General features: G+C 38.2%; 3 protein-coding genes across 8 annotated transcripts in view; 1 reads left to right on the plus strand and 2 right to left on the minus strand.

Annotated features, from left to right (window-relative positions):
* Positions 1 to 341: 341 nt before the first annotated feature.
* Positions 342 to 5,877, plus strand: LOC117373705 (RING finger protein 223). Its single transcript, XM_033969793.2, has 2 exons — positions 342 to 451; positions 4,075 to 5,877. Exon 2 carries the CDS (start codon positions 4,104 to 4,106, stop codon positions 4,797 to 4,799), a length of 696 nt encoding a protein of 231 aa, XP_033825684.1. The 5' UTR covers positions 342 to 451; positions 4,075 to 4,103; the 3' UTR covers positions 4,800 to 5,877.
* A 2,022-nt stretch (positions 5,878 to 7,899) lies between these two features.
* On the minus strand, positions 7,900 to 44,153 carry ptpn11b (protein tyrosine phosphatase non-receptor type 11b). 2 transcript variants are annotated; one of them, XM_033969398.2, is made up of 16 exons: positions 44,043 to 44,153; positions 31,232 to 31,354; positions 21,036 to 21,230; positions 17,993 to 18,182; positions 16,152 to 16,268; positions 15,927 to 16,040; positions 14,711 to 14,807; positions 14,465 to 14,544; positions 13,983 to 14,138; positions 13,424 to 13,555; positions 12,710 to 12,864; positions 12,137 to 12,204; positions 11,915 to 12,066; positions 11,239 to 11,339; positions 10,996 to 11,117; positions 7,900 to 9,918 (listed from the first exon to the last, which is right to left on the minus strand). In XM_033969398.2, exons 1-15 carry the CDS (start codon positions 44,054 to 44,056, stop codon positions 11,030 to 11,032), a joined length of 1,782 nt encoding a protein of 593 aa, XP_033825289.1. In that variant the 5' UTR covers positions 44,057 to 44,153; the 3' UTR covers positions 7,900 to 9,918; positions 10,996 to 11,029. The 2 variants fall into 2 exon arrangements, with proteins under 2 accessions (XP_033825289.1, XP_033825290.1); XM_033969399.2 differs by lacking the exon at positions 44,043 to 44,153 and adding an exon at positions 37,765 to 37,967.
* Positions 44,154 to 49,035: 4,882 nt separating this feature from the next.
* agrn (agrin) overlaps positions 49,036 to 72,089 on the minus strand; it is a 362,945-nt gene continuing 339,891 nt past the window's right edge. For 3 of the 5 annotated variants that reach the window (XM_055222859.1, XM_055222857.1, XM_033968809.2), the window contains 7 exons: positions 70,580 to 70,591; positions 68,960 to 69,076; positions 66,868 to 67,051; positions 65,773 to 65,860; positions 58,419 to 58,643; positions 55,987 to 56,090; positions 49,036 to 51,131 (listed from right to left, as the gene is read on the minus strand). In XM_055222859.1, the coding sequence (XP_055078834.1) occupies positions 50,971 to 51,131; positions 55,987 to 56,090; positions 58,419 to 58,643; positions 65,773 to 65,860; positions 66,868 to 67,051; positions 68,960 to 69,076; positions 70,580 to 70,591 (891 nt within the window). In that variant the 3' untranslated portion in view covers positions 49,036 to 50,970. The remainder of the gene's footprint in view (positions 51,132 to 55,986; positions 56,091 to 58,418; positions 58,644 to 65,772; positions 65,861 to 66,867; positions 67,052 to 68,959; positions 69,077 to 70,579; positions 70,592 to 72,089) is intronic. The other 2 variants (XM_055222858.1, XM_033968810.2) reach the window with 1 other exon arrangement.

Genomic DNA, 72,089 nt, shown 5'->3' on the forward strand with positions numbered 1-72,089 from the left:
AGTGGTCAAAAATAGTGCTGTTGTCAAGACTATTAACAATTAAAAACACAGTCTTATATCTTTTGGCATATGGGGAAAAGTAGAAATGGTTCCTACAAACAGGAAGCTAAAAATCATGAATAGGTCCAAAATTGAGTAAGCCGATAAACAATGTAATTTATATAAAAAGATTCTAAAAAATAAATACTTTATAGTTAAAGTGACTTGTCAGTGAATATGGACAAAGAGCTCAAACGGACGTGGCCAACAGACAGGCAACAGGAAGAGGGCGGCTCTTACAGAAGTGGCAAACCTTGAGAGTACACACCCACTAACACAAAACACGCTGAGCACCTGGGAGTCAGCCAGAGGAACACAGTCTGGGCACATGTGAATGGCATAACTTTCAGTTTTCAGTTTTGGAAGTCTGAGGGAGTGAACAAATGTGCCTGCAAGGATCTTTGTCTTTAAGGTAAACACACATTCATCTGTTAGACTTAGTATACTTTGTCTTGAATATTTAAAAACAAGTAACTCTATACACAAATCTTGAAGTTTTGACATTTTAAGCAATATATTTTAAGCAATACTTACACAATGCTACTGACTATACCCTAAGTATAGTAGTTTAGCTTTTTAAAAAATATATATTTCTTTTTTTATATATTCCAAAAAAAAAAGTGTTTTTCAGATCATATAAATTGTAAAAGTATTTTATGCTCACATTACTGAAACTATTTCAAAATTGTAAATACAATATAAGAAACCAGTTAGCTAGCATACATTTCTAGGTTAAATTAAAAATGAACATTCCATGCCACAAACATGTAGCATAGGTTGAGCTTAGGTGCAGACAAAGCTAATGTTCAAACTATTTTTTGTCTATATAGTTTTCATTGAATTCTGCAAAGACCAAGGATCAGTTTAACACCCTACCTGCCTATCTGCACACTGTGCAGTGCTAACTGTCCTTAGGTCTCTTTAAAGGGAGTGTACTATGTTCGATACATTGTGTCCACGTTACAGGTGGATTAGATCTGTGCTCTTACTATTGTTAAGAGTCTTGTCTTCCTATTGCCTATAGGTGTCTTGCAGTTGTTGGCACTGCAGCCTGATCCAATATTTATTTAAACTGTCATGCTTCACTGTTTAAAAAGGCAGTGTATCAAATTCCATGTACTGTTAAGCGTTAGGAACAGGTAGTGCAGCATGTGGGATCATGACAGTTGAACTGAAATGTGTTGATGGTACACAAAGTGGCTCAAGTCAACGAGGGTACATAGGAATGCACTTTGTGAGCTGTAGAGAAACAATTATCTTGTGACCAGGGTCTGTGTAGGTCAGTGGGGCATAGCAGAAAAATATATAACTGATATCGCTGTAACAAATCCCCAGAGGTCAGGTCCGTAGTAATAAAAATCTGTTAGCATTGGGTTAATGTTCAGTTCCATAGCATGTGCAGCTGTTTGTTTTTGATGAAAAACGCCTTCTCTCTCTGGACTCTGGACAACCTTTTTCAGTCCGCACCATATCTATAGGCTCACTGAGCACACTGTTTATGAAACCACTCCTTGTTACAGTTCTAGCTATGCATTTTTCTGTATATATGTGGTTATTGCTGTTTGATTTGAATATGTTCAAAGATCTTTTATGATTTGCCTGACATCCCACCTAAAGAATTTAGGTGGGATGTCATTATGTTTACTCTGAAACAGGTATGTTTCAAGGCACATTTGTACCATGTCTCAATAGATCATCAGTTAGTTAAGAAATACTGTGGATGGAAGGTTCACATGGAAGGTGCCATAATGTGGTAGATTCCAGACAAAGACATCTCCATGGAAACCAGCGGGTAGTGACAGACCCTTCACCAGAAAAAAAAGTTATATAGTGCACCTCAAGCAATGTGTTTTTGTTTTGTTTTTCATCAAACATTTACCTGAACATGCTCAGATTTCATTAATGTCAAATCAAAAACAAAACCAAATCCTTTTTGGTCAGTATGAGTTAATGAGTAGTGAGGGGTAGTTTGGTCAAAGTGGGTCAGCTGTAGGGCAGTGAAACACCCTGGGTCTGGAGTGTCTCTAAAGACCTTGGATGTCATGAGTATCACCTGCATAGGTAGAGGGCTAGAGGGTAGACGATCTAATATATATAGATATAGTAATTATTGTGACAGACCTTGATTAGACTAATAAAATAGAAACAGAAATTGTAATTGCATTTTTGAGGGAATTTTCTGTGTTGATTATGACCAATACTTCCTGTATTTTTGTACTTTTCTTCTGAACTTTTTTTTTCCACAAATTGCTACTTGACTAATCTAAAAATATGATAAATATATTGGTTCGGTTACTATCCCACCAGACCAAGTATTAATTAGAAAAACGTGAATACTTGTCACTTTAAGTCTGATGATCCTATGAGGACGGGTTGTAACCTTACTGAATGCTTTTACATGATAATGGACCTGTGCATACTTGTACACTTTTGAGGCAGTAACACTACACATAGCAGATAACTGAAATTCATTAGTTGTGCACTGCTTACGAGTGACCAGTGGGCAGATAAGACGTCTGTAATTATAGCGAAAGAATGTGTCCTTGTGCTAATAATGCCATGTTGAATTGAGCAGAGAGCCAGAGCAGCCAGAACCGCAGCAGGAATTTCAAGGGTAGATGAAGCGATTATACGCCAAACAAGCAACCACTTTGTGCAACGGCAAGTATCTGGCCAAAGTGACCTAGAGAGCAGAGGGAGGGGAACACCTGTGCACCAGCCATAGGCACAATGTGTCCTCCACAGCCCCAGTCAGCACATGGTAACGCAAGCAGCCACATATGACGACACTTTATGCTTATTATGGTGGTTATGCTGGAGTGAGCCAGGGGCATGTAGGTTCCAGGATATTTGAACCTCATTCCATCACTTGCATACTTCACATAGTATCACTCTACTGACCCCCAGCTTTTGTCCAGGGCAAGGTCAAAGGTCACAGGGCAAAACATCAGGGTGATACAGAATACTGGACAGCTTGATCAATCAATTTGAAAATGAGTATTTAGCTTGGCATGGAACTGCATTTCACTTTTCATTGTTGATACAATCTAGTATAGTTTTCTAACTCAGCCAAGGGCAATCGTGCAGATCTTAAAAAAACATTTTTGTAAGCTAATAATGCAAATCTTTTTGACCCTATAGCAAAGTTTTTGACTAGTGGAAGTAACAGAGGTAACAAGTTTAAACAACAAAGTTATTAACAGTCAATTATTCACCAGGTTGATGGCAGGAAAGAAATTATTGACTTAATTAACAAGAAAATATCTCAATCAACCGAAACAAGTGAAATACTGTACTACAGCTAATACATACTCTTCAGACTTGACATAACAGGATTGTAAATGTGATATCAACTTGAACCTTTAGGCTGAAGTGTTTTGAATGAGTTTTGCCTAAAACTACTGGATGTGAGTATTGACACAGATAGAATAGGTAGTATAGAGTCCACTAGTGGCCAAAATTAAGATTACAACGCAAGTTGTCAGAACTTAAGTGTGTCAAGTGAATCTGTAGCCTATATCAGAAAATAAATAAAGGCCTAATAGTATTGCTTCAGTTGTCTTTGTTACTTTTTTTTTTTGACCAACTGTGATTGATCAAATAAAGTGATACTTGCAATTAGGTCCACTCTACAGCTGCATATTTACATAATAAACGTTACTTTGGTAAAATGTGTTACTTTTATGAGTGCTATGGTTGGGTGACTATAAAAATAATGTGTATTTTTAATCTAAAGTCACAGAATTATTATTTAACATAACCATAATGAGAAAGGTTACACCATTCAATATATTTGACTCAAACAAATATCGTTTGTATGTTTGTTACTGACTCTTATATGCAATGTCCTTCCTTCCTGCTGCCCCAATATGGTCACATCTGACCACAGCATCTGACTCATTATTGACAACCACTTACGCTGGACCCATTTTCATTAGGCCCACATCGCGAACTTACTTTGCATCGTGGGTGTTGTGGGTGTACTGTACAAAGTCCTTTACCAGTTGAACTTCATGCCTACATTTGTGTTCTTAGGTTATTTTGAAGCTCGTTACAAGACCTTCATGATGGACCAGACTGCCCAAGTATGGCACGTGCCTGTCGGCCCTATGGAAGATGCCGGACCCCTGCAGAAGAAGATCTCCATAGCCAACCAGCCAGAGTGCTCCATCTGCTACAACAGTTACGACAATGTATTCAAGACGCCCAAACTCCTGGACTGCACCCATACCTTCTGCTTGGAGTGCCTGTCCCGTCTGATGGCTGTGTCTGTTGACCAAGGTGACGTAAGGGGTGGCACATATCTTTCATGTCCGTTCTGCCGTCACCCCACCAAGCTCACTGAGGCAGGACCCCCAGCTTTAGCCACGAGCCGTGAAGTTCTCAGCACGTTACCTGCTCACCTACAACAAGAGGAGCCAGTGTGGATGGAAGGACAAAAACTGTGCTATGAAAGACGGGACTCTTCCAATGGGGAGCCAGATAGCCCCCCTGCGTTCTGTATTTGTATTGACATTGGGGCAAGTAAATCTGTGGACATCCCACCACAAGCCCAGACCTGGCAAATTGATGTTTTTAGTGGGGTCTCTAACTGGAAACGCATGATGATTTTTATAGTGACGATAGTTTTACTAGTGGTGGTGCTGCTATGGCCACTGCAGTGTGTTTTTAGCACAGGGAATTTGCGCTGTGTGCCCACCAATACCACCCCACTGTCCACCACCGTCATCCCCTTCACGAGACAAGGAGGACTCGGGTAAAAGGGACCCACCCCCTCAGAACAGACCTGTCTCATCAAATAGGTTATTGTTTTTCTTCTGTTCATACTTATAACAGTCAGTAAAGTGTCACAGTGTTAAAATGTCTGGTTGCACTAATATGTTATTGCTTTGTCTGGAATGTTCCACAGTACAGCATTAATTGATGATTTTTCTTCACAGAGAGAAGCAGGTAATGCCATCAGGTCAAGGTTTTGTTTTGTTTTTTTTGTTTTTGTTTTTTGTTAGCAATAATACACCTGCAATTAAAAAATGAAAGATATTTTTAATGCTTTACTGTGGAACATTTCAGGCAAAGCAATACCATCTCCATGGAGACAAACAGATGATGATTTACATTGATTGATATTGATAGTGTACCTTTAATTTCTAATCTCCACCAGAAAAGTTCCATAGTACAGCTTTAACCAAACTAAAATTAAAATATTCAAAATAAGTCCATCCTTCACTGACAGTCAGCATAATTTCAAATGACTTTCAGCATCGTATTTCGTATTAGAAAGCGTTTTTTGCAGCTCAGTTCAAATGGGTTCATTATTGTGTCTCCATGTCTGAATTACAGACAAACAAAAACAACAATTTATCTCTTTTGTTCATGTTGTATCAATGTTTTTTTAAACAGTTACTCAAAATGCCAAAAAGTATACAGTGTTTTTCCTTGAAAGCATCAACCATTCAGGTGATGTGACTGGAATGCCAACACCAATGGACTTCTTGTACTTGATTTAATTCTATTGTAAAGTGATTCACCATCGAGTATCCAGAATTTTCAAGGGCTCCTCTCTTTGTCTCTCCATATTGAGACAAAACCGCAGGCATCTATCGCATACATTTCTTGCACTTTAATCAACATCTGTGATCTGTCATGATCTTGGCAAACAGACACAAGAACGAAGGAGTTTCGAGTGCCCTTTGTCGTGACATTCACACGCTGACATTTATAGATGAATTTGCTTTGTGTGGTTACCAGGAAATTCATCAGAAAAAAAAAAAGCTGATGTGCCAACTGGTCAACTATTTATAGTGTACACAGATTTTTTTTTTATGTCTTTGTTTACAGAATAAAAAATGTAAAAAATTGAAATGCTGTTGTTTATTATTTTATGCACATTTGTAAGATTTTTAATTAATCCAACAATTGACAGTATGTTGACAGTATAGCATTATGGTTAAAGTGATAGATTTTCATGTTTTTGCTAATTATTTGCTGGTTTGGTGGGATAGTACCTGTAGTAAATATTTACCATAGTTATACATCATTCAAGTGGCACTTATGTCATCAACGCCATTCAAAAATCCACGAACAATTTACACACAAGGAAGGCAGTTTTCTGGAAGTTTAGTCATTGATTTGCCTTTTATTTGTCAAACATAACTATTGTCTAATATAGGTAAACATGACGGTTGCTAGTTAACATACCTCTACATATGACGTATCTGCTACCCATGTCCAATCAGGAAGTAAAATTATGTAAAATCTTAAAGGGCCCTTATTACTCTATTCTCTGATCTATTTTATAATGTTGTTTCCTTAACACACTCGAAAACTACCACTTCATGACATCACAAGGCAGAGCAGAGCATTTTGAGCTTTGGAGATGTAGACAGGCTAATAATAAAGCATTACTCAAACATGTGTGAATGAAACAAAACACAACTTCAGGTATGTTTTTGAGGAGGCAACATTGTATTTTAACATATCTTAAAGCTCACAAGAATCAATTTTGCATAATGTGGGAACTCTAAATACAACGATGCTAACCATGTTTTAGTGAAAAAGTACTCTAACCTGTCATATGCACTTTAAAGGAAGTGCCCAGTGATTTCTAAAGAAGGTGTACCAGTGCCACGGAAGAACAGTCAGAGGAGATAAGCGTGTTCCAGTTACCGGCATAAACTTCTGCCTGTAATAAAAACAACTTTATTATCCCACACAGTAAACAAAATCTAAGCCGTTAATTACTTCAATATTTGTGGCAGTAAAGCAGAGGAGTATTCAAATTAAGGCTACAGGGATGTTTACTTTATATGCAACCATGGTAAACATCAGGAGAAGGCAAAAATAAAGTAAAAAGTTGGGAAATGATGGAAAAAATGATCAGTTTGGAAGTTATTATTAAAAGGGTGATGTCTAGAAAAGAAAAGTATTAGCTTTTTCAGAAGATGTATGCTTCATTACTCTTAAGCCAAGCCCTAGAATCTTATCAAATAGGCCTACTTGAACGAAGCACTCTTTATTTTTCAGCCTAATCCATGAATTATGCAATGTTGACCCAAGAAAAAGTTACAGAAGGGTCTTTTCAAGGCTTTTAATATACTTGTATATATACAGTTACATTTACTCATTTACGTTTACTTGAGTAACTTTAAAAAAAAGAATAAAAATTGTACTTTTACTCATACTTGAAAAATATTTTTATTTAAGTACTTTTTTCCCACTGTAAGTAAGTCTACAAGTGACAAAAGCTTTTTGTTGACAATATGAAATGGTTTGAACTTTTGTGTTTCTTGCACTGCTCCTTCGTATATCGTTTGTCTCATTTTTGTGTCTATCCTTTGAAAATACCAGATTTTATGCTTTGTTTAATATTTTTGTCTTTCCAATTACAAATTATAAATCAGATGTTATGTCCAAACAGTTACTCTTGAAGTTACTAGTACTTTTCCCAAATACTCAAAAATAATAAAATGATAATAATAATAAAGTAATTTCTTGGACACCTACTTTGTACTTCTACTTGACTAATAATATTTTGAAGTAACTTTATTCCTACTTCTTTATAATATTGGCGACTCTGCACACCTCTGCTTGTTTTACGTTACAATTCAGCTGTGATTCAGTTGCACCCTCTAGTGGATGATAGATGATACAGCACTCTCAATTTGTTTTTGTTTTTTGTAGCATAAATGCATAATAGAATTAATTGTCCGATAATTCATCAAATTTCAAGGCATATAATATATTGTGATTGTTAAACTATTGTAATAAGTTAACATAAACAAAAGTACAGAGTAAGATGTTCATAATTCTCATTCTGTAATAATTAATGTTCATAAGATAATATAGAACAAATACATGAAAGTTGCAATAGCTTTTTATTGGGGTTTGGCAAGTCAGTATAATTGCTCACCAAATGAAAGTCCTTACAGATAAAACACAGCATTTTCTTTTGCCTGTAGTCCAGCCCTGACTACAAATACACACAGGTCTATAGGGCAGCATGACATTCTCACAGTCAGTCCACATCCACACAACCTGAGGCCAGGCAGAGTGCAGTTTTCAAGTATCGATGTTTTACCACAACACAACACGAAGTATTACAATACACTCTAAAACAATAAACAAGCACTCATTCATCGCACAAATCCCAGTCAGAGAGGAAACAGCAGGATTCAGCACACAGCTACAGCCAGCAGCAAAGTCCTTTTCAGAAAACTCCAAAATAACACGATAACGGTCTTTGATAACAGAGGGAGCAGCGGGAGGTGCAAGCGAAAAAGAAAAGTTTTATGTTATATTCCTCAAAGCTCTGAGGCTCATCCATTTTCATACCAAAAAATGTAATAGTTCATGCACACACTAAATATAGTTCATTTATTTGTAAATTGTGCAGCACAGTGGTGGTGATACTATTATTTGTACAATGTACAGCATTCATCTTATCAGGACAGGCATGTTTAAGAGCTTTTATTTCACAAAACACTTTAGAGCAGACAGTACGGGTGGTTCATTCATGTGGTTTGGCTGTAATAACAGATATTCACATAGATTTAGCAGCTGGGTCTTAATGAAACACCTCTATGTTGGATTACATTACTCTTGAGATCAGATGTACAGAATATCACAAATAGGTGGCAGTTACCGTTTGTGAAAACTTGTAGGATCTCAATAGAAATGGTTCACACATTTACATGTGTGGATGTTTCAGAGCTGACACTATAAATAACCTACAGTCTGTGTGAGCCCGGGGCTCAGCTCCAGGCTCCTTATCACATCAGTGACGTGGCCTACTCTCCACGGCATCATCCAGCCTGGATTATGGCCATCTTCTAAATTACTTTTTGGAGACAAATCTATTCTTCAATCTGGGCACACGGCCATCTGGCTCACAGTAATCGTGCAGTGTCCCTCGTTTCCTTTGACCATCTCGGACAGATGTCCAAGTGCTTCAGACCGGCTGATAATCAGAGAGACAAGCCTCGGATCACTACACACTTGACACAGTCCCATTCAGGAATTACAGCATACTACACTGCACAGCTTTAAATATCAAAGTGTTACGATACAGCTGTTTATGGCACATGGGTGCAGTCAAATTCAGTTAAATGACTTTCCAATGGTTGTGAATTACTGTTGGTAGTGGGTTCCTTCTATTAATGCTGCAATTTATTTATTTATTTTATTTTTTTTGTGGATTCTTATGTGGCTCATGTTGCTACAATTCAGAGCAAATGTGCTGAGAGTTTTTTCTTTTGTGGCTAAGGTTACACAAACTACCAATGTGTCCTTTTATACTGTAAAACAACAAACAATTAACCACACAAATCAAATCACTAATGGAAACTGGCACTGAAACATGCTCCCCGTCGTTGTGTTTACTACATTTTCAAACACATCCCATCAAATTCAACCACAAAAATATAACAATGGACAAAATAATACAAACCAAAATACAAGTTTTTAGGTGACCATCTGAAAGCAATGCTCAAATGCCCTCTGGATACAGCATGATGACTCTTTCACTTCAATCATAAGTTTGGTGAAAGAATGGCTTTAGTCCTGGAGGTTGCTATTACACTCCACAGTTGAACACATACATCCAAATGTCCAGGTTCAAGTCCAGACACAGTGCTGAGAAGAGGGGCAGATAGCTTAGTCCTGACCTCTCCAGTCAGCTCAGGCTCCACAGTGAATGTTCCGGGACAAGGCACTTTTATGAGGCAGAAGAGAGGCCTGAGGAGGGACATGGAGCAGTGTGCGGGAGAGCCCTGTCCAATGTCCACTGCAGTACAGTCAGGAGCACGGCCAATTCCTGCTACTCCTGGACCAGACCTGGAGAGCTGACACAGGGCCCATCCAAGGAACCACCCAGTAAAACCTCTGGAAGACGAGCACAGGTAAACTACTTCAGCAAAACGGATTGTGATATGTTGGCTAATAAACATCACATATTTTAGTTAATATGAACAACAAAAAGGACATTAAAAACAAACATTAAATATAGGATTAAAAAGAATAAATGAACTAAATATATACTGATGGAATAGTGTTTTTGGTGCTGGTCTTTTGGCTGTGTCACTGCAGTCTGACACGGGACTGTGGATTTGACTAGAAACTAATGGAATAAAATGTTGTAATCAGAGAAAGGAAATACCCCAAACCATAGTCTGACATAGTAATTTTGTATCACAAGAACTCTTCTATAAAATAGTAACAACCCCTGTCAAACCCCAAGTCCCTCTCTTTGCTTCTTAAGGAATTCCCATCTTCACTTATTTGCACCACAAATTGATTGGAGTTTGAATGTAAAGGCTGTCTTTTGTTGTGCGGTGTAAGGACAAGTAGTATTTTGAAGGAGCTGTGCCACCCGAGTTCAACCTGTAATTTCAGCCCTCAATAGAGCACTTTATATCTCAACAATGAATCTTGCTCTGCTTCAGACTCTCATTTAGAAAACCACTCAGACAGACACCCACAGTCCAGCAGCCTGGCACTTCAGCTGCTGTTACTTTACAAAGAAAAACAGACTCGGTAAAACATACGTAGAAATATATACACATATATTTTTTATAAATCTGTAAATGTTTTGTTAGAAATTTACTCAGTGGCGCTCCTATCAGCTTAAAATAACATAATTTAGAGCTCACAATTCTGAAATTTCAGACAGTAGATTATTGTTTTGGTGCCTAATTACGTGCTGCTAGTTTTGACTCTAAACCAGTCACACCTAAACGAATCCATACATCCAGCCTTATGTGAATTGCCCCATTAAATAAGATTAATGTTGTGTATGTGCTCAAACGTTACATCTGTATTATTCTCAAATCATAATATCATCAAAAACATGATAAAAAATATCCTATTCTTTAGTATAAATCGTTTAATTTTTGACAGCTGATAGTGTGATTAATAAGAGAGAAAGAGAAGAAAATATAGTATACTGTTTAGGATACTCACAGAGAAGTACAACATGACCTACGCCATCCTAGTTCTACCTCCTGGTGTTACTGCTGAAAGAAGTCTGAGGAGTTTTAAAGTTGATGTTCTCGTACACACTGGATGTGTCATCATTTGTCAATCTAGGAAAAAAACACACAACTTGAATTCAAAAACAAGACGGAGCATTTCACTCAAAACTAGCTGATAAAAGATTCATGTGTGAATTGCAGTATACTTTGGTGTAACTTTGTTGTGACTTACACAGAAGATGATCGTGAGGAGGCCATGTTGCTTTTGGACCTGGAGTTTGTCATGTGGCCATATTTGATGTTGGAATACTCTCTCTCCTTCATCTTACTCCTCTGCAAACGAAAAAACTGAAAAATAAATCTAGAGCTAGAAGCATCAAATGACAGCAGAAATAGGAAGAAAATATTTAAAATCTGCTAGGTTAAATAAGCAACTAAATCAACACCATTATCTCATATCATGAAAATCCTGAAATATCACTGAAAATGTGAAAAAAGAGATGTTTGGTATGGAATGGTTACACTTACTAAAACATGAACAGAGACTTAATTCATAATGAACAAACAGTTTATTAAGAATGGCCCAGGCCTAGGCACTACTTAATGAAAACCTTAATTATAATTAAGGTATTAAAGCCCCAGTATGCAATTTTTCACCAGAAATACACTCAAATAAAAACATGTTTTTTGCATTGCACTGAAAAGCTTATAAAACATGTGTCCTCACTGTGAGCGGCACTGTGAGAATATTCTGTTGTTCATGCTAATTAGCCTAATAAAAAAAATACATACATGTTTAGGTCTACACTTTCCATATTTAACTATTTTGCGTAAACATCAGACAGTTCTATGCTTTTCTTGTCATCTTCACCACATAGTATTCCACAGCAGCAGTTCACCTCTCCTACCTGCTCCTCCTCCAGCCTCTTCTGTGCTGTGTCAATGTACTGCTGCACTGCCATGTAGATAAACTTGTACTGGGCTTCGGTTTGGACCATGCCGGACCTCTGCTGTCGCACCCACTGGATCGTCTTTGGGATGTCAATGTCACAGTCCAGTCCTGAGACACACAGGGCACTTTAATGCACACTGTTCCACATGGAAACGTCGATTCACTTAGGACAGCCTACCTTGGCGGTTAATAATGTCAATGAGGATGTCAATGACAATAATGGTGCCTGTACGACCAATGCCAGCACTGCAAAGACAGAGAGCATCACAAGTGAACATGGAACAACTCATTTAACAGCTCTTACTAGTGCTTACAATTGCAGATTAATTTAGTGTTACAATTATTGTGAGAAAAACAATATTAAGATTATATCCTATATTATTTTCTTCTCTAGCATGTGACCAGCTTTATGAAATCAAACTTTCTGAATGATAAAGTAAAGTTTATATGAGATAAACAGTCACATAAAAAGAGCTACCTTCAGCCTTTCTTTCTGTTGGAGTTCAGAATTAAATGAACTTAGTTTTGCTTTTGAAATTCTCACGATTATAATTCTTTAGTTCTTACAAATAAAGGTCCTTTAATTAATCAGTCAGTACATCTCTACTAGTAGTGAGTATATGTTTAATACACATGTTTGATCAATCGATGTCACATGCCAGAAGCTCGCTACCTTCCTTCAATGATGTTCACAATGCGAAAACTACTTTTTTGTCTCTAAACAAATCTTTCGACTGGTTATATACACTACCTGCAGTGCACCACGATGGGCCCTGCAGTGGGCATGGTGCTCTGAGTGCGATTGACCTCCTCCAAGAACCACAGGACCCCCCCAGGCTCATTTGGAACACCGTGGTCCGGCCACGTCAAGTACTGGTAGTGCCAAATGTACCTCAGTGGCTCCTTCTGCACAAAAATACACCAGACATTTATTTATGTGAATACTTCAGTAAGACACCACCAAAAGCACAATTTATCTATCTAAGGTTAAACTATTGGCAGTGATTGTATACAAATATTAACGACATTATTTATTATTAACAAAATATAGATTTTTTAACTTTTCCTAGAATAGATACTATTTTATTTCCTCTTTTTTATTATTCAATCTGCCTTGTCTGAAGCATCAGTGTAAATGCATTAGCACAAATAATGTTGAAAGTAAACAAATGAGACGTGGAACAACGCAATAAACTGGTGGTAAATACATTTATCACACTAGAGTGCCAGAATACTTTTGAATGAACGCTAAATTTAGTATTTAGCATCTGAAAATCTCCACTGATTTAATATTAGGCTAACTGAAAATGATTTGAGACGTGACAACACACTCCCAAAGTGTATTATTTTAAAAGTTTAATAAAATACAAATATCATACAGTTTTCCATAATTCATTATGCTGTTCGTATTCTTTTTTGCGTTACAATCTTAGTCAGCTCTGACTGGGTACGATGCTGTACTGACCCGGTCCAACCGTGTGACCTCCAGCTTCCTCAGAATGTAGTCCTGGGCTGGTCTCTCATCCACATTCCTCACCACGATCCTGCTGTACTCTTTTGTCCCGTGGAGATCGGGCCAGTACCGCACACACTTGTTCTGTTGGGGATTGGAGGGGCAAAGAGAGAGGAGACAAATGAATAAGATAAAGTAGAGCACATCCCAAGCTGCTTTCCAATCAGCTTAAGTGTCATACTATCCTCGCGTCATCAGCATTCTGTCTGAATGGACTTTTGTTCTCCAATAACCCTGCTGCGTGAGGATGTGTAAACACTATAGTAAACAAAACAATGGTTTAAGCAACAGAAGTTAGTATTTTAGACTTGTTCTCTGTTGAAGCCAAAGTCATTTAGGTGCATTAAATAATGAGTTGTGTGTTACGCAGTGTTAACGCACATTCCCAACATGCAACAAATTCAAACTACTTGAGCACATAGTAAAAGTAATTGCTGATTAATTTTGAGGAACCGTGGATAACTGGCAGTAGAGTTTCAAAAGCACTACTACACAGAGGTGAAAGCCTCACCCGTCCTCTCTCCATCTCTTTGGTTGTCATGACAATGACCCGTGTGTTTTCCTGATAGACCATCTTCCAGAAGTCCAACACAGTGTTCTGGAGACAGCCCTGTGTGGCTATGAAGACTTTACTCTCATCTCCATGACGCCCATCTTCATGGAAACCCTGGATGAAACAGAAGGATGAGTAAATCTACCACAGCTTCTTCTGGGTATTTGTTACATAAAAAAATATATAAATAATAAAAACATGATAGTGGCTGCAGTTACATGCACATCCAAAATCTGATTAATAACAGATTTTTTGAGTTTCAAAACTATTAAAATCACATGTAAAGAGTGAAATCATCATAATTAGAATTATTTCTTTCAGATCATGGGCCCTCTAATTAATTAATAATCACATCAGATTGTGTGATGTCACATCAGATTTGTATTTAGTTAAAATAATGTTAAAGGTCCAGAAATAAGATCAGATCTCAACCCACTTACTTGGATATAATTGGCGTTAATATAGTCGGACCCAAGAATGTCTGGATCATTTTCTCGGATTTCAACACGCGTCGTATCAACTAGAAATCACACATTAAACACATTATTATTATTATGTATCAGAGTAAAATGAGACTAACATAAGATATTGTATTTTTCTAAGAAATGTTATGTCTTTGTGCATTGTGGTGATAGTTTCCACAGGAAGTTGGAGTGACAGGAAGTGGCAGTGCTGTCGTGACTCACAGGGGAGGATATTCTTGTAGCGGTTTTTGCTCTTGTTCTCTGCCTTCTGGCCTTCTTTCCGGGGATATAACAGTTTACACTCCTGTTGCTGTAGTACCTGAAGTTAAAAGACAACAGAGGACCAAAAGGTTGTAAAAGGTTCAATCTTGAGAATTCTTAACATGTGGGTGTGCAGTGTAACAGCAACTAAACAAAAGCAACTTGACTATATATGAGTATATCTATGGACTAGGAAGATGCTAACAATGCATTTAAGAAATCAGGCAAATTTCAGGAAGCTGGTAACAAATTCATAACCTTTTAGTACTCAATAAAAAAAAAAATCCACACAAATACCAAACACATCCTTGTCTTAAAAAAAATACTTTGGAAAGGGCAAACTCATGACAACTTTGTAAAAACTGAGACTTGTCGCTAAGCTCGTAAATACCAGAAGATTTATCATACGCAGTGACACTCATTGACTTTACACAGCGAATATGAATGACATTTATGACTGGGGCGCTGAATAAAAATGACAGAAACAGGAACGTGCCGCAGGCTGGAGATAAGGCCACGCTGACATCATCGCTCACAAAGAGACGTACTCAACACATCTGACTCTGTTTGATGGACGAGAAAACAAATAAAAAACAATACGGAGATCAACACTTAGTTCTGACACTTTTAGACACTGTGCTACTCAAGCTGTCAAAAGTCAGATTAGGCTTGATGCATTCATTTTTCAGCGAAAGGTCCACATAATTAAGCTGTTATATTTTAATATATCATCTCAGTTGTATTAACGATGTATTGCACCACAGCACTATTCGATACCAGCAGTCGATGAACCAAAAGCCACATAAACCTGATGCCCTGGTACTTCTATCAAGCTTTGGTTTGTATTACTCAAAGTAGTAGAGGAGTAAAAGTAGCAATAGTAGCAGCGCTAAATTAATCATCTTTTATTATTGAGTGTGTGACTAATGACTAATTCTCAGTCACTCCCTCTTTCCATCTGGTCTATATACTGCTTTGCCAAGAATGTTCCACAGTATGGCATTACAAATCTCCATTAAGCCACCAGGAAAGTTACAGTTACCCCACACACAGCAAGAATGCGTGTTTTTGGTATGTTTAAGCAAAATTGAAAAGATAAATTTAATGCCAAACTATAGAACATTCCAGAAAAAGCAATCTTTACCTGAAACTTTACATAGTGCTTCTTTCAAATTACCTCAAACTCCTCCCAGAATCCTTGCTTGGGTTTCTCAGAGTTGTCAGCGACTTTGTTGAGCTCTCGTACCCGGTTCTCTATGTTGGCTGCGTTTATTCTGGTAGCATTAAATGGCTGGCAGAAAACAGCAATTACATATACTATTTATACCATCTGTAACATTGATACATTTACATTTCCTATTTTTGTCAATTGCATGCTATGTTTGTCAAATGTTTTTTCTACCTGTTTTAAGTGCACCACAATCCCACTCTTCTCCACCATAGGGTTCTTCTTGTAGTGGTCCACCAGGTCTGCCAGCGTGTCAAACCTCTCTCCTCCGCCTACGTCGTATTTACCGTCCTGAGAAAGACTGCATTAGTTAAATAGGCCTCTGCACTGACAGGCCTAACACATGTGCTGTGGAAAAGCCTATTGACCCAGCTGTTAAATGGCTCGCAGCAAATTCTATCAGGAACACATTAGGCTGTACTGGATCAGAGTCTCACTCAGCACAGAGAGGCTTCAAAAACTGGAAATCTAAATACAAAAAAGGGACCTAACCTGGCTAAATAAAGAATAATAATAAATAAATAACATCCGCTTCTAACCTGTTTTTTCTTTTAATTTAGTTTTGTATTTGTTAACTTGTATTTACCACCTTAAATCATTTGCATTTGTACTTCATCAAAATGGAAAGACGTGGGGTCAAGATAAAATTAGTAATGGAACAAGATGCCTTAACACAATTGCATGTTGAGTAATTGGGTTAAAACAATTAAAGGAAAAAACAGCTGAGAAAAAACTAAAAGTTTGTGGTTGGAAAAAATAGTTTGGTTTTGCTAAGTAAATGGTGAGTGAGGCTTTACCCACATATAAGGTTTCGATTTGAAAGAAAGTTGATACAAATTCAGGGTTCCCACAGTTATTGGGAATTAATCACACACTAAGACAAACACACTATGTTTGTTATGTAGATTTCCAAAAAATATTTTCTGGTGGAACTCAAATTAGATGGAGATGATATGTGAACCAATCGACTGACAATAAACAAGCAAGCAAGTGTTCACGACTCATTCTCTGCGTTTGAATGGAACTTTGTGAGTCACTTACACAGTACACAACACAGTAAAATAAGGGACGTCTATATGTGACACTAAGGTCCCACTAAGGAGGTAAGACAAAAAGATGTACAGGGGTTTGGGGGTCCTCCCCCAAGAAAGTTTGTACAATATAGGTTTCATTTCTGCATTTTGGTGGATTTTAGCTCTAGGTGGCAGTAATAGGTGGTGGCAAAAGTCTCTATTAATCTGATATCCAATAATACACCAAAGCAAAGTGCCCATTTGCTTTGGTGTGTCCATTATCCATGCATTTTCCATGTCTGGATTTTTCATGTCTGGAAAACTAAGGCCAATTATTTTCCAGGTTTTTCAGGTTTTCCAGCACTTGTTGCTTGAAAGTTTCACTCTGTAGATGGCCTTGTATTGTTCTGTATGTTGCATTCAGGTCTGACAGAGTTTTGACTCAAAATATTTTTTATAAATCTGAGATTTAACAAAAGAAGGGACAATTTTTTCTCATTATGCAACTTTTGCCTTGAGAGTTCAGGTCTAAAGCCACAGTTCTTTTGCTTCATTCTCTACCGTGTACATATAGCATCTAGTTGTAGACAAAACCATTGAAATGTTGATGCAGGGACATTTAACAAAACAGAGGACAAATGTTTGAAAATATAAAATTATTTTGCTTACGTTTAAGTGGGGATAGGCGAGTACCGGTAGATGAACAATGTTGCGCCAATTCAAAGTACATGACAAATGGTAATGCATTATACTGACGTCTTATGAACAGAAAGTATGTCATATGTCACTAAAGTGTCATTACTTTATATCAGGTGTGGCCAATTTTAATCAGTTGATTTACCAGAAACAAAAGTGTATTAAATCATTTAAATCTGAAAATGATCCCTACTATTATACCACAAACACATCAGCTAAAATGACTTCAGTAAATTTATGTCCAAATGTCTTTAAACTATAGCTCCAGAGTTGTGTACACTGTGTATTTGAATTTCATTTCCTCACCTGGTAGCGTATCATAACATGCGTAACTTTGGTCTTGCGATCGTTGTCATGCTTTTCTTCATTGGTGAGCACTGACAGCACAAAGTCTCCCGGTTTACTCTGACTCTCCCGGACCAGGAAACTGCCTGCTTTGCCTTTTTCTGTGAGGAGTTTCTCTGCATCGCGGCCCGACAAATGCCCATGGTACCATCTGCATAAATACATTCACACATAGGGGTGGGAAATACTGACAAAAAAGAATGTCTCGATATTTTTCTTGCATTATCTCAATTGCAATATTCAGACAGACAATATTTCAACAGTGCATCAGGATTGTAGTGTGCCTACAAATGTCTTGGTTGAGGTTTCAGTCTAGCATAAAATGTGAATGTACCATAAAATAAACCACTTGTTAATTTTTTTAGAAGCTTGAACTAGACATTTCTCTTTTTGTGGTAGTTTTTTGTTGCCTGGGATACAGAATACACAGTTCTTCGATACTGTAAGAAGATGTGAGTCTGATCACCAGTGAATCCCCCCATTTTCAGATGGGCTGTGATTGACAGGTGGGTTAGCCATGGCTTACCCACATGGTACTTATAAGGAAAAAAATAGCACAGGGGACTGAAAAATATGGTGGATTCTGCAGAATCCATGAGCAAAGTACTAAACTCTGTTAATCTGAGGTGAGAATATTATAATTTTGTTTGGAATAGGTGACCAAAGACCTCTTTCGTTTCACATGCGTCACTAAGAAAAACAAACGTGATTGAACGATTGTGTTTGGTCTGCCTTGAGACACAAAGGAGGGTGCGGAGGCCAGACTGATACCAGTCTGTATAAAAAATACAGGGAGATATCATTGTGGATATGCTAGGCAAAGGATTTTATAGTTTTGGTTATAGATGATATACTTGGTAGTTTTTGCATATCTCCAAAACAACAATTGCAATATTATTATTTTTTTCAATATTTCTCCAACCCCAATTCACACAAATTTGAACATACAGCCTGCATGATCATAACACTCTTAACTCTCTCTGCAAAAGTTAAAATCTGTGGTCTACTTTAAGTCATGTAACTTGTGTGTTTGGCATAAGGTCCGTGGTGGTTGCATATATTTCGGGTGCGGACTCCCACTCAACATACAGAGTGTCTGCTATGTGTCGCTTACGTGCTGCCACTGATATTCTTTTCCTGTGTGCTGAGGGAGAGTGTGTAGGAGGCTGTGACACGAGGCACACATCGAACGGAAAAACCACACCAACTAAAAAGACTAAGTTGTTTTTGTACCTAGAGAGACTGTAAACAGTATGAGAGATGGTATTTTAGCAAACAAGATGTACCTACATTGTGCAATGTATGCCTAGATATAAAATGTAAAAGAATTAAACATATGCGCGGATGTCTCTAATGAGCATAAACAACACAGTATTTCAGACATTCTTTGAAGGTGGTAAATATTTATACATTTTGGCTGCTTATCCAGGCGTGGGCGCGTGTATACAAGATACTGCTAAACACTTCTTGCATTAGTTGAGGACAAACAGGTGACATGTTCATGTGGTAGTCGGGGTGGGCGATAATACAAAACTGTATATATACATATATTTTCTTTCTTACTTAAAAATGGAAAGCTAAAATGAACAACAAAAGTACATAAATATCACTTTATTAAACTAGATATTTATGTTTATTTTATTTTTAATCAGCTATTTTTGCTGTCTTTCAAATTGTTTTAATTATAGATAATACAGAAAATTCTTAATTTGCATATCTATGGAACAACAACTGCAATACTACTGCCAATGTATTTTACTTATTTGCTCGTTCTGCATAGCATATCTTTTCAGAAAACAGGCACATTTAGGGAAGCAGGTAAAAAATTCATAACCTTTCAGTATTAAATTAAAAAAAAAGTCCACGCAAATACCAAAAACTTAAAAAAATATTCTTTGGAAAGGGCAAACTCATGACAACTTAGATGTTTCTGTTCATTTTATTTTAATGAGCTCTTTTTACTGTTGTTTTAATAGCTTTAACTATAGACAGTATATGCATTTTTTATTTTACATAGATATCTACAGGACAATTCTGAAATTATACACTGTTTATCTTTATATAAACAGTTTTTTTTGTTAGGTCTCTTATTTTCCAGTGCATCTATGAGCGGTAACTAGTGAAACCACCAGTGACTTGAATTATTTATACAGCTGATGTCATCAACATTCCCTGGGGGTGTGATGCTAACTGTAGGTATGCTCTGTCTGAAGCTCTGTTAGACCTAATCTAAGCTTTATCATAACACAATTGGAGCAGAAAGCAGGTACTTAGTTGGAACGACAACAGATGAGATGCTTTGTGCTGTTAAACAACTCATTTTTGTTGACGAAATGTGTTGTTTAAATTTATTTATTTATTTATTTTTTTGAGTTTTTAGACGATCTTATACGTTTTTTGGCTGTGCTTGCTAATGTGTGCATTGTGTCACCATGGTAACTGCTCAACATTCCACCATACACATACAAGAAGAACACCCCCCAGCATGATGTCACTGCAATGTATCAATTGAATAAAATGTACACCCTTGTAAGCTGAAGTTCTTTCATCCACAGCTGATGTATTTTATTTGTATAATCAAATATAGTCCTAGTAGTCTTGATATTTTCTTTGTTATTTATGTTGTTGCTTTTGTTGTACATCCCACTTTAAATCTAAATATATGGTTTTATTCATACATAGTTTTGTACACAGAAATGGTATTGGTATAGGTCATAAGCCTGCCTCCTAGGGTACCAATCCTAAACTTGGATAAATAAAGACATACAGAAAGCGATCGACCTTCTCACTATATACATTTTTACACAGTATTTTTTCTCCTACAAATTGTTATATGATACCACTTTATAATAATTACACCTTATTCAGCCTTTGTTCATGCTTTATTGAGGCTATTAAAAGACAATTTTAAATAAGTAGTAATGTGTTTCTGCCAGCATTTCCCTAGTGTTGTGTATTTGTACTGTTGTAATTTGCATGTGTAGATGCTGATATGCCTGTGTACCTCTCTGAAGTGGGGTCTTTGCAGTTGAGCGGGTACTTGAGCTCGATGACATGTCCGTTCCTCTCCCGGAGCAGATCCTGTTGCTCGGTGTAATACTGCACCAGCTCGGCCAGCGTGGCAAACTTCTCACCCCCGTACAGGTCATAGTAGTCCCCCGAGTTCTGGATCTTGATGTGGGTCACCTCATCGTCCCGCCTGGGCACACAAACACAAAGGGAATCTCATCATTTATTTATATACATGAGGAACTAGGCACATCTCCCGTTCAATGAAGCGACACACGAAAGACCACGTTTGTGACTATTATTACAAGTGTAAAGATACGACACTGTTTCAAGGTCATATGCAAATATTGTTTAAGAAAAAAATATCTCTTTGTACTAACACAACACGCATTATACATTAAGCTACAGCTGTCATGAAAAACAAATTTTGATGTGAGATATACTAATGATGAAAATATAGACAATAAACGATAATGCTGAAACTAAATTACGCCAATGACACAATAACCCAAGAGCTGATTTATACCACAAAAACTATTCTTTATCTACAATATTGTTAAATAAATAAATTAATTAATTAATAAAAAAAAAATAAAAAAAACATGAGCTGCAATAAATAAACAGAAGAATGAAAAACTTTAGCACTTAGTTTGTATCTATAACAAGTCATAGAAGTGATTTTGTCAAATGTTATGGCTTAAATCTTATCACATAGCCAACAAGTTACTGAAAATTTCCCAGTAGTGTAAAGAAAATATTTACAAGATAAATACTGACCACAAAAATATAAATATTGAATGCAATGAATTAAGTCAATATAGTAATTATCGTGATGGGCCTACCTATCTGATTAACTGGACAAGCTTGTGTGCAAACTAGGGCAGGGCGATCATTAAAATTAACATTTGCAATAACTGTATAATTTTTGTAGAGTCCAAAATCACAACAGCAGTCACTTTGCAGAGCTTAGCAGAGTAGGTCAATAACAGCCATAATACCCAGACTTAAGTGAAGGATAAGGAAGCTGTAGATGTTATTAATTACCTCATAAAATAAAAAAGTGCTCATAACTGTGTCTTTTACCCTGTTAATGCTAACTCTTTAAAAGCTATAGTTTTAGACGAAGTTCTTTTTCAGCTGAAAAAAACCCCAAAACAAACCCAAAAAAATAAAAATGCTTTCATCTACAGAGCCTCCACAATGTGAAAACTGCTCTAGGTGGTAGTGTTTGCTGCAGTGTCAGTGCAAGGATATTGTGATATTTATAATTAATTTTATACATTATATTTATATATCCTATCATAAATATATTGAAGCATAATGAAAGATATAAAAGCACAGACCTAGAGTAAACCTAAACATAACCAACTCAAAAGAAAATCCATGTGCATGTATATAATTCATTAATATTAATATCTTCCATAGTAACAAAGCCTGTAGTTGTTGATGGTGGTGGACTGAACCTACACAGAATGATGCTTTTTGAACATCAGTTTACAAAGCACAGTGTGCAATGTCAGCAGAATCGCCTCCTCAGCTGGACTAAATAAGTGTGTGCGAATACATCTTCAGAACACAGCAAAATCGTGTTTATTTGTTATATAAACAGCTGGAGGTGTGTGGTACTGTTTTTGTGTAACACTACTCCATCTGTTAAATATGGGTTCCTTTTGATCAAAGTTTTGGAAACACTGCAAAGACTGAGCAATGTATAATTGATCAGTGGTCCGATAGCATCATCTGCACTGTGTGTGTGACGTGATGAAATATTTATAAACTGTATGTCTAAGGTTTGTTCCTGTGCCTCATACAATGACATGACCAACTGTCTCAGTCCACCAAAATTTGTAAGCGCCTACTAATCATTTTATGTAGATTATAAGGGTTTATATGGGACAACAGCAGAAAGGAGAGCGAGTGAGTGAGTTGCTGAAAATGTTTTTTTCTACATAAAAAGTTGTTTTTGTATGAAGTGCAGTTTGAGTGCAGTTTGGGTCAGATACAAAGAAACACAGCACAGTGGCTCATGCTTCACAGCAAGAAGGTTCTGGGTTTGATCGCCCAGGCCTTACTGTGCGGAGTTTGCATGTTTCTCCTTATGTCTGGGTGGGTTTCCTCTGGGGATTGCAGTTTCCCCCATCAACCCAAAACATGGTCAAATGTTAAGTCAATTCCTCCAGCTAAAGTAGTCCTGACCAAGAATAGCAACAAGATCATGAAGATGAGTCCTCCGGCAGTGTGCTGTGGTGCTCACTGTTACTCAAGAGTTTCCCTCGCAGCATCGAAGGGTGGGTGAAATGCAGAAGACACATTTCACTATGGGGACAATAAAGTTTACCGTAGCCTTAACCTTAATAGTTTTTAGAGCTTTTGCCCCATTTAGTTGACTAATTGATCGGCAGAACATGGCTTTAGTTGATCAATAGTTTCTTTAGTCGACTACAGGCCTAACTCTGGTGTCACTCTGGTCTGAGGCAGTTCTATCCTTGATAAGAGCTCACAGCAGCTTTCCCAGTGTAACGACAACTTGCCTGAAAGCTTTTTGAGGCAAAAAAACGTAAATATTACTTTTATAGTGCATCTTATAGTGTCAAGGTTTTAGTAGCTGCAGAGATGATCTTGACACACCAAAATCTTCAGTGTTTTGACGGAAAATTAAGTCTTTAGACACCTACATTATATGCTTTGAAATTTTCAGTTTGTGCAACTTCAAATGTGAACATGATTCTTGCTCTGAAAAACTCATCTCTGTAATGAACTGGCTTTGACCTTTTCAGCTTTTCCACTAGAGAGGAGACACAAAGACAAGTTATTACAAGCTGCACAAACGCACACCCAAAGCCTGAATAGATACTGGGATTAAAAACAACCACTTTATCACACAGACACACTATTTTTCATAAATCCATAAAACAAAACAATGCAAATGTAGTGACAATGGAACTGTGGTTTTCAATATACAGGCTGGGATATGATTGCTGCCCAGGACAAAGTGAGTGCATGCAGAAAAGCAGATAAGGCCGAACATTTGGTAGTACTTTGCATATTCAAAGTACTCTGGCTGCTCTCAAAAAGTGCACACAATGGGAGCGGGCACAGACAAGCGTGCGCGAGGTATCTGTCTGACAAACATTACATGGTTTATTTGCTGAATAAGATTGTTGCTGGTCTTCAATCTATAGAACATAGACAAGTGTAGATTCATTGCAAATGTATACAATGTTATAGAAATGGAAAAAAGTAGAAAAGTTACTGTTCGCTGCATGGGGGAAACTTCCTTTTGTTGCATTGGGTGGATGGACAGAATAATGACAAAACTTGTTCACATGGCACACGCAGCATTTTTTTTTAAATCAACAATGTAACCAAATACAGAGTTTTGTTATTTGCACAGATTTAAAGGTGCATTTACTTCTTTGATGGAGAGCCTGCCACCAGCTTGTTTCCATGGAGATGTAATGGCTTTGCCTGGAATGTTCCACTGTATGGTATTTAACTCTATCTTCATGGAGACAAGCAGGTGATGCCACCAGGCCAAGTTACAGATCAGATTTGTAGAGAAGCCAACCAGCTCATAGCAGGAATACATGTTTTTAAAGGCTATAATCATTTGATCCTTTTAAAACTCTGGCTATAACCACTGATCATTTTAATTTTTGATCAATTTTAAAGTCTATTAAAGACTATGGTTCTGGCTTTTAATGAACTAGTGCTACTACTTTAGAAAGCTTGTGTTGTTGCAAAAGTGGTGGTTGTTTTTATATCTTTGTACTGTTTTTATTACGATTAGCTTTTATGTCTGCACAGTACAACTCTGTTGTTTTTAATTGTGCTATATAAATAAAATGGCTTGGCTTGACTTATAAAAATACCTCTAATTGAATAAAATAGATACATTTAATGCCATACTGTGGACCATTCCAGCAAAACAATAAGATGTTCCAGGAGTCAAGCAGGTGGCGGACCACATGTTACCTAGTGCCGTTAAGCCTCATCAATCAATACCAGGCCTTCCTTAAAACAAATTATGTATTTGTGCTATTATGATTATTATCATTTTATCAATTCTGCATCGGCACTGTATAGAGCTCAAACACTTAGAACAAATTCTGGGTCAACAGCAGCAAAAAAAAAAAAAAAAAGTAAAAAAAAAAAAAGTTGTTTAATAGATTCATTGAGTGGTCACGCCCTTATCTTAGGACTGGGAAATTAATAGAATTGTAACAGAGTTTGAGAATCATTTATGTGCAGTCATTAATGATGTTTGTTTACTCAGTAAATGTATGCGGTTTACAGGACTGTTCAGAATTTGGAGGAAAAAAATTCACAGTTTTTTGTGGCCATACCGAATGAAGCTATTTTTAGTTTGTTTTTGCTCCATAGCCCAATCACTACAAGCTCTCTGATAGTACAAGAAGTTATCAAGTTGTTTTTCCCTCTCAGCTTATAATCTTATTTTTCTATTTCTCTGCACCACTTTATTTCTTCCCTGTTCAAACTCATTTCAACTCACTAAAACTATCCCTCCCTCTGAGTAGCCTTCCACTGCCCTGTACTCAATCACTGTCTCATCTCTCTCTCCCCTCGCTCCTGTACTTCCTGCTAATTGCTTTATGTGTCTTTTAGCCACTGTTGGCAGAGTTCCACAGGTCTGCTCTCCTCTCTCTCCCACTCAGAGTTTAACACCATTATCTGAATCCATCCTATTAGATTTTGATTCACTTCCCTGTGCCCTGCCTGGCTCGGTCCTCCATAACCTTTATAGATTTATTACAGAGGGGAGATGCTTTTAAACATATGACTCATAGCCATCACTTCTTCTCAGATGGATATAATCAAACTTTTTACGAAAATGATCTGAAGGATACATAATGCCCAATAGGTGACTAATACAAGACAATGAGGCTATTACCATGCTAATGCAGCTACTAAAGTATAAGTTAATTGGATGTCTGAAGTGTGCTAGTTCATATTTTAGAACAGAGAAGGTACAGGATACAGCCAGTCGTTTTCGGTTACACCACATCTTGAAAATGGGTTTAAAATTGGAAAGGCTGGGAGACAAGTTTCATTTTCATTTCATTCATTTATCTTTATTCAGACAGGGAGAGTCCAATGACAGTACCAGAATCTCTTTTTCATGAGTGTCCTGTTAAAGTGCAGAACAATTCAAACAAATAAAACAAATAACTACTTAAGTTAATTTAAAACATAAAAAACAGGTGCAGGTGTGAGTATAAATGTTTATCACCAGATTATTAAAGTGAATTAGTTGGACCAATATATTCAGGAGCTGTATAAGAAATGTGTAACAGACATGTAATGAAGTGATCAGACCTGTTGCAATAGTAATGAATATTCCTCTATAGTGCTTTTAAAGTCACAGCTGCTCTGAATGGACTGACGAAGCTGAGACTGGAAATCTACACCGCTGGCTTTACCAAACACCAATCACTTCCACACCACATTCATACATACAGGCAAGATGGGTGAGGTGTCTTGCACTTCTAGCCTCACAGCAAGAAGGTTCAACTCACATTCCATATAGTTTGCATGTTTTTTCACGTGGCTGGGCTTCCTCCAGGCGCTCAGGTGTCCCTCATCAACTTAAAACCTGCAGAACAGATAAAATCTCCCTTCTGATGTGATTCTGACTAAATCTAGCTCAGGTTCTGGAGATGTGGCTGCTCTCTGAGCCTGACAGGCTGATCCAGTGGTGTTAAAGGATGGGCCAAAAGGAGAGCACTAATTTCCCAAGGTGGATTAAAAAATATATATTCCCTAAACCCTTGTTTACACGCAATACATATTTTGAGTGTCTTATTTGCACACAGCCTTTCACACCAATTCTGGTGCACTGTGGTGCTCACTGACCAGTGCAGTGCAGGTTCATGTTAGCACAGTTATAAACAATAAAAGGCTCCAGATCACCAGATTGCTAATTAGCTCACAAACTCATAATTAATCTTATGAATTATGAAATTTTTGCCCTGCAGCTATTCTCAGTTATTTTCCCTCTGAGTAACGATTAGCTCATTTCCAATACACTTATCCAAACTCCAAACTGACCTCTGCTCTAGTTCGCTACTGCATGTTAACACGTCCTTATACACATCAGAAATCAAAGAATTATACTAACAGCTGTCAGAGTATTTCTTCGGGTATGGCAGGCTGTGATCACAGACTGAATGTATAACAATATTTTGTCCTTGACGTTAAAATGAGTGGTTCCAAAGGTATGTTCATTTGGGAGCTGCAATGTTATATTGAAAACCGAACAGGTTAAAGTTATAGAATACAGAGAAAGTTGCTGCTATTACAAAGAATTCCTAAGATCCAAGGCCGACTGGAGACATGATTAAATGCAAGACAAGATGGTACTGAAATTTAGCCTTGGCAATAATTTATGATGTACGAATTCAAATTACACCTTATCTGTAAGTATAACACTAGAATTTAAATGTGTCATAAATTACTGTGTAAAGGAAGGTTGTTTCTAATTTACTCCATGTTGTTTTTTTGCAGAATGGGAAAAAAATAAACTTACACTATATGTCAACAATTGGCAAAATCGGCTCTGTGTGGCCTGGTAACAATCCTATGAATTAACTGTTTGGAATACAGAAAGTCTGAGAGTCATCTATTTGAGACAGGAAGCCATCTGATCTGTCATTTTTACATGCAACTAGATCTATATGGTTATCAAAAGTATCAAAAATCAGATACTAATAAATACTAGAAACTGCATCGAAACTAAATACTAAATTTGAGCAGGTATTAATACTAAAAAAGTCACGCTCACATTCCTTATTTTCATCAAGGTATCGTAATCGAGTATATGCCTAAGTATCAAGATCAAGTTTGAAATTTGAGTATCATGACAACACTAACCTACAATCCTCACTTTGGGCATGAGCATGTGTTAAGGTAGCCTTCACCATCCTGACAGCAAACAGACTATTTTTTTTAAACTATAAATAGTGCAGCACAAAGGAAACATAACTGAGCAAAGCCAGGCTAGCATATATATAACAGGATAAAACGCATTAGCTATGAGCACTAATATGGTCTCCAAAGTTATCTCTTAAGAGCCTCCTCCAACTCACTCCATGTCTTTAGGGGATATAAGGAGCATGAAAAATGATATTATGAACTTGACCTGATTGCTCCTCCTTCTGCACAAACTTTCTGCCTTTCAACTTCTTCAACACAGAACCGAGAACTAAGTACATTTCAGACATCTCAAAAAGTGCTCATTAGTGTCTCCAACTTCTTTAAAGATCTCAGAAAACAAGCACTTCAATGCTAGATGTTGAATTAAAAAAAAAAATTCTTCTGCAGTATATGTGTATGATGCATTTAACTTACTGTGAAAAAAGTGATACTGGAATAAATACTTTATACAGGAAATGCATAATTCATATATAAAGGCCTTTGGAGCTATAGAACTAATAGCAGACCCATATTTTCACTATGGCTGACATATAAAAACAACTCACTAGCTGCCAAGTGTAATGTTTTTTTAATTATTTTGTACAACCTATAAAGAAATGAACTTTTATTTTAAGTTTTATTTATTTGTATAAGGTATGAGGAGCCCCTGGAGCAATTTTAATCACCATTTTGTCCTTCAGGTTAGCCCTTGTTTGGAACTACTTAAAGTGGGACTAAACATTTAAACTCCACCCACAACCACATTTCAAATAGAGGTGCTAAACTGGGCAGTGCCTGGAGGACTAAAGGGGAAAAGGAGAGAGGAGGAGGAGGAGGAGCGGGGACTATAAGGAACAGTGTGATTGGTCTAACACTTCAAACGCCGCCCCAGCAGTCAGGTGTTTGTAATCAGAAACACCTAGCTATAATCAAGGCAGTTATTTGTGATGTCACAAACTCCTGGAAATTGCAGAGGCCAGTGTAAGCAGTACACACTTCCATTTAGACGTTTTTACCCAGAAAACTGAAAATTTACCCAGTCTGCACTTGCCAAAAATGACTAGGAACAGTAGACAATGCTATTAAAACATTATGTACACGGTTTAGTAGCAAAAAAAAGCATGGATTTAGTGTTTAGTTCCACTTTAAGACTTGATATAGTTGTCGTAGACCTGGTTTAGATCTAGTGCCACATGCCCTCCTCTAGAAGAAAGGTGCTGGAGACAAGCCAGGGAGAAGGAGATAAGGCAGAAACTAGCAGACAACAGTCTCTCCATGCATTAGCTCCTCATAGCTGATAGCTCCCATAATGGCCTTAGTAAGATGAAACCTGGCTAATGACTGGCGTAATTAACATCCTCTGCGCCGATAAGCCCTCCATGTGTGTATCCCATTGCAGGCATATAGAATGAGTTATTGGCATGATAAGCTCAATCATGAAAAGCCTCTGTAGACGAGATATAGTAAAATTAAGCAATTATTTCCTATGACCTTATTTGGCACCAAACTTTTCCAACCACCTCCATTTTGCAGAGATTAGGATGAGACCTATGACATGCCCAGTGCGTTCTTTTGTGTGTATAAATAGTGGTACATCAGCAGAGTACAGATAATAATTGTAATTTTCCCCTGTCGTTTGGTGTCGTTTCCTGAGAAACCGGATGCTGTGGCTTTATGTGTGTGTGCTGTTAGAGGGGCACAAGAGATGGATGAAAAGCCTGTACATGTGACTAACTCATGCACACCCACTAATGCCATGTGGGTAACTGTGTGTAGGAAGCAGTACTTTTCATAGCCGACATGCCATATATAAGCTGATAATAGCACGTGGAAGCTGTGGGTTTGATTCCTGGGAAGACAGCCAACAAGTTAATGAATCAAACATGTTCTCTGTAAATGTAACTTTTGCTTAAACATGTGTAAAGGGCTGCGTTTGTTAAAAGGGCAGCTCTGAATTCTTCATATATTGGTGTGTATGAGTACATGTTAGTATAGACAAACAACTACTGAGTTTGAATTGGGGAGAAAATAAAACTATAAACACACTACTCCAATGCTTTATAATGGCTTTTGTGGAAGATGTGGAGTTAATTAAGCTACAGGCACATTTGTTTCTTTCTTTCTTATATTTTTGGTGTAGATTATTCTTTTGTTATTCATCATGCTACGTGTTTATGCTAAATCTCTATCATATATAAGCTAAGGATTCAAAAGATGAGGCTTTTGTATACATACATTTCATTTTCTGAAAGCAAATAGGACAAATTGTGAATGGTTTATCTATTATGTTATTCATTTAATGTGACAAAAATAAGTAAATAAATAACTTAATGAATGTAAACATAAATGTAAAGTCAGAGTTTTCTTTGGATTTGAAGTGAATGAGCTCGCTATAGCAGTGCACACTTATAACTATGTCTGTAGCTTTGCACAAATAGGAACAGTTTGTTCTTTGAAACATTTCATACAAGTTCCATAACATTTATCCTCTTCATAATATTCTGTAGAGCTGACCTGTCTGCCCACTTGACCTCCCTGTTGTGTACTTATGGTTTTGTGGACAGGGGACTGTGGCTGCATCAGTCTCACCAGTCTTCCTGTGGAGAGACTGATTTATGACACTCACCACAATAACCACAGGTACAAGTCAAGGCCTGGCCGCACATTTCACAACATTATATCGTAAGTCCCAGAATCACTTTCAAAGTAAAAAAATAAATAAATAAATAGCAGACTTTTTGGACCAGGCTTAATATTTTTTGTGCTCATATACCAAGGGATTGCAAGGGACTGGAGAAGCCCATTCCAACCAGCCTAGGAAAGCTTTTAAAATGTAAATGATGTGGCATAGAGCAAGTTATTTAAGAAAAGACCCATCCCACACTGTAACATCCCTCTTATCAGTTAGAAGTATCAGGTTTTCAGAGTTACTGAGAATTAATTAATGAATTTACTTATTTATTTGAGTATGTTTATGTAGAAAACAATACATAATAACAACAACATACTTCAATAGGCACATTTCCACATATCTCAAAAAGGGAATTGGATAAATTATTTGTATTCAGTCTGTTTTCTGCCATCACTGCACTGTGTTTGAACAGCTCTTTTTACTCCCAATGAACACAAGGTTATACAAGAAATATTAAGGGCATCTCAAAGTAGAGTGAATATCACGCAGTGCCAAACAAACAAGTACTAGTCATTTCACATCGGGTTTGTTTTCAGAAGTGAACTCTGAACAGTGCGAGGACCTACCTGACAGAGAGGGTGAAGTCTCCCGGGTTGCTCTTGCTGGGTCGGGCCAGGAAACTGCCGTGGACACCCCGAGTCAACAGGAGCTGCTCCGCCTCCAGTCCTGTGATGTTTGGGTGGAACCACCTAAAAGAATAAGAAGAGAAAAACTAATATAAGAACAATGTTCATTTTACTGTCCATTTAAGAGTGTGTTTCAACTAAATAGCAGTTCTAACATTTTATTATGGACAGAGCAGCTGGGCATTTTTCTGAAGTTTGCATGTTCTCCATGTGTCTGTTTTGGCTTTTTTACTAACAAAAGGCTGTTCTTTTGAGGTCGAACATGGAGATATAGGGGATGGTCCTCTCAACCCTCTGCACCAAGTCAACAGTAATAATTTGTTTGATAACGAAATTCTTGTAACCATAGGCTTAGGGTCAATATTATGTCTTCTCAGGGAGGCGGAGTTTAATACCATTATCTAACTCATAATGGTATGCATTGATCTTATTTTTTTTGTGAAGCTGTCTGAAAAACCAGTGATCCCCCTGTAGCAAGTGGATTTGCAAGTGGCACTGAACAAACATGCTCCCTGCTGAGAAACACCTCCTCTATAATGCCGACTTAAGCAGGCTTTGGTGGTTCACTTTAATGAGTGCACCACAATTAGCTTGTCCATTGACTTTTCCACAACGATGTGAACTTCTCAAGGTGGAATGGATCAGCCCACTGTAGCATGCTATAATGCCTGATCCTGATGCAACTGTTTCTTTTCTATAACAATAAGCCTGAGGTTTAACAACAAGGTTATAGAAGCTTAGCCAGAAAATCAGAAATGCAATTTTATTCAACAAGGATGAAATGTGTTATCAAGCCTTGGCAAGTTAGAGCTTGAACTGTAGATTTTGTGTGTACCTATGGGTGCCTAGAGAAGAAAAGTAATTCATTTTGATTCTTCATTTATTCTTTGTCTAAATCTGTACTGTGTGTTGATGATGTTGCTATTGAAATATTGTATTTTTGACATTTCTTTTTACTTTTTTTTTACTTTTTAGATTTTTTCTGTGAAAAAACTGTGCTTATGAGAAGCTTGCATTCTAAGGTTTGCTTGCTGGATAAATATTTATTTCATCGTCTTCTTGTTGACCATTGCAAGTATACTACTCTGTGTTTGACATCTCTCATCTGAGACAGGCGTATTTACTTGTATTTTATTACTTATTACAAATAGGAACAAATCAAATTCATGGAATACCTACTTCAATACGTCTTTTTACATCTAAACAAACAAAGGGAAAACATGGCCGTTATATTTAACAACAACTTAATAAACATTGTGCTGTATCTGAGACATTTTGACACCACAGGACTCAACTAACTTCTGCGGTTTACATTCAAAGCTTTGGGAAACATTTTGGGGCATTAAAGCGTCCTTATCTGTGTCAGGACAAGGTGGTCCTAAGTCTTTCCAGAATGATTCCTATCATACACTACTGTGGATATAGCCCTGATATTATCGTGTGTAATATTGGATGTACATGCCATTGAGTGAAGGCTATGTTGAATGGCAGCATGTCAGCTGTGTGGATTAGAGCTCACATGTAAGCTGGGATCAGTGGGTTAAACCTGCCTAACTACTGCAGTCTCAGGGCTAATCCACATTACACACAGGCTAGAAGCAACAGGCTGGGGTAGCTGAGGTAAGGCAAACTAGAAGATAAAAGATAGTATGCTATAGATAATACAAATCCAACAAAACAGAGCTGGTCAATATGACAAAGTTAATATGCTTTTTTTTTATTTTGATAAAACAAAAAAATGTCATATAATATAAAATACAAATTATTTTAAATGTTCATTCCCTAAACCTAAACAAACAAACAGACTTTCATCACTGTCATGTAACACAAGAAATAGTCAATTTCCTTCCTCCTAAGTCTGAACTCTGCTTTTGTTGATGAAGGATTGTCTATAGACATTTCTATTAAAAAGACGCAAACATATTATTAGAAATGAATTAATCTTAATCTTGATTTAATGTGATAAATGTCACAGCCCTTGAAAAACTAAAAGGTGCTCTATGCAACTTTTGTGGTGGAGGGTTATAATATTGCTTTGTCTGAAATGTTATGGCATTTAACTTATCGATCTCCATGGAGACAAGGTGACGTCACCAAACCAAGTTACATATCAGGCCTGTGGAGAGGCAAGTATGGCTTTAGTGTCAATTAGTATCTATCTATTGATTTTTTTAAATTGTTATCATGGTAACTGTGAAAATGACATATGCAATATTATTGAAAATGTACTTAATTTGAAGTCATGGTGTACTCTCAGAGAAGCCCAAAGCTGCTCTTAAGCTCCATAGTGCAGATGCGCACCAGAGCTTTCTAGGAACAGCCCCAAACGCCTTCACCTAAAGCCGGATCTAATCTTCAGCGGGCCCTAAGCAAAATTTGGCTAAAATAGACTGCACTAAATGTACCTGTATTATCCACATCAGACAGTGACGAGCAAAGGCTTTTATAGAGGCTGAAAACACAGGCTAATAGAACAACAAATAGGCTAGAATCAACTCCTGATTATCAACCAAAAAATACTCAATAGTAGAGACATTTTTACTGTTTTCTAGCATATTCATATTTCCCAGTTGGCTAAAGTGTGATTACATTTATGGATTCTGTAATATTATAAAGTCTTATGTGGTAGTGCCACTGTGCTACACTAGGCCCCTAAACACGCTCTTGGTCTCCAAATGTATACTTCAACATAACACTTTGATTTACTCAGTATAAATACTATTAAGCCTCTTTCTTTCTTTCTTTCTGTGTATCATAATACGCAAATAATAGCGGGTGACTAACCTTATTAATATGTGCATGATGAGTACGCAAATTAGCACATAACTCATTAATATGCATGAAGGCAGGAGTGCCTGTGCGGGCTCGTTCACAGGTCATTCACTGGTTTTAACCAATCAGAAAATGATATTTAAGGATACAAGCAAACCAGGACACAGTTTACATGTACAAAGATAAAAAAACTATTGAGACTAAGAAGGCGGGGACCTTCGCAGCTGCAGGGCCCTACGCAACTGGCCTAGTTTAGGAAGATCCGGCTCTCCCTTCACCTGTGACCTACCTCTGACCGCGGTGAACGAGCTGTTAGCCAATGACTAAATTTGTCCATGCAGAGAACTGTTACAGTGGTGTCCAAAGTTACACATTTACAGACTTAACAAAGTCAGTCCCACTATCATTTGAAAGACAAAGTTACTATAAAATATTAAATATAAACTATTGCTGTAAAACTAATTAAGAAATGTTCATTTTCTACCTTATTTGCCCTGGCCTACCTTTACTTTTGACTGCTACTAACCTACACTTCTGTTGTTTTGGCATTTACAGTTAAGAATCCCAATCATTTTAAAAGAAAAAAGTCTTGCAGCTAAAATACTACATAAAGTATGCTGATTTGTCTTCTATGTTTGTGTACAGCAACAACTCACAACTGCAAGATGGGTACAATCTAGATCAGGGGTGGGCAAACTTTTTGACACGAGGGCCACAATGGGTTCTAAAATTTGACAGAGGGGCCGGACCAGGATATATATATTAGATTAGAGATTTGGCCTGTAACATGTAGCAAAGCATGAATAATTTACTTCGGTACTTTAATTGGATTTGGGTGAAAAAATATTTTGTTGTCCACTCCGTATTAAATACTCAGCGCTCACTATCCACTTTCCCTTTCTTTGATAATCAAATTTTTGCAGAAGGGCTGATAAGAGAATAAGAGACTAATACAAGGTTGATGTAGCTGAAGTGCGGCATAATTTGGTCACGTTCGGGCCGGATTAATAAGACCAATAGGCCGTATGTGGCCCCCAGGCTGCAGTTTGCCCACCCCTGATCTAGACAGCACCCATGGCAACTTCCCGAATAAACTGGAAAGACATGACACACAGCTTGACCACATGAACTGTGCACCTTGTTGGACAAATGCTAACAATTACGCCGATACACTATAACAAGATGCATGTTACTCTATACCTGATTTCTAGTCTTTTGTCTAAGCCGTCTTTGGAGTCTTGAAATGCCTTGCACGGAAGCTCTCGTTTCCACACAGACCCTGGTCCAGAGCTGAACATGTATTTGTGACTAATCCTCTTGTACTGGTTATGTTTTGTTATGGTCTAATCTGTTCTGGGCTGTGGGGGCAGGGGGCAGCTGGAGACTGGTCAGGGGGGCGAGGATGGAGAGGGCAAAGTGTACGTCGTCTAGGTCAGGTCACTAGCTTAGATTCCAAAGTTTATCATAACTACGTTTCATGATTTGATAATTACTTAAGTTATCCAATTTTAACTCGCACTGAAAATCATAACGATATATTTATTTTAATGGAACAGTTATCAGCCTGTTACAAAGAACTGTCAATTGTGTAAGTCCTTGTTTGACAATAACAAGAGATGTATCTGTTTACAGTTTCACAAATCTCTGGTTATGTGTACCTTTTAAAAACTGCTAGCCCCTTTCGATACAGTAAAACAGCTCCACAGAATCACTAACAACAGGTTGACTTCTGGCAGCATTATCATTTCTGGTACTACACAATTTAGTGGATGTCAAGACAGCCTGAAACAGCGATCAATTCAAAAGGCTATATCCCAGGAAATGTACTGGGCGTGTACATTGTGGGTTACGCAGAAGTTTGAAAGGTCATGGATGTCAGCTTGTGGTCAGATTACTAGTGTGGCATTGTTTTTAATCCAGCACAGATTCATATGGAAAACAATAATAGTGCAGCAAAAGTGCCTTATGTCACAAATCCCATCTAATCCTTCATCACAGTCCTACTAAGGCTTACAGCAATGTATTAGAACAATAGGACAGACACCAAATCTTCAAATTAGGTTTTCTAAATGGTCCAGATTAAATATGTGTCTAGGTAGTGACTCTCATTGTCTAAATCCACCCCACTTGAGAACAAACTGTGCGATATATTGCTGAACAAGCGTGATATATTGCTGAAGTAAATATAGAAAATAAACAATCTTAGTTTCTTTACTGTGTATTTATCAGGGACCGTGTACAAATCTATAAATTTTACAAAAGAACCAGATTTAGCTACTGCTACTTTCCATCTGCAGTTCCTGGGCAGGTGAACAGACATTAAAAAAAATACATTATACGACTAAATTAAATAAAATGTTGTTAGTAAAATGTTTCCTACAGTCCATACAAATATTAAAAATCATTATGTGCAAGTTTTTACAGTGGATACAGAACAGTACAAATGATCTAGACTGATGTTGACACACTTGAAGATGTAACAAGTTTTTTTTTTCAAAGTTCTAGTAAAATTATTAAGATCTACAAACAATTTCAGACTGCCTGGAAGCTGATTCCACTATCTGATTGTTAATAATATTGAAACTCATTTATGCCACTGACGCAACAACCTAAGACCAACTTTAAACCACAAAAAATATTCTAAATCTACAATATGGTTAAAAAAAACAAGAAGCTGACAGAAATAAGTATCAGAATGAAACACTGTAATGAGTCATAGAAATTATTAATTCAATCTTCTACAGCTCAAATCTTCATATAGCCTCAAAATGACCAACAGTTTCCCAGCTGTGCAAAGAAAAAGTACCCATGATAAGTACTGACACAAACAATGACTGTTTCATCTAAAATATATTGAACAATAAGTTGATATAGTAATTATCATGATGGTCCAAATAGGGGCAGTAGCATTTGTTTTTCTCATTTTGAAAAAAAATATTGCATGATTACTTAAATCACCTAGGACTTGTCCACTGCACATAATATATTATGTCAAAGTCTCTGTCAGACTTCACAGCCTCTTGTCTTTTTCTCATGCACACATTGGTCTTAATGAGTATGATCAAATGAGACACTGTAATTCCCCTCATGTCTATGGGAAGTGTTAGCAACTCTGTTTACAGCATATGATGTATTAAGTGGTTACTGAGCACCATTTTAGGTTAAGGACTTAAGGAATTAATAAGTGAAATGTGTCAGAAATGTGATAACACTCAGTGACAGTACTGCATGGGTAATAGAGGTTAGCAGTTTGCAGCTCATGCATTCCAGTTGTGTGGCTGTTTCCTGTCTGTCACTTCTGCCTGTATAGCTATATGAAGAGATGGGAAGGGGGCTGATAGGAGCAGTATTTGTACTAATAAAAAGTGCACCTGTTCATAAGGTATATTGTTTGTCTATTATTACACAGTTCAATCTTATACTGGTATGTGTAGGAAAGTGACAGTTGGTTTAACAGGAGACAGTGCTCCGAGCAGATAGCACAGCGGCACATCTGAACAGTTCACAGCTCACAGTTCTTGTATAAAGGTTATAGACTCTATTCCAGTAACAAAATGTAACTGCTAGTGAAGAGTATTAAAATTCAAACTGAAGTTCTGTATTAAAATATATGTATTCAATTTCAGCAAAGTCCAAGGTGAGAGTTCAAAAAGACACTTGCACAAGATGAAAAAGTCTAAGTTGAATGGCGGTGTCCCTACCTCACCATTGTGGGGACAACCTGCTCCGACAGTGCCTCAGTAATCCAGTCTGCTCCACAAGTGAAAGAGGCTGCCGTGTGTGTTACTGGGTTAGACAGAGCGAGTGTAGCGGGGGCGGGGGCCTTTAATCTGGGATTTGGGCGAGTGTGAGCCAGCCTGATACTGCACTATCAGCCTCCTTCCCTTCCTCCTTCTATTTGAACTTGAACTAGTCTTCAGAATGTGCTTCTTCAATCATCCAGCAGCTCAACAGGGATCTGGCTAACAGGTCGGCTCGGCTCCCAAACCTCCATGTACGCCTAGGCCTCCCTGTGATTTGGATGCCTGCTGAATGTGACAGCTGTGTTACTTGTGAGTGCAGATTACAGCTAATCGTGCATGTCATAGTTATGCCAGATCATAGTTATACAGAGCATAAACCCCAATCCAGCCAATTCAGCAACCGCAGCACACCGTGAGGCTGGTTATTTCAGACGCGCAACTCAGACAAACCCCGAGAGCAACGTGAAAGAGAGGAGAGCGGAGATGACAGCGCATACACTCCTGTTGCTTCATGACCGGCCAATAACCCCGAGATTTAACAAGAAGAGAATGTATTCCTCTGGAGCACAAATATCCAACTGGAACTTTTAAAGCAATTTCACTGTTGAAGTCTGGAGTGACCTTGCACCCACCTCACACTTTAAAATCCCATGCATTTCAGAACATGTTTGTAGACGTCCAGCTACAAGGTTAGCATAAAATTCAAACTAATTCATAGTCTGCAAAAGGGCAAGCGGCTTTTATTAAGAGCCCTACAGCACAGTGCACAATAATTAACATATCCAGTATAGCACATATGCTTTCTGATGTGAAGCAGCGTGTGATTATGATTTCAGCAGAGAGCAGCGTGTCGCCGTGTACATCTCAGTAACATTGTTCAATGATTAACTGGTCTGTCTACAGTTCTACAGAGCAAGAAACCAGAGCTAATCTATAACTGCTCTATGGCTTTCTGCTATAGTTGTCTGGCAAAAATTCAGGACTAGCAGCCTACATTTTTTTCCTCTTCTTCTTTTTTTTTTTTTTTTGATATTCATGCACTTTCTATATTGCCTTAAAAGGTATTCAGATTGGCTTCAGTATGACCAGGCTATTTTAGTTTTAATTAAAAAGTTTGAGCAAAGTTGACCTATTTTAAGTAATCTGCAGCTATCACTAAATAAAAAGGAATAACATAACATGAAATTACTTACTATAGGAATTGCGTATTTCACCTAAAGGTATTAAATAAGGCCTGCAACAAAGTCAACTTTAAATAAATCTGCATAATCATAATTGTTATCTGATCTATAAAGACTCTGAACACAGACTCTAATGATGATGGATTAAAGTTAGCTTATAATGGTATAATTAAACTTAAACAAATATTGATCATGACTGAATAGCAATACATGTAATAGCCATATAAAAGCCCTTTTTACAAACTCTCCTCGCTCTTTTTACCACACAGTGCACAGTGACTCAGGCCTTTCCACAGCAGGATTCCCCCTGACAGGCGACACACTAACCCAGTGGGCAGTGCTGAATTCTAGGGAGTCATGCATGAGTGCTAGAGGGGGTAGAAATAGGACAAAGGGCCTCTTGCCACTGGTACATGCACATTATCTGTCGGTTACACTCTAGGCACACTGGCTAACCAACCTCTATGCTCTATATCCTCTTACATAATGTCTGGTGGTGAATATAGCAGCAGCAGGGCTATTTGAAGCTCTGTCTAGGCTTGCCGACAAAAAGGTGATATACTTAGAAACAGCGGTGAAGGGTGCAAGCGACTATACCAGGCTCAGACAGAACCTGGGTGTGGATCGCAGGAGTGTGGACGATATTTTTAGTCCAGCATGAAGAGCAGAGATCGCATATGGCCGCCTGAAAGTCTGCCATACTTGACTAATATCCATGGGTTTCAGAATGATCAAAAATTAGAGTCGTTGTCATAACAATTAAGATTTTAAAATGAAAAATCTTTTGAATGATGAAAAGTTCTCAAAATGTAGCCTATAACAGGAATGAATACCAGTCACATTATTTATTCAGAGGAGACGTGTGTCTTCAGCTCTCTTGTCCAGCAGACACATATGAGGGAATACATATCTACACCTTTGAGGAATACAAAATGTATAATGCAGATTACTCGAGCACATGCTGAATCCAAGAAAACCACAGCTGTTGTTTTGAACAGAGATCGCTCTACTCATTTGCAACAATATTCATAACAGTAGAACTATAAGGCACATTGCAGAGAGTACATTCTCAGGAATCTGCAATCAATGTTGGTTAATATGTAACGACTGGCTCGCTGTACGCTCTTTCTATTCAACAGCTGGGATTGTCAAAGAAATGGATACGCAGATTCTAACTGATACCACACTTAGCATTCAAATTAGAAACTTTTTTTTTATAATTAGGGCAATCTGTCTTGAGTATTAATTGCCTTGGATCTAGAATACACACTTCTTCTATACATTACAGATCAGAGTCTGGTCACTGGTGAGTCTCCCCGTTTTCAAATAGGCGTGATTGACAGATGGATTAGTGAGTCAGGGACAGGCATGGTCATCTGTATTGGAAAAAATAAAGAAAAAAAAATCACAGGAGACTGAGAAAATCATAGATTTCTGCAGAATCAATGAGAAAAGCACTAAACCCTGTTAATCTTAGGTGAGATAAATTAGATTTTATTTCGAAATCATATTCCTTCATTTCACATAGGTCACTAATCCTGTCAAGATAGCACATTCTGAAGAGCGATATATTGCTGAAGTAAATATAGACAATAAACCAAGACATAAAGCAGAATTATCCCCCAAAAAGTATTATTAATGTACAATATTGTAAAAAAAAACAACTCCAATAAATAAATAAGAGGATGAAAAATAACCAAACTTTTCACAACAGTGCAAAGAAAAAGTAGCCAAAGTATTGTTTCATTTATCATGTACTGAACAAGTCGATATAGTATTTATCTGATACAGATAACTTTGTCCAAATGATTGGTTAAAATGATAAAATAGTTATCCGTATAATTGTATGCATGAAAATATAAATAAGTACTAAAGGCAGTTGGTGTGGAGTGTCGTTGGACAGCTTGTAGGTGCTATCTGATTCCTCCACATGTGCTGCTGTTTTCCTGTCTGCTTATCGAGTCTACCACTATCCTGACTGACACACCAGAGTGGAAACAAGGCAAGTCGTAAAAGCAGGACAATAATGTTACACAAATCGTTCCTCTTGACTCACCACTGTTTATCATTACAATAATGGTAAAGGCTTAATAAGTCATTTAATACCAGGGAAGTCCAGCAGTGTCACTTCCCCTTAGGGTCTGGCTGGTACAGAACCAGAGCGGTCCAGGACGGCTGTTTGGTGCCATTGTTCTTCCTGAGATATTAGGTCCAGGAAGTCAATATTAATTCACTGACTGACATAGAAACACATTTACCTTTGTCTTTATACTTTCTGTAAAGTACAAAGCAAAAACATTCAAAACAGAGACTGGGACTTCATTGGTTTCTATTTGCCAGGGTAGTGATTCTCAGATCAAACTTGTGTATTATATATTATTATATATATTTTAATGAATACTTTTTAAATTGGTTATTAAATCTAAAAATAGTTTTAGAGATTCTATGAATGCTCATGAATGCTTTTGAATTAAAACTGCACCATATAGCTTTTGAGATGGTGGGTCCAACAACTGTTTGTCTCCATGGACATGTTATCGAGTTGCTTGCAATGTCCTAATCTACACTAGAGTTGTCAAAAGTACCAAAAATTTGACACTAATCAATACTAAAAATACTATCGAAGCAAGAGACTTATTTAGGCAGGTAACGATACTAAAAAAGTAACAGTGAAAACAAGTATAAGACCACATAGACTAGTTTACACCCATGGATCACTGGAATATACCTAGATGACGTGATTACACAGATATAAGGTCACTCAGTAATATAAAAGAAAGTACTATGATTTAATGTTGAAAATCACATTCTATTGTCTACAGAAATTGTTTTAAATTATCATTGTGGTATCGGAATCGGTATTGAGTATCAAGTCTAGCCTTAGTATTGAAATCGAGCTTGAAATTTAAGTATCATGGCAACACTAATCTACACTCTATCAATAAGGGCCATCTTGCCGCAGAACTGACCTGTAACTTGGTTTAGACTAGAGTAATCATCTGTCATACTGTGTAACATTCCAAGTGAAGCAATAACATCACCATGTAGACAAGAAGGTGGTGTTGCAAATGAAGCACTAAAAATAAAGCAACAAGAAGTTCAACAAGAATTTTTTAGCTGTAATGGTCAATAATTAGAACACTTATTGTCAATGTCCATACTTAAAGTCCAGCTGTGCTTCTGTGTTTCTTTTAGTTTTGCTGCACAGGGGAATCATTAATCACTGGACCTAAGCCTGAAGTGAACTTGTGCGGCCATCAACGAGTGCTGCCTTGGTTGGGGATTTTTGAAGTAAAGTCCCCGGAACTAAATTTAGCCCTGGTGACTGTGATAGAGGGACTACTTTTTCTTGTGGCATGATGTATACAGCAAAACACAACAGACTTCAAAGGCAACCAGCTTCATAATGTTTAGTAACCAACCAGTGCAATGTATATACTGCGTGTATAACGGCACACGGCACATGTGCTCTCTTTCCACCCATATACACGCCAACAATGTTTCCACTACAAACGCACTACAGATCTGCCGACAAAGCATTTTGAGAGACTTCAGAGGTAAAGTCAAAAGCTGCTGTTGGAGTTGACATTGTGAGGTGACCTTCGGAGAAACTCAAAGTGCATAGATACATGTTAAATGAAGCCTATTTAAAGTTCTATAGTTTTTATTTTCTTTACTGTTCATTACTACGTACACTTATTTGGACAACAATTTTAACAATATCAGTGATACGCCTGTCACAATAACAAATTTTGAAATACGATATATTTCTGAGGAAAATATAGAAGACAAACGACAATATTCAAAGCTATTATGCTACTGTATTCTATATATACAGTATTGTTAATGAACATGAGCGGCAATAATTAAGCTACTTATTCAACATTCTACAGCTCAAATCTCAGAAGTATAAAAAATAACAAAAAGTTCCCCACTTGAACAAAGAAAAAGTGCCCACGATAAATATTAACCCCTAAAAATGTAAAAGTAATGAAGCTGAAGAGGTGGCTATATGTTAACACAACCATTATTAGCTGCATCAAGAAAATAGTAAAAAAAAAAATAAAAAAAAAAGTAAAAAAAAAAATATTGTTAGTGAATAAAAAATAAAAAATAAACTTTAGTTTGTACCACCTTGCTCTTCAAATAGCTTATTGGATTATGTGGCTCAATTACAGAGTGTTTAATTATTTAAAAAAGACTATGTTTGACTTGACTTTCAAAAATTACTCATGTTTAATGTTTATGGTAAAGGGCTGGGTAAACAAAAGAGTGCACCCTCAAAAATCTAATCTAAAAGTAAAAGTAAAAAAAAAAAGAGTGACCTTCCCCCAAAATACAGTTACCTAAATGTACCAGCCAAACTTAGTCAATGATTGTTACATTTCAAAAAAGGAGATAAGTACAGTTTAGGCGGAAGTTATCTGACAGCTGCCCACATTCTAATATCATATAGCCAAACTAAAATGAATGTTTGGGGTATTACAGGCATTACTATTCATTCATGACTATTCATTCATTGTTATTATACTATTATAGGCCAACTTGAATGTTTTTACTTAAATCTGGATCATTTGTGTTGAGTTCATAGTCCTAATTTTAAAGATTTATGTCCTGATTTTAACTCATTATAGCCTGTTCTGAGTTATGGTCTTACCCCAGTTTTAAGATTACACTACAGCTTATAGTATAGTCTAGTTTTGGCTACCATTTTACCCAAACCTTTATTAAGTTTTATAAATCAGTTGTTACCTCATACATGTGCCATTGCCTTTGACACAAGAGTAGAAACAGTAAAGTTTTGTTGGCTGCTACAATGCAAGCTTTATCTAGCACTATCACAAAGCCTAAATCTAAGGTTGGATTGCATTGTTTATCTTAAGTTTATCCCAGTTTTGCTCTGAATCAAAAGTTCCCAGTCCTCTGCAGCTTCTCTCCAGCTCTGCTCCTTCCCCGGTGCCTTAGCGCGCACCATGCACCGGTTCGGGAGTCTGTAAAACCTGTTAAAACCCAACCCCGGAGACATGACAGCGGATAAAAGAGACACAACAATACCTGCGGGATGTCATCTCAGTCCGTGAGAGCCGTGTCCCGTCCGCAAACGTCCGCTTTCTGGCTTTACCGAGTCGTTCTGAAGAGTGGGAGCTGCGTAAACTGTGCGTAAATTGTGCGTCACCGGTCAGGTGGACAGATCTTGTTCCGGCGGGTCCTTTCAGAGTAAAGTTCAAATGTTACACATAGAAACGTCAAACAGCTAATAGAGAGACGACATATTATTTTGAAAGTTCAGATTATAGAGTTATTTTATTGTGTGATGAATTTTTAAGGCCTTATGAAGTATTCAGCCCACGTGGAACAAAAATTAGACCTGTCTACATTAGTGAATAATAAGAGAAAAGATTATATGTGGTTGTAAAAGATTGACAGGAAATAAGTCTATTTAGCGATACAAAAAAAAAATAATAATAATTAAATAAATAAAATATAATAATAATAATCTCTCTTCTGGATGGCTGGAAACTATTAAGATTAAGATCGATGGGTTTCAGCTTCCTGTTATATGAAACATTTGAGGACTTTTTCCCATTTAAAAAATAGATTATATTTTGTTTTAAACTGCTAATCGTAATGACAACAGTCCTAAATTTTCTTTGGTCTGAAAGTAATTGAAAATCTATGTCTACTTTATCAGTTTAACATTGTGCCAGTCTGATGCCTAAATAATATATGTTGTTGGATATATGCCTTTTTGTTGGAAATATGCTGCAGATGGAGAGGCCTAAAAAAGCAAGTGGACTGGATATTTGAAAAAAAACAAACAAACATGTGTACATAAATAGCATATGTCCAAATTAACATAATTGTCTCAGTTCATGTAGCTGATGACTACTTGAAGCTCAATACAGTGTTCTTCCCAAATCCAATCAAGGTACAACAAAACCTTATTTACGTTTAGTAACTGAGGCATAAACTTCCACATAGCATTTCCATTTATGTTGTAAATATCCCCATGCACATCTTTGTCTATATCCAGCCGTTTTGACGTCAGAAGCCTGCAGTTATCAGCCAGGGTTAATCTACTGTTATGGAGTTATGCAACTGTCTGTGTGCCTAGAGCTATGGTACACCACACATATATAGATCTGTTCTTCCATTGTGTGACCCAGCGATGGAGAGCTACACAGGAGAGGGGAGGGTCGAGCGGTCTCCGGGCTGAATACTATGCGTTTGTGTTGGGTGCAGAGTGGGTGAGTTTGGTGGAGAACATGGGAGGATATTGCTTGGTTTGAATCGATATGAGAAGCAGAAGCAGTTGAATTAAACATGCCCCCAGAGTACAAACTAAAAGTCAATGTAGTGAGAAACGATAGACTATATAGTGATCATTTTCAACATTTTGAATAGGTCCCTAAGTCCCTATGGCAAAGTAATGCAGCCATTGTTTAGAGAGAATAGTAAGCATAAGGTTACTGTTTTGTAGTCTAATGGCTTTTGTGGCAGGGGTGAGGCATTATTAGAGTCAGCAGAATTTATAAACACTATACCAGCCTGACAAATGTTAATTTTCTGAAATATATTAGTGTCCTTCCCAAGCCAGTATAAAAGCCAGGGGTTTTGTGTATGTAACTCTGCTGTAGAGGAAGATTTTTTTTTTTTTTTTTTTGACAAATATTGCAATCAGATTTGCACATTGTCTTTCCCATAATTTTGATCACCACCAGTGTGTAGGCAACATTTAGATGTTTAAGACCCTTGAAATATGACGCCAGGAGCAGCCGCCTGACGTCCTGCTGAGTCTGAGAAGCACAAAGCACGACCAGGATGTACCACAGCCGACAAGACAAGAGAAGACCCTGAGTAGGTGAGTGATCTCGAGACCCCCTCCCTCGTGACCTTTGACCTGCGGGCTCAGTCAGAGATCACCCTGTGGACAGATGTAACACACTCAACACAAAGAGGATCAAGACTTGAGACATTTAGGACAGAGGAGACTTTGATGAGATGAGGGACAGGAAGAGGAGGCAGTTAGCTAGAATAAAAAATAAATAAACTAGTGAGACTGAAGTGCAAAGCTGTTGGTCGCAAGCATTTGGAATTTGAAATGAATAATTAGGTGTTAAAACTAGAAATGTACCTAGATGACACATTTTGAGTTGAAAAAGCCCCTGTGCAGTGGATACTTTTAGTCTTAAATGTGACTCAAATATTGTGTATTTGAAACCCCAGACTTATTATTATTATTATTATTATTATTATTATTATTATTATTATTATTATTATTATTATTATTATTATTATTATTATTATTATTATTATTATTATTATTATTATTATTATTATTATTCATGTGTTTATATTTTATTTAATTTTTTTATTAATGTATTATTAATTTGCTGACAAAAAAATGTATGAGAAGCATTAGGTGGGGTTTGATTATTGGTCTGTTGAGTCATAAATAATTGTATATAGTAGTATCAATCCAACCGTGCATAAAGTTGGGGAAAAAATGAGATGAGATGACAGATGAAATGATCTGAGTGGCTACTGTCTCTGATACAAATAGTGACAACAGAATGGAAGTATAATATGAATGTAACACCCTTAGAGAAAGCTATTGTAAATACCAAACATAAATCTGACAATCAAAGAGAGCACTACCATCTAAAAGAATAATTGTGTCCCTTGTCTCAGTGATGGTGAAGTCATGTCTTTAGGGGAGTCCCCAGACTGTAACAGGAGAGGACAGTGGGGATTGTATTATTTCATGTTGTTGCATAATTTATAATCATTATTCAAGCAGCGAAGAGGTACATTAATCGAGGTCTGCACATCCAGCTCCCCAGATGCTTCCTCCAGTTTCGGTCAGTCAGTCAAAGGAGAGATTTTGTCCTTTTAGTCATTTACCTGGGGAGCAGTATTAGGAAAGTAATAATTTGCTGACCCAGTGTATCGATTTGCATTAATACAACCTTGTCAATGCTGCATCTCCTCTGATCTCGAAAGCTAAGTAGCAGGGTCGGGTCTCATCAGTACTTGGGTGGGAGATAGCTAGGAATACCATGTGCCGTAGTGATGTAGCAGTGGGTTTAGTACAAATTGTTGTGTCCTTCGCCAAGACGCTTCAGTCACCTTGCCTAGTATGAATATGGTGAATATGGTGAATATGGTGTGTGTAAACACTGGTGGTGGTCGAAGGGGCCGATGGTGCAGATTGGCAGCCTCGCTTCTATCATCCTACCCCAGGGCAGCTGTGGCTAGTGGTTGATAACCAGAGGAATGGATGAATAAAGCACAAAATTGAGGGGGGGACTTTGAGCATCTGGAAAAGAACACATTTAAAGTACATAAATTGCCTCTCTACAGGTTATCCATGTAAAGTACAGTGTAAAGTAAATTTTTTTGTACTTTTTTCAGTATTTTTACAGTCAATTCATATGTTATGCAATACCTGAAATTCATCCAAGATATTTAGAAACACGTTTTTGGCTCATTATGATTTCTGTGATATTGGCTGAATATCATGATCAGAATTAGATTTTCATTTTTGTTGATATTGCTCCACTCCTGTTCACTACTCCAACCTGTTTCTTTTAACTCCTCCCATATCATAAGGAATCCCCTGTTAACTGGACAGTAGAAGATAATGAATTTCCATGTCATTGCATAATTCATAAACCAATTTTAACCTTTGAGAAACCGCATAGGCTAATGTTTCACCAGAACTCATTTCCCCATTCCCTTTCCAAAGTCACATTGAATTACCCTGTTCCCATATTCCACTGCTCCTTCCCTGTCTGGCCTGTGTCTTCCACAGACATCCCTGGTGTCTCAGGTTCATTACGGTCCACTGTATGCATGCTGTGTTAAGAAGGCTTTAATCTCTCTCGTTAGCCTTATTAGCCGTAAATGCGGTGTTTTGATCAAATCCTCGCTGGGATTAAACAGTTTCCTAGTGTTTTAATTACCACAACACACAGGCTTCTTCTGTCCTTCATTATTAAATGGAATTATCTGTGGTCAGAGAGTTTAAGGCTGAATGAAATGTTTTAAAATGTATATGTTGTAGTTATTGGTAGACCGACAAACATATTCTTCTGAGCAAAAATGTAAATTGGAATTGAACATTGGACACAGCATTCACATGCTGAATGTGAGAGAAAGTAGTCAGTCAATTTTCTATGTAAAGTAATTGACTGACACAAATGTGTGCCAACAACATACATACATTAACATTTTCAATAACCTTTGTGCTGCCACAGTAAGTTTCTGGAAGATGAGTTGTGCCTGAGTTGGAATTCATACCAACCTTTGTGGGTAAACTGTCACTGAGCTACTGCTGCCATATGTGAAACTATTTTAACTTATCTTGGGTTATTGCACAAGGATATTGATAATTTCCAGTGCCTCTAGTTAGCTTCACCCTCCAAGTAAGCATCAATAGGCACAGGTAAAGTGGGAAGGTTAATTTGTACATAGAAAATTATAATTGTGACATATATACATACTTTGCCGTTACTCATCTATCCTGTGTAAAGTGAAACAGTGATTTAATATAGATATGAAAAAGACGGCAGTAGGATCCACGCATTAGGGCAAAGAGAAAAGTCTAGACCAGGGGTCTCAAACTCAAGTTATCTGGGGGCCGCAGGGGGCAGAGTCTGGGTGAGGCTGGGATTATCAGGTATTCCACAAAAAAAGCTTTGTTAAAATCTTAACAATTCATCGCTGTTTTCAACATACATGAGAAAATACGGCAATTCTTGTGGATTTTATGTATATACATCGTTATTTGTTGAATCTTTTGTGAGTACACAGCGCTGGAGTTTACCTTCTACATGCAACATGGCAATGCCACACTAACATTAAACTTTCATAATGTCCCGCGGGCCACAAAATATTGTCTCGCGGGCCACAATTGGCCCCCGGGCCGCGAGTTTGAGACCCCTGGTCTAGACACTGATCCTTATAAACCAAACAGCTCCTTTGACATTGTTATGGCAGAATTCACCGAGAATATACAGAATTAAGACTACAGACTACAGTGCGGTCCATTTGGTCGACATTTTATTTCAATGGTGGTAGGAACACAAGACAAAGGTCATAAAGTTAGTAATGTTCAGGTCATGCCACTTTTACTGGAGCGCAGGCCAATGAGGAGGCAGCGCAGTGGACAGTAGTTTACAGATGGAGGTATAACCCACATGAGACATAAATAACAGAACAGACTCCCAAAAACAGTAAATACAGGATTCTTTTTGTAGAAAACCAGGTGCAACGCTTTGTCTCCTGGAATTTTGTGTGTATGTTTGCAGTTACTAATTCATTATAACATGGTGGGGATGAGGCTAATATGCTGGCTATAGTAGAAAGATATGATCTATGTCGCCTGTTCAGTTAAGGCGACTGGTTTAAGGCAATTAAAAGGTTTCACCCTAAATTTCTATTGTTCTATATAGGATGTATTTACTACCACCAGAATGGGAAAATTCAAAATATAATTTCTAAGAGAGTGCTAGAGTTTTTAATGTGTTTGATTTCTGCTCATAGTTTGATAATACACAACAATGTTATAGCTTTAGCGCTATCCCTTCCCCGATTACACATCACTGTGAGAAGACAGACATGTTCCAGTGTATCTTACTAAAAAACAAAACATAAACCTCCACAGACCACACATTTTGCTAAATTTACATTTAAAAATTGCAGGGCTGTACAAAAGAAAGGATGTCGGGAGAAAAATAATCCACAAAACAATAATGATTTTGAATATTGCCAAGGATTTCATATCAAAACCAAAGTCTTTGAGCTGTCAGAGCTTATTGCAGAGACAGCTTGCATCAGTTCAGCAAATGTAGAGGATACAAACCCATGCGGTAGGTAGGTAAGTAAGTAGTATGTTAGTCAACTGTATTGTAGGGTTATGCGCTCTGTTAGAATAGGCTGTTATGGCTTCGAAATACCAGTCTCTTTAGAATTGATCAACAGCCCGAGTAGTTGGAATGCAGAAACAGGACGGTCCCGAGAAGAAGAGGAGCTTAGTCCGTGATGTCCCTTTGAGCTTTCCTCCTGCTTTCAGCGCCCCCTTAAGGTCACACGCGGTAACACCCTCATCCTGCAAACCTTCCCAACTAAACACTAGAAACATTTGTTGAATCACGAAAATTAAAGAGGTTTTTAAAAAATTCCACAGTGACTTTTTTATATATTTTTTTCCAGTAAAAAGAACCCAAATTGCAGAAGTGCATGCATCTATAGTGGTCATCACCTGCTGATTGTAAAACAGAACACACAATAGTACAGGAGAAGAAGCCATCATACATATTCACAGTTCCTGGTATTATAATATACTCTATATTTAGACATTTATTCATGACGTGATGAAGATGGATTGCTCCCTCTTTGTTAGTCATATTTCAAAACTAAATCCTCTGATAGGTTTGAGAGGAGAGCTGGAATTATTATCTTTTGATGATGTGGCATTGATGTCGTCAGGTGCTTTTCTCTCTGTAGCAGCTTGACTGTCCCATGGATATATTATGAACACAGTGTGGTAGAGTCCGCCTGTGTCCAGATCAGGGAGGAGGAGAGGGGGAATGTACGTATGTTGCCTGGCTATACTCGTGGAAGGCCATGCTTGGAGGGAATGTGGACGATAAATATGGCACCAAGACAAGGCTAGTAACCGGGAATAGTCAGCGCCGTCCACCAGTGTTCAAGTAACCAGCAAAAAAGACAAAAAACAAAAAAGCAGGCTTGAAAAAAAAATGTCGGGTTTCAAAGAGCTGCCTGCTTTAGGGCTGAAAAAAAATATTAATGGAAAAAATATATATCAAACAAAAAATCTTCCCATATAAAACGCAATGAAAAGTATACAAAAATAGAAATAATTACAGCAGGAGACCGGGCGCTATGGGGGGAGAAGAGGAGAGTGGGAGCTTGAATTTGTCACTGGTTTCTCTCATTGTTTTGTCTCTGTAGGGACTTATTTGGCGGCAGAACAGTGTAGTATCTGGGGACTGTTCAGGGCATCCTCCACCAGGTGGAGCTCTACTCCATCTACCACCACATCCTTGATACAGCCCACAAAACCAGTGCTGTAGGCTTTGGGCAGGCGCCGAGCAACAGACAGCTCCTCCAGACCTCCTGCAACACACACATACAGACAGGTTAGCATAGAGAGCACAGACAATATACGAGATAGGGGTTAGGGTTGGGTTATGGACATTGGTCTGTTGCTGTACTATAAATCTACAGTACAAATAGTAGTAATCTGTGTTATTGCTGCATTCGTGTCGTCCTTGGGAACTCAGAATTCCAAGACGAGATGTTGGTTGCGACTTGTTGCCCTTTCTTTGTAAGGATTTTGATATTAGCCATATATTAGTCATTGAGTCTGCTTATTAACAGAGTTTTAATAGAGCTGACCAGTATTAGTACCTGTTAGCCTTTTCAAAAGCTATGTTAATTGTTTACTTTAGCTAGTTACAGTTGCATTGGTAATTAATTAAACAGTTATACGGACACATTTTCCTTTACTAAACCTGCAAATGTAGTAATGTAAAAGAGTTCAAATTTGTAAGATAAATGAACAAATCAACTGATTTTGGTCTGTCTCCACAGCAGGTAATGTCAGGTCTGGAAGTCATGCAGAAGGTTTTAACCCAAGTTCATGAGTTGTTTTTTCTAACTTGTGTGAACATTCATGTGCATTTTTCAATTTGGAAAAACATAAATATATTCCTGAGTTCCAGAGGACAACAGCAGATTGACTATTTTCTCAGTATGTGGTCTTTCCATTTTAAGGAAGGCATATTATGTGACATTTTGTATCTGAGTTGTAATTTTTCAAATAACCCTAAGTACAGGGTGGGTGGGGATAGGGGCAGGTGAACAACATGTATGAATCAATCTGAATTCAGCTTTCAGTAAGATGAGGATGAGGAAACACCATTATAAGATTAAATGCTAATTTATTAGATTTTGTGTAATATGTTCCCTTTAAAGTGAAACTATCGCGAAAAATCATAACAGATCCATAATCACGATAGGCCTCTGTTGTGAAGATGTTTACGTCGATGTCAGCTCCCATTGGGCACCGCAGTTTTCTAATGCGCAAGCTAGTGGACTAGTTTTTTTTATTACCTTGTTTTAAATATTATTATTAGACATATTATTATTGTATTTTGATTTAAATAAAATGTCCATAATGATAAATTATAATTATATAGCAGACACAAGCACAATATATCTTCTTAAACTACATATGCCTGCCTTTAGATGTTATGTTAAAAGTATGAAAAGAGGCTCTCAAGCTCTTTCAAAAACACTCCATAAGACAAGTCTTTACTTTGCAATTTTTAACCTGCGTAGTGCAATTATTTCAGCAGCAGAGCCTTAGCTACAGAAGGAGGAAGAAACATCCCGAAAAAAAAAGTTTGCAGCACCTAAGTTATAATTGCTCACTTCTACTCTGAAGATCACGCTTGGCTTCATATGACTCAGTTTATTCCCACAACACCTTCTCCTTTTATTTGACTCTTTTAGTTTGGTTATAATTAGTGCTGGAGCTATTGCTGACATCACGCTGAGACTGGCACAGAGCTGGCTGCACTACTGACAACATGAAAGCTATAGCGCGTATGGATTCACACTAAACATTGACACAGAGCTCCTCTCCTCCACACAACTTAAAGGAGTGAGTGCGGTACATTTAACTTCAAAGCCAGGAATAGTTTTACAATTTATTCTACCAAGAGCGCTATAAACGGCTACGTAAGACAGACTTTGTCAACTGTATCCTTGATGACAGCTGATGCACATGACAGCATCCCGCTTTATTTCTCAACTTCAAAACAGGCTAAGTTAATGCAGATGGCTACGGAAACATAGCAGCTTTTAATTTGACAAGCTGGTATAGTGGTGTGTGGGGTGATTAATAACAAATGTGCTCATTAGATTTCATTTATTTCCAGGTGGGAAGCCGGTGGCTGTCAGTGACTTCAGCTGACTGTCAGGCATGCAGGAGATATTTCCCCACGGTCTCATTGCTGAAGCGGATACTATATATTACTCTCTTCCAGTATGTGAGGGTGTCTGTATAAATATATTTATTATGCCACAATTAGAATAGATATCTGATTGAAAGCGAACCAACATAGGCACTAGTCCAATAATCTAAAGAATGTAATAACAGCTTATATTTTGATTGGGGAATAATTACAACTATAAGAACATTGACTTATACAATATATCAGTTTGCTAGTTTCTTTGCCTACATTTATCACAACAGCACAGTCCATTTAAATGCAACCCACATCAAACTGCAGTTATTACATGTTCTAAATCATACGTCTTTGAAATTGGACAGTGAACATAGTACTAAAAGTACAGAGTAACAGTATAATTTTGACAATATGATATTTTTAATAGTAAGTTCAAAGATTCCAAAAACGCATTTTGGCCTAAGAGTCATTACCATACAAACCTCCCCACATAGTTGCCAGATTTAGAGAGAAAACAAGTGACCGAGCCTTTGAAAAAAGTCCAAAACAAGTGATCTGAGCTGTACAAAAATAAGAAAGTCATGGGTGCCCTGATGATATGCACATAGTTTTAATCACATATTTAGCATAACATAATTAACATCTTCAAATTGTTATGTTTCCATTTCAGTCATTTTTGGGTCTTTTAACTAAAATTGCCAAAAGGGAATTGATTATGACATAACATTTTCTCTCTGGCGCAAGCATGCATCCCACAATTTGCAAACAACTTACAAAAAAGTTGCTCTAAAGAAACAGACTTGGCAAATACGATTCCCTACACTGAACTTTTAGATTCTTTTGAGGCCCCAGATCTCAAAAAGCAACCAACCTTCTATGTGGATGTTGTCAGTGACAGAATTTTTGAGTTTAGAACAATTAACTGTGCTTGTTGTTGAGCCCTGATAATTGACTGCACTTATTAGGAGCCTGTTTGGACTTCTCCTCTGACTTCAAAGACGGTTATAAACTTGTCTCACCATTTTTCTCTTGACTTTGTTGCTCTTCTTTCCTCCATGTTGCTTCATTTTTTGACCTAATGGCTGTCTGCTGCCTGGCTCCTTTTGAAGATGCTTTGTGCTCGAGTTTTCCGGCCCGGCTAGTCATTAGTGTCTTTCTTAATGTGTCACTTTGAAAATTCTATTCAGCTTTTAACAGGTTTTCGTGAGAGCTTGACCCGAACCCGAACACTTTCTTTTCATATTTTTGTTTGGAGTTTTTACTCTTTAATCTTTGTGACCGTGGGAGCTAAAAGGAACCAATCTGTACAATTAAAATGGCCAACTTCAAAACAACATCTGACAAGTTTTGAAAAAAAGTATTTGATATATTACTGGAGATGATAATCATGAAACTCATGAAAGTTTGATCATAATACTTTTTACAACTATTGATACTCCTACTACTACAGCTACTCCAATCGCTACTATGACAACTGTTGTCATTTGCACTACTAAATAGGGCTACTCGGTGTATTATATTTTAACAACAGCATTAGTAGTATGAGTTTCTAATTCGGATAAGGAGAGATACTAGTAAAGACTCCCCATATATTTATGTAGTAGAGATATTTCTGACAATTATGCTCAAGTAAAACTATTTTATGAGAATCTATTACTTGTAGATCTGAATATAGTTATTTTCTGTTAATTGTGTGCTAAAAATTTAAATGTAATAAGAAGATGATAGGTAGATATCAGATCCTTTATTACACAACATTGATTCGTGTGAGCATTAAGCCATGTTATAATGTTGTTATCTCATTAAAAACATACCCAAGTTGTGTTTTGTTTCATTCACACATGTTTGAGTGATCTTTTATTATTAGTCTGTCTACATCTCCAAAGCTCAAAATGTTCTGTCCACCTTGTGAAGTCATGTAGCGGTAATTTTCAAGTTAGCAGCTACTTTTACCTTTAGTTCAATCTTGATTGGCAATTCCATGGCTGTAATCATCCAAAAGTAAAGGTATATGGGATTTAAAAACACAGTGAAGCACTTCCTGTATTATTATGTGACATCACAAGGTGGAACAGGGTGTTTTCTGTTTGAGAGAAGAACTAAGAATCCTAGTAATGCAAGGTTTGTGTTTTAAAAATGTGTGACAGAAACACAACTCCAGGTATGTTTTTGATGATGAAACAACATTATAACATAGATAAGAAAATACCATAATATAGACCCTTTAAAGTCCCCAGAAAGGACTTATACAAATGGTGCATTGACTTTTTTAAAAATCCAATATTTTTAGCTGTATAGAAAAGAACAGACTTCTGTCCTGAAAATGTTGGGTCCCGCTGTGCTGTGTGTGTTCCTCTGAGCCAAATTGAAGTGGAAACAGATAAGGGGCAGACACTGGTCATATGGAGAGAAGGCTTGTGCAGTTTGTCAGATAGACTTTCCCTCCTCTACATAATACCTGAATGGTCCCAGACACTTTTTCAAACTACTGCAGTGCTGTGACTTCCTTATCCTCTGCATTACACTCGAGGAGTCACATTTGCTCTTCCCAACTCCAAACTTTTTCTTGCACAAAACTTAGCTTTGTTCATTTTTAACGTGTTTACAGTGCGTTATTTCTGCAGTGTTTTCACTATTGAAGCACTCTAGACAATATACTGAACTTGACAGAGATGTAAACAACTTCTGCTGAGCCTCTTCGCTAAATGGAAACCAACATAGAAAATAATCTAGTCCGTAAACGTCTATAAACTTGATATTAATCTAAAGATACCACCTATAAGAGAGTTTATAAATTATTCCACTCCGCAAATGATGGGATTGTATGGAGTTTCAAATGTCCAAAAAGTAAAACGAGGTATTTTTCTTTATTTTTTTATTTTCTGATTGATAGACTCACCTTACTCCACTGGCAAAATGCTCTTTTACAGACCGAGAGTAAACGCTGAGTGACATTATAAAACGTATAAAACATGTCACGGTATATAGACACATACCCAGCCAAAGTGCTCCGTCGGTGTCCAGTTGCGTTGCTGCCAGCGGTGACGACCCTGTTACGGGAGCTTCATTGCCCACCTGTAGCGACCCATCTCTGAGCGCTCTGAGAAAGAGAAAGCAGACATACACTTTTGACACACTGTAATGCATATTCACAGTCAAAAGCTTTAAATGGCACTTTGGGTTAATCGGAGCCATCACAACGACTCCCATAACTGCCTTTGCCAAACGCCTTTCTAAACGCACCCTTCTAATAGATCTTTGCACTCATCATTAGCTAAGAATAGTGACGACTGCTTAATTTGAATGTGCGAGAACAGAATCCAGCCGAGAGCGCCATTAAAGGCTAAGCGAGCACATTGTCCCATTTACACCTACATCAATTAAGCCTTCGCCATGTTGTCTTCGTAAGCGCCTACTGCAGATGTGTGTGTTACCCAGCTCTTCTCAGATCGATTATCCTCCCTTACGTGATGAAACCTAATCTAATTATCCCCCGTACTCCCATTCACACTCCCTGACACAAATGTGGGGTGGCGATAAGGCTGACGTGACGCACGAGGAGGTAAATGGGTCGTTTTCAAAAGTTCACCAGTGAATTTGAGCCTAATGAGCAGATCCATTAGTGTGACATCAACAAAAGACTTAAACCTTAGCTAATGCTACAGTTCAATCTGTTCCTATTTGAAAGACACTTACAAAGATTAAGCTAAAATAGTTGTATTTAAAAAAATCTTTCAACAGCTCACTCCTCAGAGCAGAGGACCATCCTAAGTTGTCCTTCCTCTGACAACTAGATATACCTGTATTGTAGCTGTTCTGGAAAATACAGATGAAGTGACATGCCCAAGGACACAACAACAATTTCATTAAGGGTACCATTAACTTACTAGTGATACTGGAGTATAAGTGTTTGATTGGTGGGAGTGGGAGTGACGATCTTCATAGAAATGTTAGTTCTTTTGCTGAGATGTTCAACAGTAAGCTATTTATTTAACGAAGTTCTTATTGCTCAAAAACTTGAAAAATACTTTAAATTGAGTCACATTTCCACTATAACTTGGTCTTGTGGCATTCAGTGCTGGTCTGGTTGAGATTGATAAGTTAATGCCATACTTCGGAGCATCTTATAAAGCAATAGCATCTCTATGGAGACAAGCAGGTAGGTAGATAGCAGACCATATACAAGAAAACTTGCATTAATTAAAGATATTTAAAGGCTATGCAACAGAAATAACCTTATGGGCCAGCTATGTTAAATGTAAGCACCTGTGTAATGTTGTAGTCATGGTGATGTTGGAGGAGAAGGGGATTGGGTGTCAAAGCACTAATATGACGATGAATATGAATGTTCCTCTTCTATATGTGTGGATTATAGAATATTATTACGCCTTGCCTCTTAAACATTAGACACATGTATGGTGTTAAATCCTGAATACATGTTGGAAGTAGCACCATTACCGCGTTATTTATATCTGCTGTGTGACCTGCTTTCCTAATGTGCCATTTAATGCTAAGGCGCTCAAACATGTTCCTCCTTTTGAACATGTATTAATGCATCTAAACGATCCGATGTGCTGTGCGTCATGGTCATGCATGAGCAGCCATAAAAAAATAACCTTTATGTGAAACTAATAACCATCTGAGAGCGGGGTGTACACCGGCAGCCGATTTATGCTGCAGATCACACACATACGGTATATAATAGGTTTGGTTCATGTGGCATTATAGTATTCTAAAGAGCCAATAGTTTTAAGGTTGAGAGGAGGTTTGAATTTCATGGAAGAATTGTCTGGCTAAATGTCATATTGCAGGCGTTTCAGCCTTAGTTTATGGTTTATATCTCACCCTGTTCTGGACATCCAAAACAGAAACTGTCATAACGTTGAAAATATCTGTCTGCACTAAAGAACTAAGGTGAATAGTATTGGGTTTCTATGCTAATAATAATAATACATCGGTTTTATATAGCACTTGTCACGGCAACTCAAAGACGCTTCACAATAGTTTAACTCAAAACAAGGACAGGACAAAAAAGAACAAGTAATGAGGAAGCCGTCCAGAGAGTTGGGGCAGCGATGGCAAAGGCTATTTTCATGGAGACCAATCCTAAGCTTAACCATAGTCACAACTTGAGAAACCATGTCTGAACTTTACATTATGTTGTTAATGTAATAATAAAGGATGTAGGTTATGGGGACCTAATTTTTATCTCCATATAGAAGGCTGGTGTGTGTATAGATTTGGGTTCCTGCAATGTGATTAATACCTCCCTCACACAATTTGCTGTCAATTTAAAGGACTAGTCTATATTAATATGACAAGTTTGTGATTCCAACCACTTTCCACTTTCTGTTTTTCTATATCACCCAGATATATAGGTTTCTTCCCTCCATCTATGATTAAAATAGTAATGAAGTAGTGGGCTCACCTGCTGGCCTTGATGCGTATCCAGCGGTTGGTGTCCACACGCACAGAGGAGCGTAGCACCACTGGCTTGGAGCCCAGGTCATAGGTCATCTGTACATGGCCATCCACTATTGCCAGGGCGATATAATCCGAGCGCTCCACGCCTTTCCCGCTCCACAGAACCAAACCCTGGGTGGCCTCGGTCCTCAGGCTCAGCTCAAACTTGTTCACCAGCAGGGCCTTCTCACTACACGGGCAGGACAGAAAAAGAGTTTGAATCTACAACAATTCTCCAGGACCAAAGAACTCTCTCTCCACAGATGGAAATAATTCACAATGTAGCTTTAGTTAGTATGTATCATATGTAGTTGTGTAATGTGTTTGAGTGATATTTAGTGTGCTGCACTGAATCAAAGCTGTCATATATGGATCAGTTTGCATACAAAAGGATTAGAGGTCAGTTCTATGTTTTTGCGAGCAGTGGAAACATGGGGCCATTTCTTTAATGACTATATTTGGCCAATGGCATAAATTGTATGTACCAAGGACACCTCCATCTCAGTCCTTGTTATGTGAAATTATTATACTCCCTATAGAGACACTTGAAACACGTTTTAAACAAGTCTTCAAAGTATTTGAAAAAAAACAACAACAATCTATCTGTAACATATTCAGTAGATACAACTTACATTTTAGCAATATGATTCTTTATTCTGAAATGCAGCTGCTCTCCCTCCTTTAAGAGGCTTCTTTCAAATATGATCAGAGCAAAAGACTAAAACATCTCGGTCGTCTTGAAGTTCTGACCTGACCATTCCCTTTAAACGCACTGTGATGGCTTTTCTCATATACAGCAACAGAAAACTGGAACACACTTCCAGCTGACCTTAAACTTTGCATTTTAAAGGAAATAGTCTTCATGAATTGTGATTATTTTAAATGCTTAATGATGAACTGGACCATAGGATTATATCTTCTGTCTTTACCTGGTCAAGGACTGCAGATGGAAAGTCACTTGTAGCTAAACTGTGCACAGTGCAGTAATCTCTGCACTCTCCTTGTTTGAAATAAATTAATAAATACAATGGATAAAACTGCCAGTGTTCATTCAAGTCATGCGTCAATTGTAGGGAGTATTATAACCACTGATGACAGAAGTTAGATAAAGCTGTCTGCAGCAAAATGTCAACAAGGACTGAACTGGAGGTATCCTTGTAACAATAACGCAATTTCCCTATCAAATATTGAGCTTAAGAAATAGTCTATGATAGAATGGAAGTCATTTGGGCTGAATCTGGCTGTTAGCAGAGTTCAGTAATAGTGGGGGGTGTTTCGCTGTTAGTCTCTTCTGTCCCGCTGATCCTGAACGCCTCGCTGCTTCCTCTGCATGTCTTTGGGCTTCTGTTTGATCTGGTTGTCTTGACGTCTACAGCTGAGAGGAGGGTGGATTTTGGGAGCTAACCCAGGGAGAGGCGAGGTTAGTGTGACTGCTCTGTCTGTGTGATGTGTCTCTGAATACAAATTCCCGAGAGAGATAGGGAAATGCAGGCAAACACACCCCTGCACATCTCACCTCTGTGCACCAGGGGATTAGCAAAGTTCCATAATATACATTTTTTGTCTGTGCATATTTAATAAGTCAAGTAAACAACATCAGCTCAAGGCAATGGGAGAAGTTTGCCTTCACAGCTTTGTGCCAAACGTCCTTGAGTTGAAATTCTACTTTAAGCTAATCTTACAACCGATTATAATTTCTTTCCACATTTCTTTGTAATTTGCCAGGCATAAAAAATGGCTTTTCAGGTGCACTGTGTAACTTTTCTGGTGGTACCTGTTTGTCACTATGGATACAGTATGTAGCTTTGTCTAGAATGTTATACAGTATTACATCGCACTTATAGAGACAGATGTTTAATGTGGAGCATTCTAGGCAAACCAATAACATCCATGGAGACAAGCAAGTACTGATCAGAAAGTTACACAATGAACTTAAAGGATACATTTAGACATTTAGTTAGAAATTACATTACACATATAGACTCTTGCATGTGCGTTACAGGTGCCATTAACTAGCTCTGTATAATGAAGCATCTGTTAAAACTATGCGTTTTATCACAGGCTTGGTCTGAGAATGGGCCTGAAGCAATTCACTGCCCAAGGTCAGAGTTTAAGTGGCCTGCAGCCTGCATCTCAGCATCTATTATTTATGACACATTTATATGGCCAGATAGAATTATTCAGTTATAGTGGAGGGTAATACTTCCTCTCATACAGAGCTTATGAAGATTTCACAGTTAAAATATGAAATATGGCCCGATGACCTGCTTATTTCTGCTGCCCTAATACAATTTTAAACACTGAATACATTTCCAGTTGAAAAGGAAGGTTTGGAAAAAGTCCTAGATAACTGTAAATCTATATGCTGGATAAAATCGCCAAAAGCGTTTTAATAAAGTCTTCTCAAATTTCTGCCATACAGCTCAGACCAGCAAACTTCTCCCAAAACAACACATTTTGCATATTTTACTCTAGATGATCTTGAAAACTGCCAGTGTTACCGTGGCAACATATTAGGATGAAGTGGCATTGTTAGTGCGTGCAGTGTGCATTAAAGTATCTACAGTATAGACATCTGTGCCCCTGAAAGCACTTCTGCCATCTACTCGACACAGGGAAAGACATACAACACAAAACAAGGACACGAGACAGGACAAAGGAGTACAAACAGAGATCATCATGGGAGGACAGGCAGGACAGGAGTGGGCTGGTGGGGCTGTGAGAACTACTATGTGGCTGTCCCAGTGGATAAAAAGAGAATCAATGAAATGAAATGTAAGTTGATTTTGTTCTGGCCTCAGGCTGGCTGACTCTTGGACAACAATACAACCGCCTCGTCTCAGCAAAATGGGTATTCCACAATCAAATATGATTTTCTAAAATATGATTAGGCTGGAAACTTGGTCCCCCTTCATTAAGTAAATGTGCTGAGGCCAACAGGAAAAAGTATGGTATAGTAAGAACATCAGAAAGAAGACAAGTGAAAAAAAGGTGTAGTGAATCTCCTCCTGGCACAGACCTTACACAGGGACCTATAAATCTCCATGAGAGCGGCCTGTCACTGATAAGGTCAGGATTATTAAAAGTGCTGCATCTGTTATAAATACAACAGCTCTAGAGCAGAGTGGTTCAAATCATGAAACACAAGTGATGCCAGAGATTACTGTTGTTGCTCTCAGGTGCAATATTTGATCTAAGAAAACGTTTTGATGAACAATAAGTTCTATTTTTTTCTTACTAAAACCGAGTCAAAGAAGGCTTCCCACAAAAGTATAAAAAGTGCGCTACAGTGTGCACTCACTTTCTTCTTATAAAGATGGGCAGCCATTTTGCACAATGAAAAAGTCCTGCTTGCCTTTCATTGAAAATGAAAGTGTTTTTTAAACCTGGTCAATGTATGGTACTAGGTTTGATGAATACATGTTGTGCTTCTCTTCAGCTCTAGGTGGCAGTAGTGCTTAGATTTAGTGTTACACAAACCAGTGCCTGTATTATTAAGAGCAACATGAGCAGAGGCTATTTGGATTTAGGGAAGTGTGTCTCAATAATGGCCACAATGTGCTCCCAGTGGAGAATATGGCTCTGTGAGGGCCAGGCCTGAGCTGCCAGGAGAGAGGAGAGGTGAGAGAGGAGAGGTGATGGAGGAGAGGATGAGAGCACTGACAGACTTACCTCTGGTCGGAGGGGTTCTCCAGAGATTCAGGGCTTAGGGGAGGAAGCAGGGTAGGAGTCAACGACATGCAAGAGCACAGAGGACAGGGGGGCGTGAGGGTGGGGCTTCAGTATTGAGCAAGTCAACAGTTCAGAACAATGCTTTTGAGAAAGTCCAGTCTTTTGTCATTGGGAAATATAAGCGGTATGTACAGAAGAGGTTTGTTGAACGGACTTACAACTGTGTGCTCCACCTTAAAGAGCAAATCTCACACGGTCACTAATGCAATCCTTCATGTGGGCGGGCAGCCCCCTCCACATGCAGTGAAGTAATTAGGACTTTTATGGTTTCGTGTACAATGAGATGTAATTGTAATGTTGGAACATTCCCATAGAGCGCTTGAGGTAAGCCCCAGTATGTTATCTGAATAGCTTTATTTGATTAAATTATAAAAAACATATTAATTCCCCAGGAGGAAATTTTTAATACACGTAAAGCTATTTTCTCATTTGCATTTGTCATTGGCTCTGGTGGTATTGCTTTGCCAATGGCAGCAGGCACAAATCAGGTACATTTTGCATTCCATTAGTTTACATTTCCATTCACTCTTTGAATGTTGCATTACAGAAAGCTGAATATGTTTTTTTTGTTGTAAACATACACATCTATCAACAAGTTTCTCTCTTTTCGAATCATGGCTCCACTTCATGGCAGAATGCTTGGGCATCATGCTTTCTTAAACAAGTGTCACACTATTAACAAGATTTAAGATTGTCCACAATGGGACAAGGGCTACTTAAAGTCAATGTGCAATTATTGGCCACTCTATGTATTAAAGCAGCTGACCGCCACAGTACAGCCTCAATTACCTTCTTGTGGTGAGTGAGAAAAATTGGTCAATTGTCAAAAAATGGGGTCAAGCAGCACATCGGTGCAGTGCCAGGGCCAGATCTGATTTGTGGCAGAAATAATGGGCTGTGAGCGCATCGACCTGGGCTTTCATCCACGCGAACAGGAGGTGATCAAATAGTGGCGCAAACATTAACCCAAGGTGAGTGCTGGCTAGTCATTGGCCTCAGCTGGGCCCTTAATGGCCTCTGGAGAAATGTATTCATCCCTTTAACTAAATCACAACAGAGAGGATCGATCGAGCAGTCGGGGGCCCGGCCAGTTCTTGCGTTTGCTTAGCTTCCCGCTCATCGTGACTCGTAGTAAATGTGACATCTATTAAACTTTTGACAGTCTGGCTCCAAGGCCCGCTGCTCCCTCCCGCTAAGTGAGATTGATGCCCTTGGCTACACACAACGTCCAGATCTCAATCGGAGGTCTAATCTACACAGGGAGACCAATGTGTGATTAACATGTCAGAGCAGCGCGCTACGGACGGCTGTGTAATTATTCACAATTACAGTGAGAGATCGGGCAGACTGACACCAAAATGTAGAGGGAAAACTCTCCTACGCCGCTGCTTTGTGGGATTTTGAAAAGAAGTTACTAATCGAGCTAATGAGCAGGAAAAGCTTTAATAACCAAGTCAGGGCTGAGGGCTTCCCTGTATACATATACTCTACACAATCTGGGTTAAATGTTTACTAGACACAATTACCCTTTACAAGTAGTTTGCTATCTACGCAGAAGTTAAGACTGTTAAACTTCTGAAAGCTGTAATTTTTTGTTATAAACACAGTATACTAATACCTCAGGAAACATGACTTAAGCATAACAAATTATAGCTGGTACTGTACAGTTTGACACTAGGATAAGTCTTGGCAGATAATTAAAAGTAATACACTCCTCATTCCTTATACAGCCTTGATTCTGACATGATAGAATCCAATCTCTTAATAGCCGTTAATACCTTCAAGACCCCAAAGGGACTATGCGTTCAACAGCGTACCGACTGGTTTTGTTTATAAACGGTTACAAGCATGCATAAAATATGAGACATTTTCTAGAAGAGCCTTTCCTCTGGGGCTGCAGCACAATGCTTATCATGCACACATTCATGCTTCCCTTTCACTCCGGAATCAACAGAACATCTAATGACTGGGGGAGAGAATGAGATCTGCCAAATTAAATTACGGATATGGAACTCGGGTGTTAAGTCGTACTCAAAATGATTTCAGAAAAAAGATACCAATGAAATTATGGTGGGAGAAGAGATGCGCTTAAATCTCACATAACGGGTTAACTGGAAACGATGGCTGGCTTTTAAAAGTGTTAGTGGGGCTTGAAGCTTATTAGCTGGGATTACTTACTCTGGGATCTCATTGTTCAGTTGGCTTGAGGGAAACAGCGAAGGACATTGACGTGAGACAGGACAAAACATGGACAACGAGGTAACATATAAGACAAGACAGACACACACTATAGCTCTTGAAAACTGTGAGAATGTTTTGAAGTGTGGAGTGCTTGTGTTAAGAGTCTATACATAAACCATATGCCTGATTTCTTTTTCAGGTGAGCCACATAAACATTCTGCTCGTGCCAAACCTGGAGGCGCTGATCCAAATGCATTGATGGATGGATGGGGAGAGCCGACTCATCAGCAGCCTAAAGCCACCGTTCCTTTGGAGTTGTTTTCACACACTCCAGAGACACTGGCATCATCGACGTTTCCTCTCAAATTGCAGGTGGCTTATCTTCAGAAAGAGCTGTGTTGGCCATGTTTACAGTGTAGGTAAAGAGGCCCAGATTGGTCTTTTTTCTGTTTGCCTGTGTGCCTATTACTCACCAGAAAGTAGCTGTTATAAATAGCTTAATTTGAGAGTTTTGAGTTGAAGTATTAATAACTTCAAATGAATACTAGAGACAGAGTAGTGATAGGGAGTAATAATATTGAGCTACATGACAAAATGAAAATAAATGGCATTTTTCTTTTGTGTATTGGGATTCATTTTATGGACTGGCACACTAGACACTCGCAAAGAGGAAATTGTTAAGAATCTTATGATAACTTTTACAGTCAACATGTAACACAGCCTATAATGAGTGCAAATATGTAGGTATATACAGATAAATCCAAACACTATTATATATTTTGTAGTTTAATGACAAGTGTACTTTGTATCTTTTTTGGTAGAGGGTCTGCTACCTACTTATCTCTGTGTAGATGTTCTTGATACGCCTAGAATGTTCAACAATGTGGCTTCTATCTATCTTCCAATTATTCAATCATACATGTTATATTGCTCAAAAATACCTTTATTGCTCAAAACTCTACAGATCTGATTTGTAACTTGGCGTGGCGTCACCTGCTTGCGTACATGGAAGCAGAAATTTTAAGCCATGCTCTGACACACTCAAGGCGAAGTGATAACATCTCTGTGGAGACCAGCAGGTGGCAAAACCTCAACCAGAAAAGTTACATGGTCCATCTTTAAAGAAATTCAATCTGTAACTGTAAACATGGCCGATCTAACTGTATGCAACTGTCCAGTGTCTGAGCTGGGAGTAAAGGATAAGTCCGGGGGCAGTGCTCTGATTATGTGGAGCATCTCTCTAATTAGTGAAACCATGTCATGAGTCAAGTACCACAGAAAGAGACAGAAGAGGGGTAGTCCACCCTACAGCTCTCTCATCCCACCATCTGAACGCACAGTCTGAGGGTTATTGGCCTAATAGAGCCAGATTTACTATAGGAGTGTGGGTGTGTCCTCTCCTTTACCTCTTAGTAACCGCGTTGTGGTACTCGATGAACGTTCGCCCGTCAAAGGCAATGGCCTCCGTCTCCCCGGCAGATTTCTCGTAGATGGCTGTAAGGGAGGGAGATTTTTCAGGGAATGAGATCATAGCGATCAATAAAAGAGGCTTGAGATAGCAAAGCTTGAGTGGAAATGGGGCGCCGAGCAAATGGGCCAGAGGTTTGTAGTTTTAATTAACGTGAAAGGGGTTGGGCCGCCACGCACAAGGTTAATGTAGGAGGCAGCAGTGGTGTAAGGATGAGTGATGTGGGACAGAGACTCTGTAGATGTCTGCAGATGATGAAAAAGACAGCCAACTCTCCTTTACAAAGAACATTTCATGAATATGTAAATCATGCATTTCGTCATTTTTACTACGGCCTCTTTAGTCTGAAATCAATTCATAACAGCAGTGGCACAGCGGAGACAGCACTCGTCCAGTACTTGTATTTTAGTGAGAGAGCCCAGAGGAAGCAGGTCTGTACAGTAGGCACACAAAGACTCTCTCAGTTCACCGGGAAGGCAAGCCAAGAACTAGACTTACATAAAGCACTGCTGACTCCTGTCCCACTTAACTCTGAACAAGCCAAGCACATTATCATATTAAAAGCCAGCCAGCTCAAATTGGCTGTGGACGTGACTGTTCCCATTTTTAAGGACAGATAGAGGAGCGGGTCTTTAGCCAGAGCTTAACTTTTCACTCTAAATATTAAATATCCAAACATGAACTGCAGAACTATTCAGAAATATTCTGGACAGTGTAAAGAATATGGTCTATGATTCATGAGGACCAGATAAGCTTATTTACTTTCTTAAAACTGAAGTCCTTGCACTAGTTATGTAGATACCTGGCTTGGCTTCATGCAATTTGGTAGAATATTTTTCAAATTGTGCAGGTAAACATTTTTTTTATCCAGCATTGCCAAATTTTAAAATGTATCCAGTTATTTAGCAACAATTTTGGTATTCAAAATTAAAACTGAAAATAACAGAGTAGAAAATCAATAAGAAAAGCTAATCAAACTTTTATAGACAAATTGTGTGTATAATTTAAGTAAAGTAAGCAGAGGTAGACTTACTGTTCTGGCAGCGGGCCCCGGAGAAGCCACTCAGACATACACACTCGTAAGCATCAAGCTGGGGGCTACAGCGGCCCCCGTTGTGGCAGGGCTCCTGGGAGCACGGGTGGTCCTGGAACATGGCTACATTACTGGAGCGGAGAGCATTCTCTTCTCGAAGGATAGGAGTCCCCATCAGAGTAATCTGCACATAGGGCAGGCGGTAAGGCTCAGTATGCAAGCAGTGACAATATAAAAAAGGATTTGAAATACACTAAAAAAATCTTTTCTACAGCATTTCTACAGTTCTGGTGATAATCCTAATCAAATCTGAAGGTCAGCAGTTTGGTACCAGCTCCAGCCAGTTCGTACTGCTGTTGTGTCCTCAGGCAAGAAACTTCACCTACACTGCAATGTCTACGTACGCCCTGTCCCAACCAAATAAACAAAGATTGATAATACAAGTTTGGGGTTATAAGTACTTATAGCCAATAATTCAGTGCTGTGGGGAGTGGAAGGTGAAGAGTGGTGTGGATGTGTCAGGTGTGATGGATGCTGTGTGATAAAAAGTACTATAGTAAGAATGAAGGCAAAGGTGAACAAGATGGCTGCTAGATCAACTGTGTTTTATAGTTTATAGAGAAAGAATAAGATGTTCTAGTGAATAGAATTTGAAATGACAAAGCATATTCAAGTGTGAAAGTCAAAATATAAGAAGACATAGTAAATACAGAAGCACTATGTAGGTATCTTGGATCATTGCAAAGCGTCTTCAGAATCTAACAAAATACATGTCATATATTAGCTCTCTTGGGTTTCCATAATCCATCATAATACATAGTAGAAAATAATTAGGACACCCTCACATCTCAAATTCTAATCACGCTTTGAACCCACCTTGATTGAAGCCTAAGCTTTTAACTGACTATAATGCCATCTCTTCTTAAATCCTCTTTTCTCAAAGCATTGATTATGTAAAGCCGTTATTTTTGGACCTTTCCTTCGACTTTTATCTTTCCATCCTTTGTTTTGTTATCTGATTTCATACCCTAGAACAAAACACTTAAGATTACCATGTTAATCGAAGTGGTTTGTTGTCTTGCTTTGTGCTTTCTTTGGAGGGTAATTATCTTAAGACACTCACAGGGTAATTTTGCAGATTTAGTAGTACATACTCTCATATTCTTCTTTATGTAAACATGTCAACATGCAAGAAAGAGAATAATACATGCATCGCAATAAATGCATAAAAATAAAAAACTAAGCACGGCTTCAAACCATTGTGCTCATAATGAACTAGTCCCTGTGGGCAGAGGCAGACAAACGCCACACTCTTGCTTTTGATTTGCTCTCAGCTGTCAGGGGAAACTTTGTAGGAGAGGACTAATGACAAGTTTGTGCAAACAGCAACATCCCGCCTTTCTTCTCTTGGTTTATTTTTGGCACGAAGAGATGAGCTTTTTGCTGGAAAGAAGAGGAAATAAAAAACCCTAGAAAGCTGTCATAGGGAGATGTGAGAATGGTGAAATGGAGGGGCATCAAATATATGTTCTATTAATAGGAAACAGTAATCCAGATAAGCTGTGCTACTGGTCAACACACTGACAACTCAATGTACTGGTCTTATGACAACTATTCACTCTCTTAAAGATGGTATTGGGGGGAGGTATTTATTATTTTGTTCATTGTAAACTGCAATATTGACTCTAAAGAGCTTAATAACAGAACAGGTCCAGTGACTTCATATTCAAAACTGAATTGTCTGGGTGACATTTTAAAAAATCTACACATATGACCTAAGAAAGTACAGGGTTGTGGGAGGAGACAGTAGGTAGGTGAAACCAAACTTTTTCTGAGCAACTATGTACAGGACACTCAAGGTTCTTTACAAGAAACCACTCACACATTCACATATACATTTAAACATCAGTGTATACAGTCACTGGATGCAAGGTGGTTTAGGTGCCTTGCCCAAGGACACAACGGCACAACTGGAGGAGACTGGGATTGAACAGGAGACCTCGGCAAGCTGACATATTGCCACCACATAATACTAAGAAGGCATATACAGATAGTGGATGCATTATTTCCCTTGTTTAAATGCAGTGTTTACCAGTTGGATGGTGCCCTTGAAGCCCTCAGTGAGCGCTGCACCTCGGGCCAGGCGGCTGTAGTCCGGAGCTCCTCCCACAAACAGAGACTCCTTTAGGTTCAGGTCCACGTGGAGGTTCTGACAGACAGCAACAGCATAAACAAATTATATGACAACAGTTTCATGTGCAGTTACACTTAATCAATAGACAGCTTCAACATATCATTTTTATGTAATGCATGAATTATAATTCTCCAAATAAGTAATGTATTAATACAATGCTATCAGATTCATTCAGTAATACACATATTTGCTGCATATTTTGCATCAGTTCTGCAGAGACTGGAGGCATAACATATTACAAATTAATTTTCCATGGTTCTGTATTCTTGTATTACAACCATATTCAAAGTAAGATTATATAACACTGGTTAAACAACAGCTGTTTTTATTTTTGTGAACAGACGTGTGCTCTTCTACATCCTCCTCTTAGTTGTAGAGTTGATGGATTCTTGTTAATAAGATAGAGTCTATAAGAGTGGCTGGTAATGATTTACGCATCACTAAAAAAGAACAGGGGCAGGCTGGAGTCAGGGTACAAGCGGCTCTTTACAGAAAACTGAAAATAATGGCCAATCATAAATAGTGACCTTTCGACTGTTTAGTACGTACACATTAAAAATAATTAATTTGCGTGGGAAAGGCAAGGAGTAGCAATCTTTTCAGCTAGACCTTTGGGACAATTGCTGTTGAGTTAGCAAGGTGCTGCTTGCTCATTTTGCCTCAAAGTGCAAGCCCACTTAAGAGGGAAGAAATTAATTATATCAAATTTATGTTGGGCAGTAATTGCCACAGGGCTTAAGTGGAGTTAATTGCTGTGAAAATGATGGAAAGGGTGAAATAAACAGGTTCTGTGCACAGATTAGAAGAGCAGAGGCAGCAGAGCAGGGCTCAGACCTGGGGCTGTGTCACTGCTCCAACAGAGACAGGCCAAGCAGGCCTGGGTCAAGACTCTGGACCCGACTGTGTTGTAGTCTCCGAACTCACACTTAGGTTCTCTTTAACAGTCTGCTAAATATCAGGCTCTGGGAGATGAGGTTTTACTAGGTGTGATCGTGTTATCACATGCAAACAGTTCTATATTATTGTGTTTAGTGCACTTTAAAGAGCTGCCTGTGTAGTTGTCTGTGTGGGTGACACAGTGACATCATAGGACGGTTCCAGTTGGTAGCGATAGTAAATGATAAAAGAACAGCTCGGATTGGCTTGGCACCTCCCACTGTGTCCTTCCTCTGCTGGGTCTGGGCCCCCTGGTACTCTGCACTCTCACTTTGAGCGTTGATTGGCAGGATACGCTCGCCTACACCAAGCTCATGAAGACGTCTTATTGTGGTGCAAAACAATGGCTGCCGTGAAGATGGCTTCTCCTTTCCTCCCACCTTCCCACCTTCTACCACCCACGCAGCAGATGGACTGAGGTGAAAGCCAAGCCACCATCCCATCACTCTCGGTCTTCTTGTGAAAATGTTCCTTGATGCTAACTCAGTTTTTTCTCTTTAATGTGCTTGTTGAGATGGGAGTGAGAGTGCACAGTGAACAACTGAAATATGGTGAAAGGTGTGACTGGGTCTGTCTCATTACCTTGCGTGATTTCTTATTTTCCAGACAGCACATCATAGAGAGGGGGAAAAATAGGGAGGCAGAGAGTTATTAGGGGAAGACTAGTAAGTGGCTGTGCACAGAGAGGCATGCAAAAGCACTCAATGTATTCACAAGAGCATTATCGATACAGCAGCGACAGTGGAGGAGTACATTAAATAAAAGAGGCTCATGCACTATACACTGAACTAGACAGTAAACAACATCTAGACTTGAGATGCACTAAAAACATGCATGAAGCAGATGGTGTCATTAACAGAGAACAAGGAAGAAGAAAGGCATGGCTGGTGACAGGCTGTGCAAAGTGCTTTTAGCTAAACCTCATTTGGAGATTTCCAGCAGCTTTCTTAATGTTAGACATATTTGAAACACAGTGATTTGACTTGGATAACCTCCAGATAAGGCTTCATACTGAGAGACATTCACACTGTTGTGATTTCTTATTGATGTTTTTGTGGCCATTGTTTAGGGCTGCAGAATATTTTGCGATCAAATCAAAATAGCAATTTAAGTGAGTGTATTTATCAAATTGCAAAAGCTGCAATTATTTACATAATGGAATGTCATCCGCAAATAACAAATTTTATAAGAAAACCATGTTGTACTTGTAGTCAAGACTTCTACAGACATGTTTGGAAAGTCACTGGAGTCTTATATAGTATTCTTATATAGTTTTCAGTAAATTTTTCTGTCTTAAATATTAAGGCTGTATCCTGTATCCCAAATCTAATTGCAATCGCAATTAGATTTCCCTCAAAATCATGCAGCCCTACCATTTTTTTTGCGGATGGTTGGAATATTACGTTGTCTTGCAAGGGGTGACTGAATTTGACAACTTGGTGCTTTTAAAAGGAAGAGCAGCTTGTGTTGATTAAACTTGTAGAAAGCTTGACTTCTTTACTTCCACTTTCTGTCTACTGGGAATAACTTCTGTCACCATGTGGCTCACCACCTGCGCACATGATTGCCCTCGGGATACACTGACGAATCAAGGCCAGCACAAGCTTTTCACCAGAACAGCTAGCTTGCATGCTTCACTCTTTTTTCAAACAGTTTATATTGAGTTTTGAGTATTTTGTGGAATAACTGATTGCCAAAAGAATATCTAAATGTGGCACTGTTTCTGTCATCTCAGTTACTGTAAATATATTGCACAGTTATTTGATAGCTGAGGGCTGACCAAGGCAGTACAATATTTTTTATTTGACTTTCAAATGCAGTCCATACTAACCCATATGCTAAAACTTTACTGAAAACACACCACTCCAACCACTCTCATATCCAAGCTTCATCTTAGCTCTATCTTCCATCATGGCGGTGTCTTTGATTTCCCCCAGCCTGCTCCCTCTGTGTCTGTAGATGTGACCACCTTTGATGTGATGCGGTTCAGGCAAGGCTGGCTCCTTCAAACTTCCCCTTATAGGCGACTGGAGTGGGGAGCATTAGCTGGCTCATCCCTGTCCCTCCAGACCCCTCCAACGCACTTGCCTCT

Source organism: Periophthalmus magnuspinnatus, chromosome 7 (genome assembly GCF_009829125.3).
Source record: "Periophthalmus magnuspinnatus isolate fPerMag1 chromosome 7, fPerMag1.2.pri, whole genome shotgun sequence".
NCBI classification, from domain to species: Eukaryota; Metazoa; Chordata; class Actinopteri; order Gobiiformes; family Gobiidae; genus Periophthalmus; species Periophthalmus magnuspinnatus.

Bases quoted from the DNA above. Each gene is read 5' to 3' on its own strand.
- ptpn11b (XM_033969398.2), bottom strand. The intron at 16,041-16,151 runs GTAGAAAAAACA...GTTTTCTGCCAG, and splicing joins TTGTGGTGCACTTAAAACAG to CCATTTAATGCTACCAGAAT. The intron at 11,340-11,914 runs GTAGGAGAGGTG...TTTCGTTTGCAG, and splicing joins AGAGGCTGGAGGAGGAGCAG to AGGAGTAAGATGAAGGAGAG.
- LOC117373705 (XM_033969793.2), top strand. From the start codon at position 4,104: ATGATGGACCAGACTGCCCAAGTATGGCACGTGCCTGTCGGCCCTATG.